General features: G+C 38.1%; 1 protein-coding gene and 1 non-coding gene across 3 annotated transcripts; one reads left to right on the top strand and one right to left on the bottom strand.

Moving 5' to 3' along the window:
- Positions 1-33,701: 33,701 nt before the first annotated feature.
- On the bottom strand, positions 33,702-36,846 carry BSH (transcription regulatory protein SNF5, putative (BSH)). 2 transcript variants are annotated; one of them, XM_078962547.1, is made up of 11 exons: positions 36,727-36,846; positions 36,367-36,489; positions 36,188-36,276; positions 35,989-36,083; positions 35,360-35,431; positions 35,103-35,150; positions 34,908-35,006; positions 34,409-34,447; positions 34,231-34,313; positions 34,084-34,146; positions 33,702-33,998 (listed from the first exon to the last, which is right to left on the bottom strand). In XM_078962547.1, the coding sequence occupies exons 2-11, from the start codon at positions 36,417-36,419 to the stop codon at positions 33,911-33,913; spliced, it is 729 nt and encodes a 242-aa protein (XP_078818673.1). In that variant the 5' UTR covers positions 36,420-36,489; positions 36,727-36,846; the 3' UTR covers positions 33,702-33,910. The 2 variants fall into 2 exon arrangements, with proteins under 2 accessions (XP_078818673.1, XP_078818674.1); XM_078962548.1 differs by having other exon boundaries at positions 34,908-34,991.
- A 10,304-nt stretch (positions 36,847-47,150) lies between these two features.
- Positions 47,151-47,257, top strand: LOC145003603 (small nucleolar RNA R71). Its single transcript, XR_013662057.1, has one exon. It is a non-coding gene; the product is annotated as a small nucleolar RNA R71 (small nucleolar RNA).
- Positions 47,258-72,089: the final 24,832 nt, after the last annotated feature.

The following is a 72,089-nucleotide window of genomic DNA, read 5'->3' as shown; positions in this document are numbered from 1 at the left end:
CTCCCTCCTTTTTTTGTTCGGTGTTGGTCGCGACACATCTTCTAGAACATATTCTGTTGAGCGGAGCTTGTGGCATGCTAGCATTAGTTTGTTGATTATCATCTTGCAAAATTTAACCATATCTTGTTGAGGTGGTCCATAAAGGGACCCAAGAAAAGCCCAAGGAGAGTGTTGCTACCCATTTGTTTGATTGTTGGCCAAAATGCTAACCTTTTTTTTTTGAAACGTCAAGTGAGTCTAGGCCGCAACTTATATTCTGAAAATCTATTTTGTTGAGTGGTGCTTGCATTGTGTGTGCGTTGAATGGCTGACTGGATAGTTTATCCTTGCAAGAATTGGGTCATTTTGTTATTGAACTAGCCCAGTAAAAATGCTAACGTGAAAAAGTACCCAAATGAATATATCGAAACCCATTTGGAAGTGACTAGCCCAATTCCTTTTTCCTTATTTTTTTGGAATGCCGAGTTGGACCGCAAAGCATCTTTTGGAGTCGGGTTTAACTTGACTGAATTGGAGCGGATGAGCATTGAGTTGTTGATTTTTCCTTGTAAAAGTACCCTATATTTTATTATTGTTGGTGTAGCCTGATATAATAAAATGTCAAGTTGCTAGAAGCCCAAAATATGTTAAAGCCCGATTGAATGTGAACAACACATTTTCTAGGTGAATCCCAATTGTTATTTTCGTTTGAATGTATTAGGGTTAGGCAACCGCAGTCCCATTTATGTTTCCTTCGGCTTTGAAGGACTTCAGCCGACATCTGAAAGACCCCAACTTTCGTATTTATGGAAGACCCAAACTTTCATACTATTTCAAAAGATTTCTTAAGTTACTTCATCAAAACATGCTACATGCATATTTATAAAACAATATTTTATATATTGATAAAGTGATTACAAAGGATTGGATACAAACCGACTAAGTTTTATTACATTTCATATCTACCCAGGAATCTACTATTCATATACATACATGAACATTTAAATACAGAGAAATAGTATTAACTATTCTAAATCTTTTAGCAGTATAAAGCTATATTGGAATACTCATCACCTGCAATTGTTAAATATTGAGAGGAATAAGCGATAACGCTTAGTGAATTCAATAAATAGATACAATATAATCTTATGCCTTATATATACTTCAATGTGGCAAAAGCAAAGAGGAACAATAAGACATATGTGAAATCATGTGACAAGCGTTCATATCAATTAAAGACTTTATTCAAAGATATACTTTTCAATGAGACATAACGATTTCAATACTTGATATGCATCAATAAAGCTTTGGCCCAAATGGCACATAAGACATATAATTTTTGATTATCAATTTGATAGATTTCAGGTTTTCACGCTCTGTTTAGCATTTCAGTAGATTTCAGGTTTTCACGCCCTGTTTAACCATTTCGGTAGATTTCAGGTTTTCACGCCCTGTTTAACCATTTGCTAATACCATAGAATAGAGTTCAATTCCCTTACGGAGTCATGCTCTACATGGTCGGAGATTACATACCATTCCTATCTAACTTTCTGCCAATGCTATAGAATAGAAGTCATTCTCTTACGGAGACATGCTCTACATGGCTAGAGACTACGTACCAGTACCAATGAGAATCTAAGTCCTTTCACTGATCACATGGTCAAAGGTATTATATTTGCTATAAATATAGTGAATAAAATAATACGGGAGAATAACTCAGAATAATAACACTGAGAAGCACATAGCACATATAACACATAACATAGAATTGTTCCTATATATTGAACTCACCTTAAGTTAACCGGGGGTTAAAATAGTAATTTGGACAACATTTCGGCTTTAAATATGACTTTCTATGTTGAAAACCGGGAGCTTAATTGAAAACCGGGCTCTGCGAAGGTAGGACTTCAAAACCGAAAAAGATAAAATTTTCGGGCTTCTCGGGGGTCTCGGGACGTGTTTCAGGTGCTAAAATTGATACCGGGGCTTCGGGAAAAGTCAAAATAGTGAAAATATGGAAAAAGGGGCTAAAATTGGAAATTTTCAAATTCTAGCCGGGAGGGTTCGCACCCTCCTATTTTTAGGCCGAGGCTCGGACGATGCGCTGACAGAAGGGACATGTGGCAGCAGGATGCGAAGGAAGATGGCTCGCAATGCGTGAGGGGGCGGCGGTGGCGAACGAGGGTCTCCGGTGGCTTCGCATGTTTCGGACACCTGTGCGACAAGCGGCACTGCGAGGCGAGGCCACGTCTCCGGTGACGCACCTGCTTCGTGCGAGGTGATGTGGCCGGTTACTATTCATGCGGGATTTCTCGGTTTTTGAGCCCCGAACTTCTAAAATCCATAACTTTCGCATACGAGCTCCGTTTTTGACGTTCTTTATATGCACGCATAGCTAAAATTACGCTCTACAACTTTCATTTAGATTACTAAGGCTGAAAAGTAGTTTATCAAATACTCACTTTTTACGTCATTCGGCACCGTGCCGGTTTTGTTGCGGATCTTTGGTTGGTCATAACTTATTCGTTATAACTCAGATTTTGACGAGGTTTTCACCTACAAGTTTCTAACGAGATTGTCTACAACATCAAATAATAAAATTTTATTTATTTAAAATTTTATATTTTCGGTAAATTTCACTATTTGGCTTTTAATTGGAATCTCATAAGACTTCCAATATTTTATGAGTGATTCTAAACATAGTTTTACTTCATTTCTTGTAAAAACTATCCGTTAGAACTCAACACTCAATTTCACATAATATTATTCTCTTTTATAATTTACAATACACGATTTTAAAACGTGTACGTTACAAATACCTCCTCATTTTGAGGATTTCGTCACCGAAATCATAACGATTAAAACAATTAGGGATACTTCACTCTTATTTCATTCTTATTTTTCCCAAGTATAACTTGGGTCTCGTTGGTGTTTCCACTTGACAATCACCAACTTCATTTCTTTATTACGTAAACTAGTCGTTCTTTCATTTACAATCTCTTATACTTAACTTATTATCCAGTATCACCTCGGATAATAGAACCATTTCATCATATATGCTTAAACCTTTACATAGATAGCTCACATGAAACACTTCATGAATATTTGTCAAATCTTTAGGCAATTCCAAGCAGTATGCTTGCTTACCAACCGTTCTTTCTTCCAAAGTAGTATAACGCCTTTTCATGAAATACCTTCACTATTACTAAATCATCCACCTGGAATTCTACGGGTCGTCTCCTCTTTTCTACATAGGGAATTTATCGATCTTGGGCCGCTTTCATTCTTTCTCGGAAAATTTGTATCTTGTTAGTGATGTCTTGAATCATTTTAGATTCTCTAAAGATCTTCCGTCTTACGTCACGCCAACATATTTGAGTATGACATTTACGCTCATATAGTACTTTATATACCTTAAGTATATTTTCTACTGTTTGGATTGCTCTCTTCTTTTGACCATTTGTCTGAGGATGATAAGTTGTACTAAGAGCAACTCGAGATCCTAATTCATGCTTCATTCTCACCCAAAAGTGAGGAGTGAAACAAGTATCACAGTCGGAAATAATTTATAGTGGCACATCATGACTTGCCACAATTTCGTCTAAGTAATTTACATGTATTTCTCCATTGGAGTCGTTTCACGTGTGGCGAGAATATATGCACTCTTCATCAGCCGGTCGATAATTATCCAAAGGTTATCATTCACAGTTTTCTTCTCCTCTTTCAAGGTATTAACTGTATAAGCCGGATATGTAGAATATCCGTTCGACATAATTTACGAGTTTTTAAGAAAGAAATTTATTACTTTCACCATAGACATAATAGGATCTTCCCTTTTGATAGGGATGCATATCATCTCTTTCTAGATAAAGAGCTTTGCGTGGTTCTTTAACAACCAATCCATGTCGAGAATAATATCAAAGATAGGAATCAGGTTAGTAGGAAGATTAGAAATTTCAATTCCTATAACATTAACTCTATAGGATTTATCAGCAAGTAATGATATATTTCTTATGTTATCTATATGAAATGATTGGACAACTGCGTAACAAGCAATTTGAAAAGAATATGCGAATTTATAAGGCACAAAAGAATCTGAGGCATTGAAATCAAATAAGATGTGAGTAGATCTAGAGTTTACGAGAATATTACTAGTCACAACATTCGAGTTTTAACTTACTCCCTTTGTGGTAATCTTAAATGTACGATATTTAACTTTTATTTTGCCAAACGATTGTCAAACTCTTCAAACTTATTAATTGCTAGCGGTGCTCAAACCTGCACCCGCTCATCATTATCTATTTGGCTTTCGATCCTAATCTTTGAGTTAAAACTCAATTCTCATTGCAGACTCCTGCTCCTTCTTGGTTTATAAACTAAACCCAAGATAAGGTCTTTACTTTTGCTATAACAGCAACTCGAATGGTCATATTCTAATGACCTTTGATTTTATTTCGCACAAGACACATAACGATCCAAACTCTTGTATTAGAATCAAATCGAATAAATCGAGTTGATAGAATAGTGAAAACAAAAAGAGTTTGATCAACACGTAAATGCTTTGGAACAGAAAGAATAACACCACGTATCTCTAATTCGTGCTTTCGGACCTACATATCTTTTAGCTTTTGGCACCTCCTCCTTTTTAGTTGGAGTACTCTTTGATTGTTGAACGGAAACTTGACTCCCCGTCATTTGACTAGTAAGAGTAGGGCAGAAACATTTCTTGTGTCCAGTAACACTACATAGCAAGTCACATCTCTGGCTAATGATTGCTCAACTCTTTAATGAAGATCCTTATATTTCTATCGACTACCTCGACCATTTACTTATTCAGTATTCCTACTGAAGTTTTATCACTATATAAGACATGGTTCTCTGAACCAATCAACTCCTTTCGCGGATTTTATACTAATCGGACTCGATTCTTTATGACATTAAGATTTGAACGATAATTATCTTCTTAGTCATTACCGAAACGCAGGTAACGACACACATGAATAAAACGAAATCATTTACTAGTTTCTTGGTAACCTTGTGACTTTTCCTGATCCAAGTGTGAGTCCTGTGCTTCCAGTAGTTGTTGGATTAGTGTCTAAGTCCATAACTATTTTGGTATGTACTTGACCCGATGGTGCATGGTCCTTTTGGGTTGCCTTCACCAAAGCAACTTGATAGGATGAATTATGGAGAGAAAGGATTAAATATGATTTATTAATATATTATGAGAATAATATATTGAAGGAGAAATCATATTGTTTAATTAATATTAGTCAAGAATTAATTGGTAATTAGTTTTGTGACTAAAAGAGATTAGTTAAACTCAAGGGACTGGAATTGTAATTATAAGATAATTGCAATTTGGGCTATGGATTGCCTTATATTAAGGAGTGGATGAATTCTATGGGAAAGCCCATGAGGAAATCGTCCAAGGCCTTAAGGAAATGAATCTATGGGTTGCTTAGGGCTTAAGTATCCAATTTAGGGTTTCCTTGTTAGATAACCCTAATAGCCTAACTATATATACATCCCTTATGACCCAAAAACGTGGCTAAGCATCCTTCTAGGGTTTCACACGTTTTTGGGCAGCCTCCATCCTCTCTCCTCTTCATCCTCTTGCTCATGGTGTTTGTGAACCATTAGAGGAGTGACATTTGTGACTCTAAGCTTTCTAAAGTCAATTCAAGGAGGAATTGAGATTGTTATTGCTACATAACAATCAAGGTATGATCTAAACCCTAAGTATATGTTATATTGATTATCATATGTTAGATCTAGGGTTTATAGTCTTGGATAACTTGCATGTACAATAGAGAAACCTAGATCCAAGCATTAGGGTTTGTATGAGCACATAGGATGTTCTTATGACCAAAACCCATCAGTGGTATCAGAGACTAGATTGGTTTCTATTGTATCGATGCCTTGTATGTTGAAAAAATTTGATTTTTGTGGTTCTGCATGATGGACTCGGCGAGTCCCACTGTGGACTCGGCGAGTTGCCCTCTACTCGGCGAGTCCATGGGGGTACTCAGTGAGTTCGAGCGTCAGATGGAGCTATTTTCGGGATTTCTTGCTGTTTATCTTTGAGATACTTGCCTTTATCATATTAGATCAATATAAATCCGATTTTATGATATATATGACTACATTCTTGATCTAATTGAAGATATTTATCAATTAATAAAATATTTGGTTCCTTATGTGATAATTGATTAATTATTTTGATTAAATTGGTAAATTGTTTTGCAAGAAATCATTAAATAAATCAAATATGGATAATTATGTGATTAAATGTTAATTAAGATTATTTGTTATTTGATCCTTGTTGTTATAAAAAGTTTCATATTTTCCCATTTAGGTTTTATAGTTTAAATTTGAACCCAAAAGTTTTGTTGTCATGAAATTTAAATAGTTGAAACCATAATGTTTTGGAAAAAGGTTTCAAAACTTGCCCTCAAGTTTTGGAATTTAAACTTTGATTAATAGTTTAATTTTGATGTATATTTAAATTCTAAACCCTAATGTTTTGAAATGTTTCAAAACTTGCCCTTAAGTTTTGGAATTTAAAAGTTTAATTAGGAATGTTAAATTCTAAAACCCTAGTAATGTTTTGAAAAGTTCAAATCACATCCTTATGGTTTTATTAATTAATTAAGGTGTATAATTAAAAGAGGTATAATAAATCCATAATAGTTTTGGTTTACAATTTAATTGAATTAAAGGTATAATTATTAAATTTGATCACCTAGTATTTTAAAAGTGTAAAATACACCCTATACTATATATAACATTAAAAGTCTAACATTATATATATGTATGAGTAAACGTCAGTCTTACCGTTAGTAGGCCTCATTCACGAAGCTGGTCTATGAGGGGTGTCTAAGGAAATTGCCTATAAAATGACGATTGAATGGGTATCCACTCTTACCCACCGCACTCTTGACTAATGGAGGGTCGTTAGCCGAACGGGTAGGATAGGACGAAACCTTCCATTATAAGTATAATGAAATACAAAGTAACTAAATGTTTTTCAAATTCCCAATCTTAGTTACTTAGGCAAAAGTGAATTGATACAATTCCATGAAATTACACTTTGTGCCCTTGCGAAGACGTTAGTGGAGCGTGTGTGGTTTACCGGCACACTAAATGGTTCTAAGCAAAGGTAGCAAAGGGTGACTCAATGTTTTTCATAGTTCGGTGGAGCGTGTGTGGTTTAACGGCACATCGAATAGGTGATTGTAACATGTGAGGGCACCATGTAAGTTTGCATGGTTATTTACACCTGCTTTGTGATCCTCGGCATCCCAGTCACAAACTAGAGGGGCATATCGAGATTTAAACATGCCATTGAAATGTTCAATGAATCTCAAAGGATCTAGGAGTTTTCATAGATTTAAAACTTAAATTTCTTTTTCGTTTTTCATGGTGGAAATTAGTGAATCGTCATTCACTTACCTTCAAATATTCTGCAACTAGATTACGGCATCCCTTTTCTAGGTTGTAGCGTATTGTGTTGGGTCCTAGCCTTGGAATTTCATTTGGGTGATTTACCAAGGACTCAATCGATCAACTAACTTGAATTCGTTTTCTCCCGTTTTGTAGATGTCAAAGTTTGACAACTATGGTCTTCCCAAATCCCGTGGAACAAGCATTCCATATGAAGATGGTATTCCACGATTCGATCGAGGAACAAGATATCATGCTTCACTTCCTCCACCTCCTCCAATTGTTCTCCCTAACCCACAAGATCGAAGAATTGAAAGGTTCAACATCACTAAAGCCCTGTTGGAAATGAAACATGAAGATGGTAAACCCGTGTGTGCCCACGTTCTAGGAATGAAATCACACATTGATAGGTTGATAATGTTGGGTGTGTCATTCCCGAATGAGTTGGCTGTAAATTGGGTTTTGCAGTCACTTCTTGAATCATATAATGAGTTCAAAAGAAAGTATTATATGATGGATCATGACGACAACCTCATTGACCTAACTTACATGCTCATTACTGCTGAATCAGAAATGATTTGGCAAAGCAATGGAGCGTATTTGTTGGGAAAGTCAACCGACCATGCTTCCGAGGACGTTCTAAGAGAAGCGACCTGTGTTTGCTGCCAAGAAAGGGCGTTGGATAGAAGTCTGCCCCAAGAGCTTGAAAATTCCAAAGATGGGAGAGTCAAAGAGTATGACTGCACTTCAGGTAAAATCCACTATCTAACTTCATTAAGTTCCTATTCATTGATTCAAAATACATGATGTGATAAGATTGCATTTGAATGTTTTTGTAGGATCGGTGAAAAGAAAGGAAGCTTGGTGAAAGAGCAAGATGAATCTAATCACAAGAAATGGATCTTGATCGCATGGACTTGAAGATTAGATTTTGAGCTTAGATAGTTATGATAGAGTTGTTAGAAATTTTCTTTTTGAAATACATAGTTTTCAATGGATTTTGCATTGTAAGGACAAATATTTTCCGCTACTTTTATAAATAAAATAAATTTTGGTTTCACTTATTTATTTTATTTTTTTTACTTCCTTGCAATGAAATCGTTATGAAAATTGATGTTTGAATATTTCTACAACAAATGGATATGATTCTTATTTATGGTGTTTATGGAAAAAGTCGAGAATTTACCAAATAGGGAGAGTTTCTCATCGCCCAAGTTTCAATTGGACAGAAATTTGGAATCACACAACTTGGTTGCATGATGAATGAGAAATTTCATATTTGGAAATTAGACTAATTCGTTGACAAAGTGTCAAGTGAAGGACTAGGAGATCGAGTACACAAAGTTGTGTGATGGTCAAAGTCCACCATAATAGTAACAAGACATTCATCATGATTTACTAAAAGTTTAGTAAATATGATTATACTTATAAGATTAAGTGTAATTCGGAATTGATTAAAAAGGTTTAAATCAATAGCAAAACGAATAAGAAGAATCAAGTAGGCGGAAAGATAAAAGTTTCTCCATTCTAAGAAGAAGGGAGAGTAGCTTTTATGCTTTATGATAGGTCTTAATGATTCAGAACCATATCTTAATTGATCCTCTAAGTGAGTCTTAGCACAATTGTATGTCTAAGAAGAGGAATCAAGAATTGAAGAAATGGTTAAATCAAAAGGTCAATCGTACTTTGTTCCAATAACAAGTCTTAAAGTTAAGATTGTGACGTCGAGTGAAAAAGTATTAATAAGGTTTATAACATTCATCAAATGTGGAAAGTTGTGATGTCTTGGATAAGACAAAGACCAACTAGGACCAATTTATGAAGTGTTTTGATATAAGCTACACTAAATCTTGAATAATTTTTTGTCAAGAAATGGTTATTGACAAGAGAATCGTATATGTCAAGGAGTCAGTGGGAGTCTTAATGGTCTTGAAAGGTTTCAAGAACAAATCAAATAAACCTTATCATTCATCACTAGCACACGAGTTAAGGTTTACAACATATCGTGTTGACGTTATTTTGTTTCTGTGCTATTCCAATTGAGTTAATTATGCATGTGAGTTATATGAGTTCTCATTTTGAATGCATAAAAGGCAAGACACCTTAATCAATGAAAGTTACATTGATAGGAAAGGGTGAGCTTCTTAACTACTTGGAAGACATGGTGGGCAGTTGTGCCACCATAAGGCAAGAAATCAAGATTAAGAAAGTTCGATCCATATGAGTTTGAATTTGTCGTAAACTTTGGTTTTGACAAATTCACATGGATAGGAACAAATACACCGTTTAAATCTAAGTTTCATAAGATTTCCTCCTTCATGAAAATGATTGTGAGAAAATGCTTTCACTAAGAAAGATTTTAAGAAGATAGTGATTGTAAAATTGCATTCTCGAATTCGTTTATGGTTACGGTATCCCTTTCCATAATTTGTATTGTGAGGTTTGGCAATTAGTCTTAAGTGTTTAGACACACATATGAACTATCTAAGGCAAAGGTGTATAAGTTCGAGAAGCCTTGATAAAATATTATCAAAGCATTAAGTATTAGAAACATGGACTTAAGAAATTCAATAGGTATTGTTTTTCAGAAAGTTAAGATGTTTATGAATACATGTCAAAGCTAGTGGGAGCATAAGTGTTATGTTTATAATAATCATCATGATAGTGGGAGCATAAATGTTATGATTGTATGATTATTAAGGCAAGTATTTCAAGTTGGCAATATTAATTATAGAAAACAAGAGTCATTCTTTGCAAAGTCGTAAGGATGGAATAGTTGTTTTGCTATAACTAAGGGAGAGAATATTATGCTTCATTTCAAATCTAAAGGCTTAGGTTGTGGAATGTTAATAACTTAGTCAAAGAAACATAGTGTGTTCTTAAAAAATTCGATTATGATTACAGCATTCCTTTTCACAATTCGAATTTTGAGAACATAGCAAATAAAACATTATGCGTCGTGTCCCATACTCTTCGGGTATAGGATCGATTGCAAATGCTTTAATGTTTGACCATTCTAAAATTTTCAAAATATCTAGTGCATTTAGAGGGAAAAGGGACTAGAATCGGTTTTGACTAAAATAATTAAACAAGTATCAAAGGACAATCCAAAGTTCGACAAGGATTGGTTGCTTATGAGTAGTTGGAAGCATGGTATTGAATGGACCATATCGATATTATTATGAATAGAAAAGATTCTATTAAGAATGAGTTGTCATATGGAAATTATGGAAATGTTTCCATATTAGATGGACCATATCGACATTATTATGAATAGATAAGATTCTATTAAGAATAAGTTGTCATATGGAAAATATGGAAACGTGTCCATATTGGGAATTGAATATTGAAAATCTATGTCTAGATTAGAAACATTTATGCAAAAGGATGTTCAAAGGAATGTACTTTGAGTGAGAGACATCATATCTAAGGAATTGTCTTGTAACAATCTCTGATAGAAGATTTTGTAATATCATTGGCAATAGTCTTTATGACTTTGGTGCAGTGACATTACGAAAGAATCATTGCATAAAATGTTAGAATCTAGCATATTCTATAAGTAGCAAGAATTTGATATTCTTTCACTTATGAAAAAGGATTTGGAGTTGTGAAATGAGAGTGATTGGAAATGTGTTCAATTTGATCTATTTCACAAAGTAAGAACCATAGGTAAACATTGTGTGCATGCTAAGAGCATGGGACAAGTGTAGTAATAATTCAAGTAAGAAGTTGATTACCCGAAACGACAAATAATGAGTAATCGATATGGTGATAAATAAAAGGTGTTTTATTTATACTCAAAGGTTTGAGGCCATATGGGATTAGTATTATTCTTATGTTTCACTTTGCATGTTTTGACTTCCTGAATAATTTAATTGATTAAGAACAGTCAAATTATTCGAACGGGCCACAGTCGTTCATATGTTGGAAGTAGGTATGAATGAAGACTGTCGTGAATTGGTGTGTGGATTGTCTAAAAGAGTATTAGACATAAGCAAATGTTTGCTACAACGTTCATGAGTGCTTATGAATATGAATTTGAGCATTGGATCAAACCCACGCTCACTTGGATCACTCCATGGATTGTATCACGAGTGATTGGCGAGATGATAACATCTTATATTCTTGAAACCGAGATGTGTGAGTTGTATCTTGCTAATCGGTTGCACATTGATAATATGTAAACGCACCAGTAATTTGGTGTCATAAAACATATTCTTGTATGTGATTCGGTGAGTAAGTGCAAGCGAGCATTGTATCAAAGTTTATCCGTTCCTTTTATCCAAAGAAGGATAAAAGCGATATCTTTGGGCCCCTCGATGATTTAGTGATGACAAACGTAAATGCTTGGCCAGGCTAGGGCTAATTTGATTTGTTTGATTAGTCAGTCATCATAAATCGGAAGTCGAGAAATAGTACATAAAGAATGATTTGAAATCATATCTCATATGATATCTAGAATTGAGGAATATATGATCCCTTATCTAAAGGACACACGTATCTGATAGGATCAGAGTTGACAGCGGCTTTGGAAAGCTACGATTGCAGATCAGGATCTGAAGTCATACGCGGAATAGTTATTAGACTTATCCAAGTGGGAGACTGTTGGATTAGTGTCTAAGTCCATAACTATTTTGGTATGTACTTGACCCGATGGTGCATGGTCCTTTTGGGTTGCCTTCACCAAAGCAACTTGATAGGATGAATTATGGAGAGAAAGGATTAAATATGATTTATTAATATATTATGAGGATAATATATTGAAGGAGAAATCATATTGTTTAATTAATATTAGTCAAGAATTAATTGGTAATTAGTTTTGTGACTAAAAGAGATTAATTAAACTTAAGGGACTGGAATTGTAATTATAAGATAATTGCAATTTGGGCTATGGATTGCCTTATATTAAGGAGTGGATGAATTCTATGGGAAAGCCCATGAGGAAATCGTCCAAGGCCTTAAGGAAAGGAATTTATGGGTTGCTTAGGGCTTAAGCATCCAATTTAGGGTTTCCTTTTTAGATAACACTAATAGCCTAACTATATATACATCCCTTATGACCCAAAAACGTGACTAAGCATCCTTCTAGGGTTTCACACGTTTTTGGGTAGCCTCCATCCTCTCTCCTCTTGATCCTCTTGCTCATGGTGTTTGTGAACCATTAGAGGAGTGACATTTGTGACTCTAAGCTTTCTAAAGTCAATACAAGGAGGAATTGAGATTGTTATTGCTACATAACAATCAAGGTATGATCTAAACCCTAATTATATGTTATATTGATTATCATATGTTAGATATAGGGTTTATAGTCTTGGATAACTTGCATGTACAATAGAGAAACCTAGATCCAAGCATTAGGGTTTGTATGAGCACATAGGATGTTCTTATGACCAAAACCCATCAGTAGTATAGGCCTATACTACTATTCACACCTACTCATACTCGTCCCAAGTATTGTCTTGCAGTTCCCAAGTCACCATTCAAAAGTTTTCACAAAGCAACTTATTACACAAGAATGTGTTCAAACAAATACGTACAACAGTTTCTCCTAGACTCAACTAGGGTTTTTAGGATTCTATCAAACATATATTGGATTACCTATACTCGCTTTTTAGGATTCTTCTCATGCATATGCTCGATTTAATATATCCTAATACGTTTCCATAGGTCGATAGAAATTTTACTTCCATTTCTTCATACTAGTTCTTTCTTGAGTAGTGTCTACTCTACAAGACAAAATTTACTTTAGCAGCATGGAGATAAACGGTCTTCTACTACCTGCATCATCTTCTAACTCATGCAATCCATCATGCACTTTTGTTCATTTCATTATTCTTCCTTGACATCGTTATTCTTGTGTCTGAGTAAGTCTAAGTTTATTTCATAGGAGTCTATCCTAAGAAGTCTGCATCTTGGTTGTATCTCAGCAAGCTTTACTAGCTTCAACTTGGTTCTCTGTCATTCCTGACTTCAACATCTCTTCTCATATGATACTATGGGTGTATTTCTTCTTCAATTAAGCATTCTACCTTACTTAAACAAGTAAGTTAACCATTTACCACTAAATGACTCAATTCACAATCCCAATCTTGTATGTTAAAGTCGGCTTAACACACAATGGAACTTTATATCACAAAGTCTTGGCCTATTGAGTCTGAAAACTTCATTAGACTTTCTTTTGATCTTCATTTAATTCATCTAATCTTGTACCACATTAATTGAGATACTATCGAAGTATTGATCGCCATCTTTGATTCTTTCGACTTTCTAAACAATCACTGCTTCAATCTAAACAACGGTAGAACAACTTCATGGATTTGTACCAACACATTTATCTTGCCCAAACGTGTTTCAAACGCACATCTTTCTTCCAAAGATGTTATTATATATCAAACATACTTTAAATGTATATTACCACTCTATTGGTATTTATACACTTATTACGAATTACAATTCATATTTATTATTTTACGATATCTCGCGATCGTTTATTTATAAACTTATCGATGTCAACTATCATAAGTCTCTTTATTACTCCGAAAAATTCTATTATGAAAATTCTTAAAATTTTCTAAACCATGGTCGGCAACAGACCTTAAGCTTTCTCACATAATAGAATATAAGGCATATATCTTCTCTATATTCATTTATCATTTAGCACATAATAGAATATAAGGCATATCTCTTCTCTATATTCACTTATCATTTAGCACATAATAGAATATGTAACACTCAAAATTTAAGTTTTCAAAAACACATCGAATTCATCAAAACATTACAACTTTGTTTTCAAAATACATTTATATCAGAGTTTTCCCAGAAACATAACACAATAGGAGGAGTTGTACGATCATGCCTTCACCTTGCCGCGATCCCCTGAGGTACCTGAAACAATAAACTGAAACTGTAAGCCCGAGAGCTTAGTGAGTTACCCCCAAAATACCGATACACATACATTCCACATAGCAATATCAACATTATCATATCATATCAATAAACAATAGAACAACATGCACTGGGTCCACAGCTTTACAACCTGGACTACCCCCTGGGCCCTCAGTACGAGTCTGGAATGCCTACTGGGCCCTCAGCTCGTATCTGGAATGCCATTGAGCCCTCAGTACGAGTCTGGAATGCCTACAGGGCCCTCAGCTTGTATCTGGAATGCTCTCGGGTTTGTTAGCTACCGCACAGAGTAGTACAACCTCAACTCACCCCACATTACATGTCGACATGTAATAGATAAATGCACATACGGTAATCAATCAGTATCACAGGCAGTCCTACAGATCTACCCGACTAGCACATCAACTGGCATGCATCACTAACTCAAACTCAACATAACAATAACTACTAGGATATCAAATCCAATGGGCCGGCCTTGATGCCTTAGACCCCTTAGTATAGTGAGGATAACTCACCTCGCAACGGTCGTCGGAAATAAGAAAGCTCAACTCCCAGGTCCAACACGAACTCCACCACCTAAAAGTACCACACAACCTTTTTCATAAATCTCCCAATCCCAGAAACCCACAAAATACAATTGGTCAACCCTTGGTCCAAGTCAAAGTCCACAGTCAGAGTCAACAGTCTATGTTGACTCGACTCGCCGAGTGCAGGTCGCCAACTCGCCGAGTTCTTCCTGAGTTCGAGAAGTCATGAAATCTTCGATTTTCTCGCCAAGATCTCCTTTTAACTCGTCGAGTTCATATGCGGCCAAGATTTTGGAAGAAACCCTAGCCAACTCGCCGAGTTTTCTAACACTTGCCGAGTTCAAGGCAATCTTCGACGAACTCGCCGAGTTGTTCATCCAACTCGCCGAGTTCATGGCCATCTTCAACGGACTCGCCGAGTCCCTTAATCAACTCGCCGAGTCCATGCAGATCTTAATCCATGCAGATGCTCTTTAAGCCATGGCAAGGCCCCAAATTACAAATCCAAGCTCCCAAGGTACGTTTATCACGTAAAGTTGCAATCTTTACGTACATGCAAGGCTCTAAAGGCCCGAAATGATCAATCTAAGCTCTTCAATGGAGTTTTACACCTTGGGAGAGTTTTAACCTTGCACAATCTGGGAACTTTATGGATCTAGAGGTCAAGGGAAGTCCAGATCTAAAGTTATAACTTCAGATCTTAGCTTAAACATGGAGAATCCTTCATAACACCCATCCAAGGGAGGTTCAAAGTGAAAAGAGCTTAAGGAATAGCCTATTACCTTCCAGAGAGTGATGTCTGATGCAATCCCTTAGCTTTTCCTGAGTTCCTGGCCTTGCTTTTTCCTTGCTTCTTCAAATGCTTCCTTCCAAGGTTACTCCTTCAAGCTTGGACACCAAAGAACACACACACACACATTTTAGGGTTTGAGAGGGACAAGAAGCATAAGGGGAGGCTGGTGGAGGCCAATGATCCGTTAAATAGGGTGTAAAACCCCCAGAATTTAGGGTTTCATCATATGCTTCCTTCCAAGGTTACTCCTTCAAGCTTGGACACCAAAGAACACACACACACACACACATTTTAGGGTTTAAGAGGGACAAGAAGCATAAGGGGAGGCTGGTGGAGGCCAATGATCCTTTAAATAGGGTGTAAAACCCCCAGAATTTAGGGTTTCATCTGCCAGCTCCTACTCGCCGAGTCCCTTGGTGGACTCGCCGAGTAGGTCACTAAGCACGCGTTCCATTCCCACTGCTACTCGGCGAGTAGGGCAACCAACTCGCCGAGTAGGACATAAGATCAATTATTCTTTAATTAAATTTATACCTGGAATCGGGACGTTACAGAATATAAGGCATATCTCTTCTCTATATTCATTTATCATTTAGCACATAATAGAATATAAGGAATATCTCCTCTTAATATTCTAGTGCTTGCCTCAATTAGGTATTCAACCTAAAATATATCGTATCATCTTTACTTAATAATTCTTGTTTAAGTTTAGAAATTCTTAAAATTTCTAGTTTACTTAAACTAATTTTCTTAAAATTCTGAAGTAACTTAATATCTTAGAATACTAGGGTTTATCACTACCCAATCCCCCACTTAAATATTTCCTATGGTTCGTATCCATATACATATTGCGAATCAGCTCATATATAGAGCTTCCAACAGTTTAAGTCAAAATATCAATCTGTGATATTTAGTTCACTTAAACCATTGCTCTGATACCATGATTGAAAGACCCCAACTTTCGTATTTATGAAAGACCCAAACTTTCATACTATTTCAAAAGATTTCTTAAGTTACTTCATCAAAACATGCTACATGCATATTTATAAAACAATATTTTATATATTGATAAAGTGATTACAAAGGATTGGATACAAACCGACTAAGTTTTATTACATTTCATATCTACCCAGGAATCTACTATTCATATACATACATGAACATTAAAATACAGAGAAATAGTATTAACTATTCTAAATCTTTCAGCAATATAAAGCTAAATTGGAATACTCATCACCTGCAATTCTTAAATATTGAGAGGAATAAGCGATAACACTTAGTGAATTCAATAAATAGATACAATATAATCTTATGCCTTATATATACTTCAATGTGGCAAAAGCAAAGAGGAACAACAAGACATATGTGAAATCATGTGACAAGCGTTCATATCAATTAAAGACTTTATTCAAAGATATACTTTTAAATGAGACATAACGATTTCAATACTTGATATGAATCAATAAAGCTTTGGCCCAAATGGCACAGAAGACATATAATTTCTGATTATCAATTTAATAGATTTCAGGTTTTCACACCCTGTTTAGCATTTCAGTAGATTTCAGGTTTTCACACCCTGTTTAACCATTTCGGTAGATTTCAGGTTTTCACGCCCTGTTTAACCATTTGCTAATACCATAGAATAAAGTTCAATTCCCTTACGGAGTCATGCTCTACATGGTCGGAGATTACATACCATTCCTATCTAACTTTCTGCCAATGCCATAGAATAGAAGTCATTCTCTTACGGAGACATGCTCTACATGGCCAAAGGCTACGTACCAGTACCAATGAGAATCTAAGTTCTTTCACTGATCACATGGTCAAAGGTATTATATTTGCTATAAACATAGCGAATAAAATAATACGGGAGAATAACTCAGAATAATAACACTGAGAAGCACATAGCACATATAACACATAACATACAATTGTTCCTATATATTGAACTCACCTTAAGTTAACCGGGGGTTAAAATAGTAATTTGGACAGCATTTCGGCTTTAAATATGACTTTCTATGTTGAAAACCGGGAGCTTAATTGAAAACCGGGCTCTGCGAAGATAGGACTTCAAAACTGAAAAGATAAAATTTTCGGGCTTCTCGGGGGTCTCGGGACGTGTTTCGGGTGCTAAAATTGATATCGGGGCTTCGGGAAAAGTCAAAATAGTGAAAATATGGAAAAAGGGGCTAAAATTGGAAATTTTCAAATTCTAGCCGGGAGGGTTCGCACCCTCCTATTTATAGGCTGAGGCTCGGACGATGCGTTGGCAGAAGGGACATGTGGCAGCAGGATGCGAAGGCAGATGGATCGCAATGCGATAGGGGGCGACGGTGGCGAAGCGAGGTTCAGACACGCGTCGACTTCGGATTGGTCCAACGTCTCGGTGATGTAGCTTCCTCGTGCGAAGGACGTGGCAGCAACGAGGGTCTCTGGTGTCTTCGCATGTTTCGGACACCTGTGCGACTAGCGGCACTGCAAGGCGAGTCCACGTCTCCGGTGACGCATCTGCTTCGTGCGAGGTGACGTGGCCGATTACTATTCATGCGAGATTTCTCGGTTTTTGAGCCCCGAACTTCTAAAATCCATAACTTTCGCATACGAGCTCCGTTTTTTACGTTCTTTATATGCACGCGTAGCTAAAATTACGCTCTACAACTTTCATTTAGATTACTAAGGCTAAAAAGTAGTTTATCAAAAACTCACTTTTTACGTCATTCGGCACCGTGTCGGTTTTGTCGCGGATCTTCGGTTGGTCATAACTTCTTCGCTATAACTCGGATTTTGACGAGGTTTTCGCCTACAAGTTTCTAATGAGATTCTCTACAACATCAAATAATAAAATTTTATTTATTTAAAATTTTATATTTTCGCTAAATTTCACTATTTGGCTTTTAATTGGAATCTCATAAGACTTCTAATATTTTATGAGTGATTCTAATCATAGTTTTACTTCATTTCTAGTAAAAACTATCCGTTAGAACTCAACACTCAATTTCACATAATATTATTCTCTTTTATAATTTACAATACACGATATCAAAACGTGTATGTTACAACATCCTATTTTCTCATCTTTCAAGAGGGCGCCAAAAGGGAAAAATTGGTGACTGGACATCTCGTGCTTCAAGGGTTCTCATGATTCGTGGACATCTCGCAGGCCTTTCCTGGTGGTTACTCAACAGAAGGCACCGACTGTGGAGGAAGATCGGAGATTTGTTTTTCGAATATGCTAATCTGCTGATGTTGATCGAGTTTTAGGTGGTCCAACGACTGAAGGAAATTGTCGGCAAAGGACAGTCTGAGGAGGATGATGGGTTTCAATGTTGAGGCTTTTGTTTCATGTTGGCGAATGCTCTGGAGCTATGGTAGATCTTCAATTGGTGATTGGAAGTTCGGTTGTTCTCGTCTGAGGATGTCGACTGAAGTCGTAGCTGGGGTGAACAACGGTGGTTTCGGGGAACTTCGTCAAATGTCGCCGGAACGGGACGACAGGCGATGGCCTGATTTCAACCCCAATTGGTCACATGGCAGCTCGGGAGAGTGGGATATCAATCTTGATTTGGAGAAGGAACCAGGTGGGGGCCGACTTTGCTTTTGGCTTTTTCTTCACAACTTTTTCTCCTTTGCCTTATGGTGTACTGTGCACCCTTTCCCCTCCATTTTTTTTTTAAATGAGACCATAATACACAGTTCTTGATTTCTTGTAATCCCTCTCTCTCTCTTTTTTTAATAAGAGACAAATGTATCATATTCTTATACATCTTTTTTTTCAAACCATTTACTGAAATGGTAACTGATATGGACATATTTAGTTACAAAATTCAGGCATTATCTTAATACTTTATGTTGATTTTATCTCATTTAATGAAAAAAGGTGCTTAATTAGTTTATAATTTCATTTTTCAGCAACAAAGACATGCTCGGATGGAAAAGGAAGCGGAACTAGCCATTAGACGCTTGGATCTTGGATTTTGAAGAAAGTAGGATGTTGCTGGACAGCTTGACCCCTCATCGGTGTTTTGGCCATATCTCATGAACCGTAACTCCGATTGACGAGATTCAAAATGTTCTGAAAACTAGATACAATTTCGGACGACTTTCGTGTTTTGAGAAAATTCTGATTCCAAACGTACTCGGCGAGTAGTCCATCAACTCACCGAGTTGGTCAGAAGTTTCGCGATTCTAGACGCGCTGCTGCTGGAGCGTGGGAAGCAAGGGAATCAACCCTACATTCAATTTTAAGGAGAATCAAGTCAAAATCAAGTTTACTCTTACCTAATCTCTTGTTTGAACTATGTTTTTACCAATTGATTTCGTTTTGGAGCTTGTTTCTGCTGTAATTATGCGCTAAAAACTCATAACTTCTGTTTAGGTAGATGAATTTGTGAACATGGATTGATTCTTTGATTAGGATTAATTTTAATTGGTTATTATGTTTGATTAAGCTTGTTAAAGAACCTTATGTGTTAACAATAACTATTCTTCTGTTAATAAATCAGTAATTAAGTTGTATGAACATCTCTTAGTTGCTAATTTCATATGATTTACGTGACCACATAGTTGTATGTCTAGGAATAACGAATGTGAAACTATAATTAATTTGAAGATAGGTAAGTTAATGTGTGAGCTTGTGTGATACACCATCAACAAAAGGTTAATTGAATCACCAATTTGATTAGCTAATTACAAGTCTTTCTAAACCCGAATCAACAAACTAGGAAATTCATTAATTTAGACAACTGGCCATTGCTTGAATTAATCTGTTTTCTAAGGATTAGCTATAGCAAATGTGAATCAAATCACTTTAGTCGGTAACCAATGAAGAATTAATCCGATATATTTAGCATAAAATCATCCATGGGAACAAATGATTCGAACCTAAATAGAAGGCCTTTTTAATCATTGAATTTAGTTGATCTTTGTTTTCTTAGCTATTAGTTGCTTAGTTTGCGTGTTAGTAAAGTATTTAAGTTTCTAGTTTTGCAAAACTAGAGAAAACTCTTTTTTTACTTGTTTTATTTAGATAATATTAGCATTTATTTTAATTGTTTACCGTTCCCTGTGTTCGATACCCTACTTGCTTGAACTATATTACTAATCGATAGGTACACTTCCTTTCGTGTGTTTATTTTGTGTCTAAGTTAGTAGGATTAAAACTAGTTTGTTTCACACACATCAAGTTTTTGGAACCATGGAGTAGAGGTAACTTTTGAGGTAATTTTATGGACAATTTGTACAATAAGCTAAGTTAGTATGATAGCTAGTGTAATTTTTGAGTTATGGATGTTTAAAAATTTTCTAATGTATCTTGGTGAAGAGTAAATGATTTCCGAGGATTATTGAATGTACAAGCAACACAACTGTGGTTACAAACAAATGTTTCAGGGATTGAAGTTTTACATAGAAAATTTAAACAAAAATAATTTTCTTGGTAATATATGAACTGAAGGTGGGGTAAAAGCTTCTTTCTTACTCGAACTTGCTAAAAACCCCCAAAATATAAACAAAATAGATCTAAAAGGGTCCTGTACATAGAAAATCGTCAATAAAAGATTTTCTTGGTAACATGAACTGAAAATAGGATAAAAGCTGATAAAGATTTATTTTCTCTCCTCAACTTGCTCAATAAATCATCAAATTAAACCGAAGTAAGGTAAAACCCATAAAACTTCTTTTCTTTTTTCAAACTTCTAAAGAAGACACCAAATAAACAACGGAAATTTCTTTTCTTCTGAATTTGTTGGATAAAACACCAAAGTATAAACAAAGATGGGTTAGGAACACTCATAAAAGCTTCTTTCTCCACAACTTGCTAAACAATCCATCAGAATATAAACAAAATATAGATCTGATAATGCCTTTTTAAACTTGAGGGATATTTAGATGAATAAAAACGAAACATATTTAGAGATCTGAGCAATTTTTTTTGAAGGTTGTGTGAAATGTACAAGTATTAAAGCTTTGCTTACAAACAGATATTGCACGGAGTAAAGTTGTACACATAAAATCTTAACTATAAACGATTTTATGATAATATGAACTTGATAATAGGGTAAACACTTGTAAAAAAAAATTTCTCATGCCTTAAGTTGCTTAAAAATTCATCAAAATGTGAACAAAAAAGCATCTGAAAAATTCTCGTTTTCCTTTTCTAAGCTTTTAAAAAAAACACTAAAGAGACAACATGAAATGAGTTGTACAAAGAAAATCATAAACTAAAGGTGATTTCTCTGAAAACATAGATTGAAAATAAAGTAAATAATTATGAAAAAATTCTTCTCTTCTCAAGTTTCTTGGATAAACATCCAAAATATAAACAAAGATGGGGAAAGTGTAACATCCCAAAAATATAGTCCGAAATTTTCATTTTTAAATCATTAATAAAACCATAGCTACAACTCATCACATAAAATGATAAAAATCATAAGTCATGTATCTCTAATTTTCATAAACAACTGTCAAAACATATCAGAGTAAAAAGTAAAAACATCCTAGGCTAAACAATGGTGTGTGCATTGCAGTCATCCCGAGTTCTTCCCCTTTCTATTTGAAGTACCTGAAACCAAAACTATAAGCACGAAGCTTAGTGAGTGTCCCTAAGCTACCACATACCATACACATAATCACATAACCACATACATTGGGCCTAGCCCGCTACATCGGGCCCTGCCCGACATCTGAAGAACCTGACATCAGGCCCCGCCTGGCATCGAGCCCCACTTGGTATACATATATGTTTCTACTAGGCCCCACCTGTCTCTGGTCCCTGCCCGTTATACACATACAAACAATAACATATAATCATGCTGGTACATAACAGTCAAATACAACACTATAACTGCTAGTCTCAAGACTCCGCCTATCTTGGGCCTTGCCCTTACTATGCTAATAATGAGATATGGAACCCCGTCCATACTCAGCGAGTGATGAGATACGAGACCCATCCCACACTCACATCCCTACCAGGCACATACAAGTATGATAAAGATAACAAGTTTAACTGATCATGCATTCCTTCCTCGAGTACCACCCAACAGACTTAGAACACCAAAACCTTATCATTTGAGGGGTAAACATGAGTTTATGGCCCAAGAACATGCTTGGACCGTAAACACCCTTTCTTAGGTTGCAAACACCTTTTAAGGTGTTAAAATGCCCCTTAAACACCTCCTAAGCCTTGGAATAATGTCTAGAATCATCCACCATTGTGTTAGGGACCTTAAACATGCAAGAAACCATACCCTTAGGATATTACGATCGTAAAACCCCCAAGGAATGGTTCCTGGGCCGTAACTCCTATAAGGTGGTAAAATGGTGCCCTAACTTCCTTCCCTGGCTTGTACTTTGGACTAGAAACACTTGTGCTTGACCTAGGACCACCAAAAGACAATAAGAATGGGTACTTGAGAGTTTACGGCTTTAAACTCCTATTTTACTTCTGTAAACTCCTTAAATGGTCCATATGTTGATCAAGTTCCCTTCCAATGCCTTAGAACTGAACCTAGCATCACCCCACAAGAGTTATAAGACCATTAAGCAACCTAGAACCCACCACCCATGAGTTTACGGCCGTAAACTCATGGGGATATGGTCCTTGGGCCAAAAACTCCCTTAGGAGTTTACTCTTGAAGAGCAAACTCCATATCTAGGCCTTACACACCCTTAGATGCTACCCGGATCACTCCTAACACTTGAATTGAAGTGTTTTCGCGCCGCGGAGTGTATATTCTCAGTTAATTAGTAGTTCAAAGCCTAATTAGATACAATTATGTATTTACTCATATTACATAGGAACCTTGCACGTTCAAGCCCTGAACTGTCATTTAGCATCCTAGCAGACACCTTTCTCGACCGGTGAATTCATACCCCTACACTTTTCCGTGTTTTCAATGTTTTCAGGGGGGGGGGGATACAAGCAAAAGTACAAGAATATCTTGTGCTCAAACTTATTATTTCATTTGAAATGTTTCATATTTCGTATACTTTTAACAATCGAAACCGTATTAACCAACCGTTTGACTTGCAGAGTTAGTTTTCCAAACTGATTGCAAATCATATTATATAATGTTATATTGTATATTTCACAAATGATTTTCCATTTTCATTGCTGTTAAAATCATTAAGATTAGAACTTTAAGACGTCCTCTGTAACACTCCACAGAGATACGCGAGTGGAGGACCATCTTTATAAGTAGAATTTAAAACAGGATTTTCCGCATTATTACTTGTAAATTTGTTTCCGCATTATTACTTGTAAATTTGTTAATCTTAATAATTGGAGACACGTCCTCTGAAACACTCCACAGAGATACGCGAGTAGAGGACCGCCCCCGTAACCAGAATCTCTTGGAGGGAGAATGTGACTTGAGTGTAAAGATCTATATGGGATTGACAACCCTGCACCTGGCTGCTAGCTACAGTTGGACTGAAAGGTCCAAGGGTGACGAAGTCATAAAATGATACTGGACTTCTTATTGCCATATCTAGTCTATCATATGGTTATGGAACTCGCAATTTAGATAACAGAGATTTACTTATTGGTAATAATGAATTTAGTAAGCTAATAACTTTAAGAATTAGTTTACTTCCCACACAATAGTTTAAATATGTGTTAAAACTAACATACATTTCAAGGATAACCAGACTTTCAGGAAACTTCACACAAACACTTTAAGTATGGTAGATACTTGTACATTACATCAGAACCGATAACTAACTACAAACTTTTAAGGAAAATAAGGGTTTTTCCTGGAATAACAGAACTCATTTTTAACTAGATTGTGTAGTAACCAGATAACAAACTATTTTTAACCAAACTGTGTAACAAATGGATAAACAAACTTTACATATAAGAAAATATGGGATTTTCCTGGATAACAACTTTTTCAGAAAACTAAAGGAAACTTGTTCATTTTCAGAAACAAACCGCTTATGAACTCACCAGCTTTATGCTGATATTTTCAAAACTGTTTGTATTCTCAGGTTCTCCTTAGACAGGTATCCCGCGTCCTTTTGCAGAAGACGGAGCAGATGGAATTCACGTCTTTACTTTGGTTTAAACTTATGTATCTATAATCATGTATTACCCTACTTTCAAACAAATGTAATGATTCTATGTAATGTAATGTTTTGTGTTTACTATGCTTACTATGTACATTGGTTGTGATACTTTACATGACGTCCTCCGCCCCGGAACGTTTCCACCATCGGTTTTGGGGTGTGACAAAATGTATTTTTATTCATTTAAAAACATTTGGGATGTCATCATCAATATAGAAACATAAGCATAAACAAAACTTGCATTCATTATCACTAGTGATTTATATCTCATTTAATATCTCTCAGTGTAATGTGACTACATATCAACACCTGTGATATAAATAAACTGAGTGGGTTAGGTTGGGAAACCTGGTGAGTACATAGGGTTTTCAACCCACAATAATATAATTATTATGTTTAAACATTTAGACAATCAACCCAATTACCCATTACCATTATCTTCTTTATTCTACCCTAAGAATTCATTTATTCCTAAGGGTTATCATAAGGAATAGGTACGAAATCCATCGTTTCCAAGGTTTACTCAACAGACACTAAATCCATAGTTACCAAGGTTTATCTCGTTTATTGACAGTATCGTTTCCGAGTCTCCTCTCGCAATACAGGTCAATGGGTTTTATCTTGTTTATCGACAATATTGTTTCCGAGAATCCACTCGCAATATATGTTGATGGGTTTTTAGAGTACACCTGGTGAACACACAGTTCAAAACACCTACAGGTTGCAAGCATGCTAGTGTCTATTGGACTATCTAGAATACTCTGTGGTTGTCATCTATACTCTGCTGGATGACGGGGCCATCACTTGGGTAAAAGGCTTCTCTCATGGTTCACCTCTCACCCTTACCTCATGGTCTATATCACCTCTTCATCATTTTATTTTTGTCACACAGAAACTATTTCATCTACCCATGTTTTACCCCACACATTTTGTAGATATAAAATGCGTATACACTTTAAATAATTTAAAACATGTATGAAAATCTTTCACCCAACACAAACAACAAGTATTCAGACAATATACACACATAACACGTAATTTATATAAAAAACTTCATATCTATATGTAAGATGAAAGTAACTATGCAATCACTTGAAAAGGTGGTGATTCCAAACTCAGACAGCAGTTCGCTTAAAAAAATAATTTCCTTCGACGAAACCTAGTATTATTACCACTAGAGTTTAGTCTATTATTCGTCGAGACTAACTAATAGTCTAGCTATTATTACTATTATATAAGCGTTAATCAATACTTATATAACCCATAATAATAGCCAAAGTACTTATTATAAGTTCCTAATAACGTTAATATAATTAAATAAAAGTTATTTAAAAAAGAGCGTAGGCGTAGCTCACTTACAGCGGGTTTTATGGAAAACCGGGTTTCACTGGAGCAGCGTTTCCGAGCCGAAAGCATTTTTTCTCGAAGCCGTCGGGCCCTCCGGGGCTTCCTTCTCGTGCTAGGGAGGCTCTCTAGACTTGTGAGGGGTTTAGGGAGGCTAGAGAGAAGTTAGAGAGAGAAAAAAGGCTTATGGTGTGAAGAAAATATGAGGAGTTCACCCTTTATTTATAGGAGTTTTATAGTAAAGTAGTCTCTAAGCTTTGTCCGTATCTTCCGCGTATGAGCTCCGTTTTCTATGTTATTTATATCCACGCGTTGGTATTTACGAGTACTACAACTTTCTTTTAGATCCCCTCGGCTATTTCTTATTGTATCTCATATTTACAAAACTATATTCGAATTCGTCGCGCTCGAAAAGTAGAGACTAAGCTTCGTCCATATCTTTCGCATACGAGCTTCGTTTTCGACGTTATTTATATCCAAATGTGGGTATTTATGAGTACTACAACTTTCATTTAGACACTATTGGCTAATTCTCATTCTATCTCAGATTTACAAAACTGTATCGAATTCGCTGCGCTCGAAGAGTAGAGACTAAGCTTCGTCCATATCTTTCGAATACGAGCTCCGTTTTCGACTGTCTTTTTATCATTTAACTCCTATTAACGATATCTTCATTTCTCGTTTAGATTATTTTGGCTGAAAATCGAGTGTTTAAAATTCAAATTTCCAGGTTGTGCACTGTTATGCTAAATGTTAGAAAAATCGTAACTTCCTCATACGAAGTCAGATTTGGGTTTTCTTTTTATGGACGCTCTCATTTTAACATATTCTATGAATTTTGTTTAGATTACTAAGGCTAAAAAGTCATTCATCGTAAATTCACTATTTACGTCTCCCGATGTCATGTCGGTTTTGCCGTAAAACTTCGACGGACCATAACTTCTTCGTTATAACTCGAATTTCGCCGTTCTTTATATGTACGGAACCCTTGAGACGTATTGTACAACTTGGTTAAGATTATTTATTCTAAATAATATTTTGTCGACAAGTCGTTTTTGACACCTATTATCTCTATATTTACTAGCCTGGATTTACGGGCGTTACAAGTACTGAAATATTTTGCCTTGGATGTAACCAAATATCGATTTCCATGTTTCTTCTTTACATTATCTATAGTAACGGAGTGGTGACGATTTACTCAGATGTTTGCATGGTTGTTCTTTTTTGTTAACTCATCAATATCCGTTCCTGTTTGTCTATGTTTGGGCTATTTATTTGTACTTTGGTACCCACACTTCTTAAGGTAGGTGATTTGTAAATTTGGGCGAATTGAGTGATTTGGGATGTTGTTTTAAATTTCCCAAGATGTTATCCTTTGCGTTTGTCGAGAAATGTCGCGCTAATAGGTGTTTCTTGGTATCTCGTCGGTTGCAGATTTTGTGGATGTTGTTTGCTTGGTTTGTTTTCCGTCTTCGAGGAATGAACGAAAATTTGAATAAGTCAGAATGGGGTTCTTCTTTTCTTACGACTAGTCGTGCCGTGTTGTAATGCTTGTGGGGAGTAGATATATGTTTCGATGGATTTATGAACTTATGTTGGAGTATGGTGGCTCATTCTAAAGATATAGTCTATCTGTTGGACTATAATGTTCTCAAAGAATAAAGGTACCCTTAGGCTAATCAGGTAGCCTATATCGCAATACGGAAATTTGATCTTTATAGATACGTATACGGTTGGCCAGGCTACAATGTTTAAAAGAATAAAGATATTTTTGGGCTAAGCATGTAACCTAGGTCAGAGTATGGAACTTTGACCATTGTAAATATGTAGTCGGTTAACTGAGTACAATGTTTAAAAAGAATAAAGATATTTTTGGGCTAAGCATGTAGCTTAGGTCGGAGTATGGAACTTCGACCTTTATAAAGATGTAGTCGGCTGACCGAACTACAATGTTTAAAAAGAATAAAGATATTCTTGGACTAAGCAGGAAGCCTAGGTCATAGTATGGAACCTCAAACTTTATAAAGATGTAGTCGGTTGGCCGAGCTGCAATGTTTAAAAAAGAATAAAGATATTCTTGGGCTAAGCAGCTAGCCTAGGTCGGAGTATGGAACCTTGACCTTTATAAAGATGTAGTCGGGTAACCGAGCTACAATGTTTAAAAAATAATAAAGATATTCTTGGGCTAAGCACGTAGCCTAGGTCGGAGTCTGAAACATCGACCTTTATAAAGATGTAATCGGCCGACAGACCTACAATGTTTAAAAAAGAATAGAGATGGCTAAGCAGGTACCCTAGGTCAGAGTAAACCTCGAACTTTATAAAGAGGTATTCGGATGACTGAGATACAATGTTTAAAAAAGAATAAATATATTCTTGAGTATTCATGATTTCCTCCATTTTTATTTAGCGTGAAACAACGGTGAGGACTTTGGCCGTTTTTCCTACAACATGCTTTTATGTTCTTGGTTTCTTCATGAGTTGGTGATGGACCATGCTGCTTCCCTCCTTTATGTTCTAGATTTCTTAACTTCTCACTTTGGTAATTATGTTATTGATCTCTTTTTCCCTTTAACTTTTACCACTGATTGAACTTCCTTTTTCTCGCTCGCCTTATATATATATATATGGAAAAGTGAATATACCCTTAAGGGTATATAAGCTTAGGTACACACCATAATACGTCGTTTTGTTTAATATATTCATAATAATTTTCTTAAACATGAACCTCTAACTTGATTTACTGTTAAAATTTTTGAAATTCACTATTATTTTTCTCTTATATCACATCTTTTTGTCGAACACATATTAGGCTACATATATTGTAGTTGAAAATGAAAATTATGTAATATGAAGATAAATGTGTAATTTATAAAAATTATGGAAATAAATCAAGTTAAAAGTTATATTATAAGAACATTAGACAATTAGATTGTATTATATAATACAAAACGACGTAGTATGGTGAGTTTGGGTACCTAAGTTTATATACCCTTAAGGGTATATTCACTTATATATATATATATATATATATATATATATATATATATATATATATATATATATATATATATATATATATATCGGTCAGTAATATTGTCATCTTATAATGACGACACACTCCTTTCTTTCCAGCTATCATGCCCTTATTGGGTTGTATTTTCCTACCTCCTCCTCTTGGTATCTCTTCGTGCCTTGTCTCGCCTACATTGTTTGTGTGCCTGGTCTCACCTACATTGTTTGTGTGCCTCGTTGCCTTGTCTCTTATTCCCGCTACTTCGTCTTGCTGCCTCTCCGATCCCTACTTCGTTTCATGTGTGGTGGCCGACGTGATGCTTATTGTCCACTTAAATCACTTGACGACTACAGACATACTTCCTTCAGTGATATGTCACGATGCTCTATCCACTAACAGTTGCAATGTTTGCTTCAGGTATCCATTTTCTTCCATTACTTCCTCAGTTGGCCCTCGCTTGTTTTTTCGAATGGTGTTCCTCCCTTTTTCCTCCAACATCATATTGTTGTCCCTATTAACTCTGAATCGACCAAAATTACTGTCCATGTTTTGTGCATCCATATACTTTTCTTCTTGCCCAAATCTTCTCGTGGTTTATATCTTTCCGACGCCTGACATTGTTTGGAACTTGACTACTCTGTGAATCTTTGACGCTATGGCCTTGAACTTATGCATTTTCATCCATTGTGAAGATGCATTTATGATAACAAAACGTATGAGTTTTGTATTATTCCTCCCATTGTCATAATCGATAAGGGTTAGTGATAATGTAATTGCTCCCTCTGGCCACACATTATGGCCAATGAAGCTTATCAAGTGATTTTCCAATGGTTCCACTTTTGCTTGCATGTAACCAAGTAATTGCTTGAAGAAGTTCTTGTACATGACATCTATGGAACTTCCACTATGGATATAAATATCACTAACATAATTTTTTCTCATCAGTCCTCCGACTACGAGTGGTTCGTTTCATCTATGATGGTCATAACTATGATCCCATTTGTCAAATGTGAAAGTGCAAATTTCCTAGTCATCGGTTAACTTCTATCGGTCCGTGTGTTGCAACATGAATATTTCATTTTTTTCTTGTGTTCATTACCTTCAATTCTATTGGTGCGATGTTTTCCAAGTTCTTAGATCGAAGGCTCTTAATCAGATCGGTAAACTATCCTGACTGCATCTTGTTCTCTAGCTCATGTTATAACATAGTGCATTCGACGATGTCGTGCCCTGTGGATTCATTAAACTCACAGTATCGCCCTTAATCTTTGTTCCCTATCTTCTCTCCGCTCTTATTTCCTGTGTTCTTTTTGCTTTTGCTTATTACAACTACGTCATTTTGAGGGCCATGCCGAGATGTTGGCATGTTGCAATTCAAATATGAGAAGCGATTGAAACGATTTTGTTTCATGATTTGGTGTTTTTCATTTTCTAATGCATTTCCTTTGGCGTAAGGTGCTCGGGTTGCTTTTTCGCCCTGGTCGGTTTTGAGTTTTTCAGATGCTACCTCTTCCTGATACATGTATCAGTGGACTCTTTCCATTATTTCTTTTCTGGAGGACGATTGTTTTCCTACAAATTTTTTAAACAGAGTTCCTGGACGCAAACCGTATGTGAAAGCGGCAATTACCATTTTATCTGCTTTCTCCAGGGTGTTAAGTGTGGTTTTATTGAATCATCGCACGAAAGCACTTATAGATTCGTTTTCCCATTGCCTATATCCTAGAATGGCTTGTGCGTATGTTGTGTATCTCCTTTATTGTACGAAATGTCCCACAAATTCCTCTCGTAGTTGATTGAAATTATGTATGCTTTATGTCGACAAACTTTTATACCATAACTAGGTTGGTCCATTAAAGGTAGTTGAGAAGAAAATGAACCAATACTTTTCATCCATGTAATAGGAGTCCATCGTCCATCTATAATTTTCTATGTGGTCATTTGGATATCTTGTTCCATTATATTTTGTGATTTCTGGTATATTTGCTTCGAATTGTAGTTGGTATTCCCTTATACTTCTTACTAAAGGTGAATTATCTGATCGTAGGACCCGTATAGTGTTTGTGTCTCCGACTGCATTGTTGTGTCTATTATGAACAACTTGTGTGGTTTGTTGTTGATGCATTGATTGTCCTTCTGGGGTAGGTTGCATGGTGTATATTTGCTGATGTTGCGCGTTTTGGTGGGTTGCTAAGGTATTTATGAGGTGTTGTTGCAGTAAAGGCGACAACATTTGCATCGTGGTATCATTATTGTGAGCAGTAAGTCTTATAGGTCTTATAGATGTATTTCCTCCTGTTGCGCTTGAACCATTGATTGTCTCCATCGTGACAGAGGTTGCTTGCCAGGCTTTTTCTGTTCTTCTTGCTGCTCATTCGCTGGTTTCCATATCATGTCATTCGTTTGGTCGAGTAGGAAGTGGGTTGTGTTGTTGGGGTTCGTAGGTCAGAGTTGTTGATACCGTTGGTGTGAAAGTGTGGATTAAATTGATTGGGCTAAAAGGTGTATCATTAGCCGGACGAAGCGTTTGTTGTTTTTCTTGCATGGTTATATACGGATGGTGCCAACGTTGCTACGTGGAGTCCCAGATGCTTGTCTGGCTATAATTCTTCATCTTTTTTTACCAACTTCTTCTTCATCCTCAAGCCCACAAGAAATGCCATCAAATAAGAAAGATTTACATAGATGTAACAGGTAAATAAGCAACAAGTTGTGCCGCAATCCCTTTTTGGATGGAAAAACTAATTGTTTTAAAAACAACATCGATAGATCTTTGAGCCATAACATTACTATGCATGACCCGTTGGACTCTATTGAGTAGCTCCACAGCTTCTGGCGCAAGGAAACCGAAAGTATCAAATGCAAAGGGTATAAGCGTGTGTTGATTTTCCATGCACGCTTTCTCATGTTTTGCCACTTTGATTGATGCAGCTTTTAAAGCAGCTTGCCCCACAGTGAAAACTCCACTCCCCAAGCCCACAAGTGGGGTAACCCCTGTTAGATTCACGCATGCATGTTTTCCTCCAACCCATCCAAATACTAAAACATCAGTTGGTCTACATGTTGATCTTCCTTCCAATAGGTTAGTCAGAAAGTTCACGGGTGCCTCTTTCTTGGCAGAAACCCCAATGCGCCTAAATATGTCGAAAAGAACATCCCTAACCAAATCGTGTCGATACTTGAAACCTGGGAGCTCTTTACAATGAACTGCATGCTCCCCAAAGGAGTCCAAGCATGCCTTGCAACAAACAGGGCAAGTCTTGTCAGTCGGAAATAAAAAGGATCATAAGGCGATACTTGAGGATGACACGATACTCCATTGGCGACATATGTTGCCCAATATCGTCAATAGGAATAGTCATAAGAAAATCCTGAGCATGTGGGGCCCTTAGACACTCAAAAATTGCTTTCTGTCTAATTGTCATTTCGAAGTGAACTTCCATGTCTTGGACAATTTTACTAAAAAGGACACTCGCCAATGAATGTTGGGCTTTTGGAGGGGCGGTGTCCTTACTAGTGAAACCGCTGAAGTCAAAGCCCGGAATCGTATCATGAAGACAGACCAAAGCACAAGCATAATTTGAATCCATACCACATATGTCGCTATTTCGTAAGATGTGGTCTTGTAACACTCACGATTGAGCTCGTGAGGCCACAAAAGCATAAGGAGAAGCCTCTACTGCTGAGTACAACCCCAAACCACCAAACCTAATTGGTAATGAAGCCAGTCGCCATTGAAGGCCCCCAAAGAACGGACCCCCATAAACCACAATGTCTTCAATCGACCCACGTGATTTGAGGGCTGCTTATAATGAGCAGTCCAAGCAACACGTTGAGTTGCCAAAGGTAGGTTAGAAAATCATATTGAGGGTGCATATTAGGGCATATTTAGGGCATGTTTACATATTAGATATAATTTGCAAATAATGTGCTTGCCTATCTTGGTTTGGGTGGAACCTTGCTTTATAGTTAGGGTTCAGACCAGTTCGTGATTTGGGTCTTGCGTTGGCCCTTATGTCGTAAGGGTAAGACTTTTTAACAAACTATGTTTGCCTTTTCCGTGTTTCCTAGGGATGCTTCATAGGCTGTGTAATGGAGTATGGTGACTCTTGTTTTATGTGCTCGAAATCGTTACTGTATTTGTGGCTATGTTACCAGGCCGGGTTCGTTGACTGGCCTGGTATTATGTGGGTTACTGCCCATACCCCATTAATAGGAGATGCCTACACTTGAGGAAATCCTTAATCCAAACTATGTCTTTTATCAATTATCTTCTTTTGTTACTTTGAAAACAATATCAAGCCATGGATGTTAAGAAAACACATTCATATCGAGTGAGATTAGCACAAGAGTGTTCTTTTGCCAATTTCAAATTCTATTAACATCAAGTTGAACACAAGGTTTTACAATGTATTCAATGAAAACTTCCATTTTCCATTGAAATCAAGAACAATTTTGTGGGGAAGAGTTTAGTCTACGTTTGCTATGCCAGAACAAAACAGAACAAGAAAGTCTTCTATTGCATTTGACGTACATTCAAGCTTATGTCAATGGGACAAAATTTTGCTAAAAGGGAGAACAAGATGGTCTCGCCTATAAAAAAAAAAAAATCAATGTCCTTGCATCCTTGTCATCGAAAGTAGCCTTAAAAACCGTGTAATCATGTCCGGACAGTAACAACACACAACACAACATAAAAGATAGAAGATCTAGAAATGTCAACCTAAACACCCAAATAAGTCGATCAAGATACAGGGATATCTACATGGAATAAGAGATTATCTAAGTGTAAGTAAGCAAAATGTTTCTTTCAAGATATCGAAAAATATAAATAAATCATGATTCTCTAGCCTCTAGGGCATCAACTTCCTCATTGGACAAAAGATCCACTATGGGTTCATATAAGTCCCACTCCCTTCTTTTCCTACATTAAAAAAAAAAAGAAAAAAAAATCAATTAACACCTCGTCCACAACATCTTAAGCTTGCAAAATAATTAGTGTTACCTACCTGATCACACTTGATTTGTTACCAAATAACTTCATCGTGTCCAACGCAGTTCCACCTGGCTTACTGATGTCAAATAAAAAGAATAGTGAGAAATAATTATTTTATCTGAAAAAAAAAAAAAAAAAAAAAAAAAAAAAAAAAAAAAACCTGAGAGGCAGATGTTCAGTGCCCCTTCGTCCTTTTTTGTTTATTCTTGTTTCCCTTGCTGAAGCTACACTCTGGATTGCAATCTATAACATAAATAATAAAATCATGAATTTTTCTCAGCATTACATTACCAACTCAATATTTTATATATACTTTAAACAAGTAACCAAATACTAACCTCACAAAGTTGTTCCCTAATTGCAAACGCAATTGCAGGCTGTAAACACAAGATTTTGTCAATAATAAAACTTAAATTAGTCTTGCATTTTCAGCCTGTAGGCTATAGCACATAGATGGTAGGGCTAAATGCAAAAAAAAAAAAAAAAAAAAAAAAAGTAGCCACATACTTTCATTTATTAGTTTATTATAATATAATTTCATTTTTTCCTGTTATGGCATTGCACTTTGAAAAATCTAACATATCATCCGAATACAAACCAATTTTCACTATTATAATCGGATAATTTTTTTTAAGTATAAATGTCCAAATGAGAAACAGAATAAAGGTACAATGATGTAATTCATTCTTTAAGAAGCAAAGAACTGAAGGTACAATGTTGTAATAAAGAAAGATGAAAGTATGATGTACACAAAAAAAAATGAAAGAACATTGCTATTTATGGCATTTAGCCATTGATTGTATTGTATGGACTGTTTTTAAACAGTCAATAACTTACTCCAACTTCAGGGTCTTGGATACCCAAATCTTCACAGATAATTCTTGCAAATTCTTCAGGGTCACTATCAAAGTTATTCAAGTCCTGAAATTTGTTCAACTTAAATGTTGATCACGACCAAAAGTAGTTATTCTAAATTCAAAAATTGTCACCAAATATGAAGAAAAGAAAAAGCAAGATTATGACTAAACTTACCCATAAAAATTGGTCCTTTATCAATGTATGATTCACTCGAAGATCAAGCTGACGGAGATCAAAGGACACACATTATTATTATTATTATTATTATTATTATTATTATTATTATTATTATTATTTTATTATTATTATTATTATTATTACTATTATTATTATTTTTTTTTTTATTATTACTATTATTATTATTATTATTATTATTATTATTATTATTATTATTATAGCCCTTCAAATGATCGAAATGAAAAAATAAATACCTTAATAGGGACAATTTTCTCGCCTGTGTACATATCTTGCCCTTCAAATGATCGAAATTCAGTAAGCTGTGACTGCATATAAAATAATAGAAATTCAGAATATATTACCACCAATTCAGAACCAGTATCGAAAGAAAATTTTGATATGATTACCATGTAAAGGTAGGTTGAATTTAGAATTATTTTTGAATAATGTAAGTAACAACACCCAAATCCCATTAACTATGAATCATGTAAAAGTTTGATTACTGATGCAATTACTAGTTCCAGTGACACAATTACCCTTCAAAGTTTGGTAAAATTTCTTTTAAAAGTTAATTGTAAATATAAGTTCAGAAAATATAGTAATCCCACTTGGCACTTGCTTTTTTTTTAAACTTCTGTTTAAGGTATACCATGCCAAAAAAAATAAACATGTAGCAACATATATGAAATGAAACTATCAAGTAATAAAGACTTTAATTTTTTTTTTTTTAAAACTTTATGTTTTCATCATAGTTTCTTAATGATAACAATTTAGCCCAAAGACAGATATATCTTGGTGCTTATTTATCTATTATATTGGGCAGGACAAGAAATGAAATAAAAAGTGTAGCTAGCTACACTAACACCACAGGAAGAAAGTTTACTTGAATGGATTGAGCAATTTGGGTTACAAATGCTGGAGGAAGCTTGAGGTCTTTCACTGTCCGTTTTGCAAACAAAATTACATCAGAATCTGGATCTGCAAGGAAAAAATATACAATAAATGAATGTAAGGTTCAGCCTTGGGGGATATTGATCAAACTCTATGTAACAATCACGGGAAAAGTATTGTATTAGTATTACCAGAAGGGTTCCAAGTAAATGTATCCCTGAACCTCTGACCATCTATATCAACATCAAGCCGAATGGGAATAAGATTTTCAGCAGTTGGACTGCAATTCAAATGTTCAACTGGTTAACAAAATATCAAAAATATGATTTCACAAAAGAAAGTGACTGATAGGCAACAGGATTTAACTTACATTCTGAACTTAACTGGGTTTTTCGACGAACTCCAAGCTGGATGCGGCTTCATATTCTGATGTCCCCCAAGGTTACGATTGAGATTGAGATTGAGATTGAGATTGAGTGAGTGTGAGTTTTATCTGCGATATAAAGTGCAAATCATGGTTCGTATCAATCGCGACTACATAAGTTCTATTGCATTAAACACAGTTGATTAAGATAAGAAAGCAATGAATACAGTAGTTCCTCAATCATATTTTGATTTTCGGTATACCACCTACAAATTCAAATCAACTAGTCTTGATACTCTCATTGAAAACCCTAACACAGGCTTCATTGTAAATTGGAAAACGGAAAACGAATAATTGAAAGCTCACCGACGGTAGAAGCGCCGGGTTGTGATGATAATGCGCGAGTTCCAAGTATCCGAACGGATTTCGGTAGCAGCTTCAGGATGGAAACTCGGAAGTTGGTCCTCGTCTTTGTATTTTGTAATCGTATTTTTCATAAACTCAAACGCCATATATTTAATTAAATAAAAAAACCAACACCAAGTCACCAATAATCTCGTATTTCAGCCACAATGGCATACTATGTATGTCTACCAGCAACAAGCCATCTTTTTTAATGATAAAATTAATTCTTTTAAAAACAACATCTACACATCTAAGAGTCATAACATTATTATGCATGGTTCGTTGGACTCTATTGAGTAGCTCCACAGCTTCTGGCGCAAGGAAATCAAAATTATCAAATGTAAAGGGTATAAACGTGTGTTGATTTTCCATACACACTTTCTCATCTTTTGCCACTTTGCTTGATGCAACTTTTAAAGTAATTTGCCCTATAGTGAGATGATGTGTGTAAATTCAACTAGTTTTATCCCTACTTTTTATTAATAATTTAAGCACACAAAGGCAGTGAACCTGTCTTTAAGTGGTATAGATTGATAAGTAAGGTATCGAACTCAGGGAACGGGCAATTAAACTAATAGCTAATTTTAACTAAAACAAATAATAGAAGTAAAGGGTTTTTCTCTAGTTTTGCAAGACTAGAAACTTAAACAAACTAAATTAACTAATTAACTAAAGCAACAACTATTCACCAAATTTGATAAAGATGTTTCTATTTAGGTTCAACTAATTCACTCCTATGATTATTTAAGTTAAGGTAGATTAATTGCTATTGGTTACCAATGATAGTAGTTAGGTTCATGTTCATTACTCCTAACCCTTAGACAATTAACTAATTTAAGCGTTGATCAAGTGTTTAAACTAATTAATTCCCCAGATTAATTATTTGGATTAAATAAGATTTGTAATGGTCAATTAAGTTATTAATTCAATTAACCTCTTGTTGATGGTTTCTCAAACAAGCTCACACATTAGTCTTCCTATTTTCTTATTAATCTTAGTTTCATACTCATTACTTCCAAGCATATGTTTTAGCATTCACATAGACATATGAGGTTAACAATTAAGTGATGTTCATGCAACCTAATTGCCTTCCAATTAACAGAAAATAGTAGTGATTAATACATAAGGTTCTTTAACAAACTTAATTTAATAAATCACCAATAGACAATTAAACAAAAATCAATAATTAAACCATAGGAGTTCTTTGGTATTCCTTAACAGAAACAAAAACGAGTTTAGCTCATAGTTGCAGTAGAAACAAGCATAAAAACAAAGTTTATGAAAGCAAACATGTTTAATTCCTAAGTCTAAGTGGTAGAATTAACCTAATTGCTTGAATTCTTCCAACTCTTGAAGCTTAGGGTTCCTCAGCGCCTTCTGAACCTTTTAGTCGCAGCTAATCCTTCAAAATTCGCCAGGAGTTATGTCCCATGAGATAAGGATTCGTCTTTTAAAGATATCCCAAAACAAAGGGTACTCGGCGAGTAGCAGAATCAACTCGCCGAGTAGGTCAATACTTATCCATCTTTTAGATTAGCAGTCGTATTTATCTTCTGGCATATCATCGTGTACTCGCCGAGTAGGGTCGATCTACTCGCCGAGTAGGTCCTTCTTTTCACTCTTTAATCTTCGCTTGCTTTCCCTTTCCTCCTCTTTGCCTCCAAGCATATCTTTTGGACTGAAAACATAATTCAAAGCATTTTAAGTACCTTTTGTCCACATTATTTTCATAATTAACCAAAAATAACTAAGAATATATGTTAAATAATTAACTAATTATGCACATATCAAAATACCCCACACTTGACTTTTGCTTGCCCCCAAGCAAAACTATATTTTAAACACATTAAAATCACATTAATAACTCCAATCATTCCCAGCCATTATGCCAAGACCGCAATGCATGCATTTGTGTCTAAAATTCCTAAAAACCCCCCATACTTCAAATACTCACAATCCTCATAAACATTCGCCCACTCACCCCGAACTATGCTCATTTTATGCAACCCTCCGAATCCATCCTCAGAAAACCTCTTTACCCTCAAGGTATTTTTAATTGAGCAACCCAAGCATACATAATCTAGAAAATTACAATTTATGATACCACTATGGAGCTCTTTGGAATTCTTCACTTCTTGATAATTTGATCTTGGATATCTTTGAATTCACCACCTTTGTTGTTTGATTTTTGGTATCTTCAACTCTTTGGATTTCTTGGAATTTTGATCTTCAGATCTTTACTTCATTTGCTCCAAAATTCTTACAATTTTTCTTGTAATTTTTTTTTTTTTTTTTACATGTATACCTCACTTCTTTTTTTTTCTTTCACTCAAATCCCTACATGCTTAAGCAGGGGCGCTCAATCTCAACCTTTATTGGCTAATGATAAAAATTTTCCTGGATACATTTCAGGTTTAGGCTGCTAAACATATTGCATCCCTCAGGCTGAGCAAGGTCGTGTTTTTGTCTCATGATTTCACTGAAATAAGGAAGCCACAAATGCACTAGAACGTGTATAGGCTCAACTAAACATTTGGGTTCTCATGCAATTATTAACACAATTCTAATATGGAATCCTAATTTTTTTTACCAAAATTTTCTAATTTAAGACCTAATCATTTTTAATATTCAACAAATTTAAAAATTAGCCTAAATTAAGATTCTAAGTGTTCTAAGATGTGACTAACCCCCTACCCCACACTTATTTTATGCAATGCCCTCATTGCATATTATAACAACTAAAAAGAATGCAAATAGAGAGAAAGTTGGAACAAACTCCCCTGGGGTAGCAGTCGCTAGGTTGACACTCTCTTCTTCAACTCCTTCTTCTAGTGACTTTAACCATGGGAACATCTCATCCATGGCACGGGTGTCATACGTCTTGTGTGGTTGATAGCTCGAATACTCCAAGGAAAAAGGGTTGTTGCACAAGCCTCAGTAGTAATGCATAAAGAATGTATGAATAGCGCATGTAAAAGTAGCCAGAACAAATCAATAACTCCTCCTGCAGCAGGCTACTCGGCGAGTAGGGTAGTAAACTCAGCGAGTAGAAGTTGTCGGACAAAGCAGATCGTGCAGAAGCAGATGTACTCGCCGAGTAGTATTAGTGCACTCGGCGAGTAGAGCGTATAATTCCAGAAATTTTCTAACCGCTGTCTCTCTTTACTCTAGTGTTGACATGCAAATATAAATGCACTCTCCAGTAAACTTCCTAAACAGCAACACTTTAATAAACTCTCGATTCGTACGGACTCGATCCTAGGAACAAAACTCCATAAGCACTCCTAAAGGTTCTCATTCCTCGCTTGACCATTCCTAAATAGCATGCATCCTAGCTTCAATACCTGAAAAGAAAACTAAAAGTAACACTAAAATTCAAACCACATAGCCAAGTTCACATGTCCAAAATTATCTTAAACAAACATCATAATCAAACAAAAACAAAAACAAATAAAATCTTCATTCTTCCTCGTCCATCCCGGCTCCTCCAGCTCCACTACCTCCTTCTCCACCCCTTCTTTGCATCCTTTCGTCCCAATCCATGATGTAAGGATAGCCGGGTCCCGGTCGCAGGGCAATATGCATTTGTTGGAAGAGATAGTCGAAGGATTGATTGGTGTAATTAACTCCTCGCCCTATATCATCCAAATATCGTCTATACTCCACTTGATTCCACCCCTCGTTATCCTCCACCGGAATCACTGGTGGGTCTTCTCGTACCCGCTCGTTCCTCGGCCTAACCCGCCTTCCCGGCTCCTCGGGGACCGTCGGCTCGTCCTCATTCGGGATCGTAAAAGAATCACCAAAATTTTCCACTATCCGAGCCCTCCTATAGAGTGCCGTATTGAACGGATGAGGGTGGATAACCGTTAGCATTTGAGCTTGCGATAATTCCAAGATCCCAAATGATCGCGCAAGCCGAGTAATGAACATACCCCCATTGATCTTCGAGTTGATTTTTTCCTTAACCGCTCCCTCCGCAAGAAATTTAGTGATGCAATATGGGAGGTTGCAGAAAACATCGGGGTGATGATACTCCACATATAAAAGATATCAAGGGTGGGAACTTTATCCCCATCCTTTCGCATGTTGATCGTGCTCGCAACGAACCGGTGAATAAGTCGATGGATTGGAGAACGGATATGACCTTCTTGAGCAGTGGAAGGTATATAGACCCGGTTAGCACTTGTACTCCACCATGTTGACGCCACCACCCCCTCGGGAAGTTCTTTGTGAGTATTTTCCAAGAAGGCTTCAAAGTATTCTGTCATCGCTATGTCTTGATCGTAGATGCCTAACCGCCAAGAGAATTCAACCATGCTGCATTGTCGCAGCTCTCCTCCCAAAGAAAACGAAACCGTGTTTGGGTTGTAATACTCACTACCACCTCGGAATGAAATGGTAGCAAAGAATTCCCAACACAACTCCGCGTAGACGGGCTCTTGGATTTTAAACAATTGCAACCAACCATCACAAGTGATGTTGGCATAACCCAAGTTACAGTCTTTCACCAAATATGGTGTAAGTTCCTCTTCCAAGCCAACATTGCCCATCCATCCCCAATCCACTGCAGTGGGCAAGTGAATTTCCTTTTGTCGCAGAGCTTCCAACCTGTTTATGGCTCGGGTTTTAGAGGATTTGGAGGTGATGTGTTGAAAGGATAACCATGGCATATCACCATGGCCTCCTCCACGTGATGACTGTCCTCTCCTTGCCATGCTATCTGCATAAACATTCCAAAAACACAGCAACAAACAACACCCCATAATTAAAACAGAAAAAATGTTCATCTTTGTGGGACCTACTCGCCGAGTACACGACCATACTCGCCGAGTAGTATGAACACTCGGACAGATCGAAACCGGATCTGTATAATCTGTGTAATAGTCCAATTTGTTCATAGGGGTTTGTTGTAATTGTGTATCTAACCATAGATCTTGAAGAAATTACTCCAAATAACCTCTAATTCATGAGTAAATCAAAGCCCTAAAAATTGGGGAAAACTCCCCAAATCCGAAAATATACCAAATATGGGGAGATATGTGATAAAGATTGGACCTTTCATATAATTAAAGAGTAAAGATGTTACCTTGTTGCTTGAATTAAGAGAAAGAGGAAAAAAATTGACTACGGCGGCTGAGAGAAGATGCTCGGCGAGTGTGGGGATGAAATGTTGAATAAAAGTAATTTTTACAGATTTTGATTTACTGGGTTTGAACCGTCTACTCGCCAAGTATAATGGATCTACTCGCCGAGTAGACACGCGTGTCATGCATTTTTGGCTGTATACGAACATTTACTCGCCGAGTATAGCCGATATACTCGCCGAGTAGATGTCTCAGGTTGAAAAAAAAATTAAATTTTGCCAATTTTTACTATATTAATTCCTTTGTTTAGCCTTTCCACCCCACACTTTCAGTAGAGCTTGTCCTCAAGCACTTAGAGAAGTAGAATGAATGAAGAAAAATGGAAAAAAAAACAATACGAAAAATAAAGAAAGGGAAAGAAAATGCAAACGTGAAACTCGGGTTGCCTCCCGAGAAGCGCTTCTTTTGATGGAGTCATTAGCTGGACTCCGCCCCTTCTACGTGTTTGCGATTCCGCACAGCAGGAGTTCCTCCATTCCTTCATTGCGGGGGACTCCTTCTTCATATTTCTTCACTCGATGGCCATTGACTTTAAATGGCGTGCCATCTCTTGAGATCAATTCTATAGCCCCGTGAGGAAACACCGTCTTGACCACAAATGGACCATCCCACCTTGATTTGAGTTTGCCCGAGAAAAGTTTTAATCGGGAATTGAAGAGTAGTACTTTTTGGCCTTCATGGATGTCTTTGCTTTTGATTCTTTGGTCATGCCATCTCTTGGTCTTTTCTTTATAGAGCCACGAACTAGAATAAGCCTCATGTCGGAGTTCTTCAAGGGCATTCATTTGCATTCGACGGTTGGTCTTCAATTCTTCCATGTCAAAGTTGCACCTCTTTAGCGCCCAATATGCCTTGTGCTCGATTTCAACCGGTAAATGGCATTGCTTTCCATAAACTAACCTATATGGTGTAGTACCAATAGGTGTTTTGAAAGCGGTACGAAATGCCCATAGCGCGTCATCCAATTTGTCCGACCATTCCTTGCGGTTGCTTCCCACCGACTTCTCTAAGATACGCTTCAAAGCTCGATTGGTCACTTCCGTTTGCCCACTCGTTTGCGGGTGGTATGATGTGGAGAACTTATGGGTCACCCCATATTTCTTGAGCACCTTGTCCAATTGATCATTGGCAAAGTGTGTGCCACGGTCACTAATTAAGGCCTTCGGAACACCAAATCGGGAGAATAATTTTTTCAAGAACCGTACCACTACCCGTCCATCATTTGTAGGTAAAGCCTGCGCCTCCGCCTATTTTGAAACATAATCTACCGCCACTAGGATGTACTTGTTTCCTTTGGATGTGGGAAATGGCCCCATGAAGTCTATGCCCCACACGTCGAACACTTCACACACTTGAATGCTATGTTGTGGCATTTCATTACGGGATGAAATGCTTCCCACCCTTTGGCAAGCATCGCATTCTTTGACATATTGGGCTGCATCTTTGAAGATTGTAGGCCAATAGAACCCAATGTCAAAGATCTTCTTCGCGGTATAGTGTGCTCCATGATGTCCTCCCGTGGGCCCGCTATGGCAGTGCTCTAGTATTTTTCGACTCTCCTTTCCGAACACACATCTTCTTATAATTCCATCCGCGCAGCTTCGGAAGAGGTATGGATCGTCCCAAAAGTAATATTTGATCTCCGCAAATAATTTCTTCTTTTGCTGACTACTATAATCCTTCGGGACGTAGTTGGTAGCTAAATAGTTAGCTATGTCTGCGAACCATGGCTCCTCTCCCACGGACACCATAATGTATTCATCCGGAAAGTCGTCTCCATCCTTATCTTCTTGCAATGCCGGGTTCTTGAGCCTAGATAAATGATCGGCCGCTACGTTCTCCATTCCTTTCTTATCTCGTATCTCTATATCGAATTCTTGAAGAAGCAGCACCCATCGTATTAGTCTTGGCTTGGCATCCTGTTTGGAAAACAAATACTTGATAGCCGAGTGGTCAGTAAAAACAGTGGTTTTAGATAAAACCAAATAAGGGCGAAACTTATCAAAAGCGTAAACTACGGCTAACAGTTCTTTTTCAGTAGTAGTATAATTCTCTTGGGCAGGATTTAAGGTCTTGCTTGCATAATAAATGGGTTGAAAGTGCTTATCAACCCTTTGTCCAAGGACCGCTCCTAGTGCATAGTCACTAGCATCACACATGATCTCGAAGGGTAAGTTCCAATTTGGTGCTACAATGATCGGGGCATTAGTTAATTTTTCTTTTAGAAAGTCAAATGCCTCTAAACACTCTTTAGTAAAATTAAAGGGTGCATCTTTTAGTAATAATTGTGTTAGAGGTTTCGTAATTTTGGAAAAATCTTTAATAAAACGCCGGTAAAAACCTGCGTGTCCCAAAAAACTCCTAATGCCCTTCACATTAGTTGGTGGGGGTAATTTAGCAATGGTGTCTATCTTTGCCCGATCCACCTCAATTCCCTTTTTAGAGACTTTATGTCCCAAAACTATTCCCTCCTTGACCATGAAGTGACACTTTTCCCAATTTAGGACCAAGTCGGTTTTCTCACATCTAGCAAGCATCGAGTCAAGATTTGTGAGGCAGTCATTGAAAGAAGATCCGAATACAGAAAAGTCATCCATAAAGACCTCCATGAATTTTTCTACCATATCATGGAATATGGCGGTCATGCACCTTTGAAATGTCGCAGGTGCATTGCATAGTCCAAATGGCATGCGTCTATAGGCAAAGGTCCCACTGGGGCATGTAAAGGTGGTCTTTTCTTGGTCCATTGGGTCTATGGGTATTTGGAAATACCCGGAAAACCCATCTAAGAAGCAATAGTAGCTATGGCCCGATAGTCTCTCTAACATTTGATCTATGAAAGGAAGGGGAAAATGGTCTTTGCGAGTGGCATCGTTTAGCTTGCGATATGCACACTCGCCAACCGGTTACCGTTCGCGTTGGAATTAACTCGTTCTTCTCGTTGGTAATGACCGTCATTCCTCCTTTCTTGGGCACCACTTGGATCGGACTCACCCATGGGCTATCGAAGATGGAGTAGATGATTCCTGCATCCAAAAGCTTGACCACCTCCTTCTTGACGACTTCTTGCATGTTCGGGTTTAATCTTCTTTGATGTTGCACCACCGGCCTTGCTCCTTCTTCTAAGTTGATTTTGTGAGAGCAGTAGGATGGATTTATTCCCTTTATGTCGGAGATGCTCCATGCGATGGCTCTTTTCCTTTTCTTCAACACCCGTACAAGCTCCTCCTTTTCCGTCTTGGAGAGATCCGAGGCTATAATCACTGGCTTCTGATTTCCTTCTTCCAGAAAGGCGTATTCCAGATGGTCAGGCAGTGTTTTGAGCTCCAATTTATTTTGCATAGTGGTGGACTCGCCGAGTGCAGGTATGGTACTCGGCGAGTTGGTGGCGGCATTCACGACTGCTGGCTTTTCTTCAGATGTACTCGGCGAGTAGATCGGGTCTACTCGGCGAGTAGGGCTTTCAGCTTGGTTCTTTAGTTCTTCATACTCTGCTTCTTCCAACAGTCTTTCAATCTCTAATAAGTCTTTTTCTGGATCAAATACTTCTTCCAAAGCTGCAAACTGGAATCTTCAGGTATGTCTTCTTCCAATAAATCGTCAAGCATGTCGATTGAGAACGCCGTGTCGTCACTACTCCTTGAGTACTTCATGGCTTGGTCTACCCTGAATGTCACTGAGTCGTCCCCAACTCGCAATGTGAGCTTAGAATCTCTCATGTCTACGATGGCGCTAGCGGTGTTGAGGAAGGGTCTTCCAAGGATGATTGGTACTTGCGGATCCGCCTCCATGTCGAGAATGATGAAGTCAGTCGGGAAGACAAATTTGTCTACTTTCACTAGCAAATCTTCACATATGCCTCTTGGGAAAGTAACCGTCTTGTTTGCCAAATGAATTGCCATCCGAATTGGCCTTGGCTCCGGGAGGTCCAGCTTTTTGAAGAACGAGTATGGCATAAGGTTCACACTTGCTCCAGAATCAGCTAAAGCATGAATTGCAGCCAAGTTGCCAAATTGGCAAGGCAAAGTTAAGCTCCCCGGATCACCCTTCTTCTTTGGTAATTTGTTTAGCATGGCGGCGGAGCAATTCTCATTCAGTACTACTTTCTGCACTTCTTCCATCTTTCTTCTATTAGTGAGGAGTTCCTTAAGGAACTTTGCATACTTGGGCATTTGCATGACGACTTCAATGAAAGGAATGTTTATTTGAAGAATTTTAATATGATCAAGGAACTTCTGATATTCCTCTTCCGGCTTCTCCTTCTTGGCTCGGGCTGGGTACGACATTGGAGGCTGGTATGGTTTCAAGGGTGGCTGTTCATTAGTTTTTGCAGATGTACTCGCCGAGTCCATCGGTCCTACTCGGCGAGTAGGGCTCTCAGATTGTGAGTGTTGGTTTTCGACTTGTACTTCCGTTCCTTCCTTCTGTGAGTCCTTGTTTGCTTCAGTTCGAATGGGGGCCAGGGGAGTAATAATCTTCCCACTTCTTGTGGTAACAATATTCACTTGCGTGCCTCGTGGGTTGTTCTCGGTTTTGCTAGGAAGCTCACCCGGTGACCTTTGGTTTAGTTGTTGAGCAAGTTGCCCAAGCTGAGTTTCTATGTTGTGGATGGATGCTTGCTGGTTCCTGAGCATTGTTCTTGTTTCTTGGATAGCAGCATCGTGGTCACTATGTCTTTTCTCGGAAGCAGCCACAAATTTAGTTAGCATTTCTTCTAAGCTTGGCTTCTTCTCTTGCATCGGCTCCTCCTTTTGGTAAAAGCCTCTCCCTTTTTGTCTATACTTCTCCTCCTTGGCCTTCTTGTACTCTTCGTAAGGCGGCCACTCCTTCTTTTGTTTGCGCCAGTCTTCATCATACCGGTCACCGCTCGAATAGCATACTTGTGCCTTTTTGTTGCCGTGCTCATCCAAATCGCAATCTCTAGTGAGGTGAGGTCCATTGCAATTCTCGCAACCCACCCGTATGGCATGGATAGTTTGATCCATTTTGTCCATTCTCATATCCATGGTTTTTAACATGGCCATGACCGCGGATAAATCTTCAGTAGCAGCGTATGCGGCTCCCCTCGTGACATCATTCCTAGGGTTGTGGTATTCTCTAGAGTCTTTAGAGAATTCTTCAATTAATTCTTTGATCACCGGGGGTGGCTTCTTTGTAAGTGGGCCTTGTGAGTCTAGCAGCTGCCGAGTCGTGACATTGACTCCATCATAAAAGATGGAAACTTCTTGTTGGCTATTTAGATCATGGTGTGGGCAATTTCGTAGCAGACTTTTGTACCTCTCCCATGCTTCATATAACGACTCTCCAGCTTGTTGTTCAAAGTTTGCAATGGCCTTCTTGAGCTTGGCTATCTTGGATGGTGGGCAAAAGTGATCAATAAATTCTTCCTTCATTCTGGCCCAAGTAGTGACTGACCCGGGAGGAAGTGATTTGATCCAGTCTTTAGCAGCACCCTTGAAGGTTACCGGAAGCATCCGAAGCAGTTGAGTTTCGCGGGTGACATTTGGAATGTTGAAGTAATCAGCAACATCATTTACTTCATCCAAATGTTTGTAGGCATCTTCATGATCTTTCCCTTAGAAAGGTATTTCCTTGAGTGAAGCTAGGATATGACCTTTTAGCTCGAAGGTGGCAGTTGCGGGAATTGCGGGTTGCACAAGTCCCGGGCCATGGTCGTCGCGCATCCTCTTCTTCCATTCTCCCATGGGAATTTCATCAATGTTAGCCATAGTGAATGCTAACTCTTCCTCCGATTCGGTTTCTTGTTCGTAAGTTGCCTCGTCTTCTTCCTCGGTTTCGTATCTAATCTCTTCTTGAATTGACTCCTCAATTATCAAGGAAGCGCTTGAAGCTCCTGATTTGCTGCTCCTCTTTTTCCCAAAAACAGTCTTCAAGTTGGACAATGGTGATTTCTTTGGTGTGCTTGAACTCTCCATGTCCTTCCCTTTGTTTCTTTTCAATTCGGATTCGGGGTCTTCAAACGGGGGTACCAGTGGTGTGTTTGCTCCTCTGGTCATCAAAGTCCTGAAATTAATCAAATAAAAAGCGTAAAAAGAACAAAAAGATTGTAAACAAATAAAAGAAAAAAATTTGTAACTAAACTGTTACTCGCCGAGTAGGTGCGAGTGCACTCGGCGAGTATCAGTGGTTTTTTTTTTTTTTTTTTTAATTCTAAGTTTTTTAACCTAACTAAAACAGATACTAAAACCTAATTACCAGTTACTAAATTGCAATAAATGAACTTTATGCAAGTAAACTCACACAAAGGATCGGAAAAAAATTAGGAATTAGCTTAATTATTTAGAACCGTTCCCCGGCAACGGCGCCAAAAACTTGATGTGTGTAAATTCAACTAGTTTTATCCCTACTTTTTATTAATAATTTAAGCACACAAAGGCAGTGAACCTGTCTTTAAGTGGTATAGATTGATAAGTAAGGTATCGAACTCAGGGAACGGGCAATTAAACTAATAGCTAATTTTAACTAAAACAAATAATAGAAGTAAAGGGTTTTTCTCTAGTTTTGCAAGACTAGAAACTTAAACAAACTAAATTAACTAATTAACTAAAGCAACAACTATTCACCAAATTTGATAAAGATGTTTCTATTTAGGTTCAACCAATTCACTCCTATGGTTATTTAAGTTAAGGTAGATTAATTGCTATTGGTTACCAATGATAGTAGTTAGGTTCATGTTCATTACTCCTAACCCTTAGACAATTAACTAATTTAAGCGTTGATCAAGTGTTTAAACTAATTAATTCCCCAGATTAATTATTTGGATTAAATAAGATTTGTAATGGTCAATTAAGTTATTAATTCAATTAACCTCTTGTTGATGGTTTCTCAAACAAGCTCACACATTAGTCTTCCTATTTTCTTATTAATCTTAGTTTCATACTCATTACTTCCAAGCATATGTTTTAGCATTCACATAGACATATGAGGTTAACAATTAAGTGATGTTCATGCAACCTAATTGCCTTCCAATTAACAGAAAATAGTAGTGATTAATACATAAGGTTCTTTAACAAACTTAATTTAATAAATCACCAATAGACAATTAAACAAAAATCAATAATTAAACCATAGGAGTTCTTTGGTATTCCTTAACAGAAACAAAAACGAGTTTAGCTCATAGTTGCAGTAGAAACAAGCATAAAAACAAAGTTTATGAAAGCAAACATGTTTAATTCCTAAGTCTAAGTGGTAGAATTAACCTAATTGCTTGAATTCTTCCAACTCTTGAAGCTTAGGGTTCCTCAGCGCCTTCTGAACCTTTTAGTCGCAGCTAATCCTTCAAAATTCGCCAGGAGTTATGTCCCATGAGATAAGGATTCGTCTTTTAAAGATATCCCAAAACAGAGGGTACTCGGCGAGTAGCAGAATCAACTCGCCGAGTAGGTCAATACTTATCCGTCTTTTAGATTAGCAGTCGTATTTATCTTCTGGCATATCATCGTGTACTCGCCGAGTAGGGTCGATCTACTCGCCGAGTAGGTCCTTCTTTTCACTCTTTAATCTTCGCTTGCTTTCCCTTTCCTCCTCTTTGCCTCCAAGCATATCTTTTGGACTGAAAACACAATTCAAAGCATTTTAAGTACCTTTTGTCCACATTATTTTCATAATTAACCAAAATTAACTAAGAATATATGTTAAATAATTAACTAATTATGCACATATCATGAGAACTCCACTCCCCAAGCCCACAAGAGGGGAAACCCTATTAGATCCACGCATGCATGTTTTCCTCTAGCCCATCCAAATACTAAAACATCAGCTGGTCTACATGTTGATCTTCCTTCCAATGGGTTAGTCAGAAAGTTCACAAGTGTCTCTTTCTTTGCAGAAACCCCAACGCACCTAAATATGTCGAAAAGAGCATCCCTAACCAAATCGTGTCGGTACTTGAAACTTGGGAGCTCTTTACAATGAACTGCATGCTCCCAAAAGGAGTCCAAGCATGCCTTGCGACAAATAGGGCAAGTCTTGTCAGGCGGAAATAAAAAGGATCATAAGGCGATGCTTGAGGATGACACGATACTCCATTGGCGACATATTCTGCCCAATACTGTCAATAGGAATAGTCATAAGAAAATCCTGAGCATGTGGGGCCCTTAGACACTCAAAAATTGCTTTCTGCCTAATCGTCATGTCGAAGTGAACTTTTATGTCTTGGACAATTTTACTAAAAATATCACTCGCCAATGAATGCTGCGTTTTTGGAGGGGTGGTGTCCTTATTAGTGAAACCGCTGAAGTCAAAGCCCGGAATCGTGTCACGAAGACAAGCCAAAACACAAACATAATCTGAATCCATACCACATATGTCGCTATTTCGTAAGATGTTGTTGGATTAGGTGTCTAAGGTCATAACTATTTATGGAATGTACTTGACCCGATTAGCATGGTTCATTTGTGTTGCATGGCATTGCAACATTTGAATAGACTGACACTTAAGGATTATTAATATATTATAAGTTCTAATATATTAATAATATTATTTAATTAGTATTGATCAAAGAATTAATTTGGAATTAATTAAGTGATCAAAAAGAGACTAATTAAATATATGGGGTAGATTGTGTAAATCATATATTCTTGTATAGTGGGCTAATGATCCATGGTTTTTATGGATTGGGTTAAAACCTATAAGGTGCTCCGTGGATAATCCATGGATGTTACAAACCCATGGATCATTGAATATGGAAAGCCATGACAATTAGGGTTTACATGGTGTAACCCTGCTTGTGCCACAACGATATAATGACCCCTATGCAAGCAAAATCGGCACTACTTGTACAAGATAGAGGGCTAGCTGATTTTGAGGTGTAAGTGAACTTCTCTCAAGGTCATTGTCACAACCGACAAAATTAGGTCAAGACGTGAATTCCTAAAACAATATAATATCCTTGTATAAGCCTAAAACTCGATCCAATAAGCCAAGCCCAATCATTTTTGGGTCTTAACCCATAAATTCTCAACCTAAAACCCTTATTGGACCAAGACATTCTTATTGGGCCTTTTTGGGCCAAAAACATATACTAGGACCTTAGTTAGGTCGAAAACCACTTAATTCGGCCGAAACCCTTGCATAGAATATTAGTGGGCCGAAAACTCTTGTGGGCCAAGCAATTTTTTTTTAACACCCCTATTTTTGGGCCTCCAATTGGGCCGAGAACCTCATTGGTTTGGTTGGCCCATATAAAACAAAAAAAAATAGAGAGAAAGAAATGAGGGATAATGCATGCCACCTCAAATTAGTACAACATGTAACAAAGCTTAATAACCAACAAACTTCCATGCACCTCACATCACCAAGCCTAGGTCCACTCCTATCTCCTCTCTCTTTCTCCCTTATAATCGGCCCCTCCATCCCTTTCCACCCCATTCCCAAACTTCATCTCCAACATATTCTCTCTCAAACTCAAAGAAACTCCCTCATTTTTCCTTTAAATTTCGTGACTTTGTGTGTGATTTCAAGAAGTTCTCTTCTAGCCTTCATAACTTGGTACATTCTAGACTAAAAATCAAGTATTTTGCTTCATGATTTTGCTTATAACATTCAATTGACACACTGTGCTGTGTGATACACTCCTTAGAACCCTCACAATTTCGAGATCTCACCAAAAACTCAAGCTAGGTTCAAAGTTTCATCATCTTCCTCTTCTACATCTCAAAAACCCCAAGGTGAGCTTCATACCCCCTTGTTTTCGGTTTTATAATGTTTTTGGGGGAGAATACAAGTGCTTTTGTGTTAGATCTATGTATATATGCATGTTTATGTGTTTAACTTTTAGATCTTTACTTGAAAATGAAGTTTATCACTTAGATCTTCATAAAAACCTTGAGAAAAGTATGTGTCATCACATATAATACATGTAAACTTATAGATCTAAGATTTATCCACTTAAAATAGCAAAAACAAGTGTTGTGAACAAACTTAGATAATTTAAACTCAAAAATTAGCCCTTGACAAAAAAGTTTTAGTCCAATCTCGAACTATTTTGACCTCCTTAATGGTAATATTTTTCAAAACTGTTTTACTTACAAAAAGTTCAGGTTATGTCCTCAACAAGGAATATTAGGATGGTCACTCGGTATAAGGACAAGGAATATGTCCTCAACAAGGAGCTTAAGGAACTTGAGCCGTTTGCTACTCATAAGGAGATCGCTAAATATCAGCCACATGAGAGAGATACTACCAAAGTGGCATGTATCATGTTGTCCACAATGACAGATGAGCTCCAAAAGTCTTATGAGTACTATTACCCTTTTGAGATGCACCAGGACTTCATGGGCCGCTACCATCAAAGTTGTAACACCTCGTTTATTTAAATAAATTAGTAAATGTAAGTCTCGGACTAATTTGTGAAGAATTTTAGAAGTCGGGGGTTAAAAGAGTAAGTTTCAGATGTAATTTGAAAAGGGTTTTAGAATTGGGGGCTGCTTGGTAATTTTTAGGATCTAAATTGAAAGGAATTGGGATTGTTGGAACATACCCTCCTTGACTGTGCCAAAGATCACAGGAGTCTGATCTAGAATACTGCGCATAACCTCGGCAGATATCAACTCCCTCATTCGCTCCTCGAGCTGCTCGGCCCCTGAACCCGAGCCTGATCCCTCTCCGGTGCCTGATCCATCCACTGGTCTCTCTCGCAACGTTACCATGCTGAAATATATGACACAACCACTATCAGAATACTCATCACTACTGCGGGACCCAACACACGCACTACCATCTTCCCGATCTTGTCTCGACCTTTCTCGAATCGAGTACGGATCCTCTGCTTTTAGTAGTACGGGCCCATACTACCTTCCACATCTATCCGTACTTTCCTCAAGAACTGCTTCGACTCCACCAGGTCCCTTTTCTACTACTACTGCTCCCAACACTACCTCATCCTAGGCTTACCTTAGGGAAACCTCTGACTCAACTCAAACCATTCCTCAGCTGATGAAGGTCTCCTTGTGATGCCAATTAGCCATCACCTGGATACCATCACATGTGACGAGGCTCAGATAATCTTCAAGTAAAAGACTTGTCCCTACAACGGTTGGACTCAAACAAGAGTTGCGCAATAGGACCAAATCCAGCACTCTGAGATTATTCAACCCTGATCACATGTGACGTGTCGTATCCACCTAATGGCTAACTCCCAACACTCAGAATCCCACAATGCACAAAGCAAGCAACATTCAGACAAGGGAAAATCTAACCATAACATACTCAAACAATCATATCAACATAGCAAGAATATGTACTAGCATGCAACACAAACTCATAAACTCAGGCATAACCTAAACAGGCTACCCTACTACTATATAGTCAACACTATTATGCAACTCAAAGCACATATAACAGGCGCATAAGGCATCCTCCCTATACCCTTAGTCCTAATCTAGCATGCTGTTCTATTAACCGATATTCATAACATAAAATTGTATGGGTATTTTGGGGTACTTACATGAGCTCGGTTGATTGCATGCACCACACCTCTTTTCTCTTTTTCAAAGTTCTTTTCTTTCTGATTTTTTTTTTTGCTTTTCTAAAATTGTTTTCTTTCTCAAAACTTTCTTTTTACAATCTATCTTTTCATTTTGAAAACCTTTATACCAATTCCTCAGTTTGAGTTCAGACACACCCGAGAGCATGTCCGAATCCCTCAAATCAAGGCTCTGATACCAACTTGTAACGTCCCAAAATTCAAGACCAAAAATTTCTTTTAATAAAACATTACTTAAAGCAAAATCATCAATCCAAAACATAAAAAGAGTATTAATTTCCAAAACACACGTTCGTTATCAGAGTAAAACATTCCCAGGCTGTCTAATCAATGGTGTGTGCCATGCGATCACCCCGAGCTCTTCCCTCCGCTACTGGAAGTACCTGAAACCAAAACTGAAAACCGTAAGCACGAAGCTTAGTGAGTTCCCCACCCTACCACATACCATGCATAACCACATACTGCACATACTGGGCCACGCCCGCTATCTTGGGCCTCGCCCCCTGCCTCGGGACTCGCCCGCTATAACGACCTCGCCACTCTATGCCCCGCCTGGCTTCGAGCCCCGCTCGGATACAAATCTGTTTCACTTAGGCCTCGCCTGTCACAGGGCCTCGCCCGCCAACAAATAATAACACATAAACATATCACAACACATAAGCTAAACTCATACGACTGATCCTGTCTTAAGGCCTCGCCCTTGTCCTGCTACTGATGAGTCATGGAACCCCGTCCACGCTCCTACTGGTAGTGAGATACGGGCCTTGCCCACTCTCACTCCTTCCCTAACTTGGGCCTCGCCCCTGTTCTGCTACTAATGAGATTTGGAACCCCATCCACACTCTACTATTAGTGAGATACGGGACCTCGCCCACACTCACCTCCCTACCAGGCACATACATGTATCACACAGACAACAAGTATAAACTATCATATAAAAAAAATCCTTGGGCACCCGCCCGCTATTAATGGATCTCATCTTGAATATCATACTAGCATACTGTGCCTAGGGCTAACCCTCGGGCCTTCTACTCATAACTACATGGGCCGACATTATGGTCTTAGACACATTCACACAAAGGGAAACTCACTTGCACTGGCTGAACTTGCTGATGATCTCACTAGCTACTGCCCGGCAACTCTATGAACTCCTGCTTCCCTTGCTCCCCGAACTACCAATATCAATGCGACACTGAGTCTAACTGACCCCTGAGAGACAACCAAGTCAACTCTGGTCAAGGTCAAAGTCCTGGTCAAAGTCAACCTTCCAGGTCAACCCTACTCACTGAGTCACCCTACTAACTCGCCGAGTTCATATGTTCAGAGTCCTTTCCATTCGCGTCTCGACTCGCCAAGTCAGTCCATGACTCGCTGAGTCTACCGATTTCCGAGTCCTAACCTGTCCAACTCACCGAGTCTCCACTCGACTCACTGATTCGAGTCTCAATTTGAATGGTATGGGGTTTCGCGACCTGACTCGCCGAGTCCAAGAGCAGACTCACCGAGTACAAGGCAATCTTCATCTGACTCGACGAGCTGTTCATCCCACTCGTCGAGTTGCTCCTAATCTTCATGCTACTCGCCGAGTCCACTCAAAGGACTCGTCGAGTCCATTCAGATATCCTTACATGCAGAGGACTTTTGAGTCATGCATGGACTCCAAACTGTAGATCTACCCTTCCCAAGCCTATTCCTCACGTAAAGTTGCAAACTTTACATGTAGAGAGGGAGATCTAGGCAAAATACACCATAAACTAGGGTTTAAGGCAAAGAGGATCCATAATCAACTCAAGGGCAGATACTTTATGCTTCTCAAGACCATAATATGCTTAGACCTGAAGTGGCAACTTCAGATCTGGCTTCTAACTTAAATGGATACCATTATGGCTAAAAAGCCCCAACACCCACACGTAGATCTAGGTGCAAAAGAGTCCAAGAACTAGTTTATTACCTCCAAATGCTCAGAAATATCTTCCCAACCCCAGATCTATAGCCCCTCCTTGCACCTCCAAGCTCCTTCTTCCTTCTCCAAGATTTAATGCACTCTTCAAGGCAACAATTAGCTCAAACAATGGATATGGCGGCTAGGGTTTGGTGTTCTGGGTTAGAGAGGCAGTAAAGGAACCCTAGGGAAGAGAATGAGGTGCTTAAATAGGCTCTAAGTCCCAAATTTAGGGTTTTCCTAGCACATACCAGACTCGCCGAGTTGGTCACTTACTCCTCTACCCGGATCCCGCTCGGACTCGCCGAGTCGCCCCTTAAAATTAGGGTTTTCTTTCCTTTCTTGGCCTTCCAGACTTTGGGTGTTACAAGCATTGTATGCTAGTACAGTTTCTCATTATGAGAATATATTTGCTTGAGTAGTTTCATGTGTCCGAATGTTGCTTGCTTTGTGCTTTGTAGGACTCTGAGTGATGGGAGTTAGCCATTAGGTGAATACGGGACGTCACATGTGATCAGGGTTGAATAATCTCAAAGTGTTGGATTGGGCCCTATTGCGCAACTCTTTTCTGAGTCTAACCGTTGTGGGGATGAATCTTTTACTCGAAGGATTATTTGAGCCTCATCATATGTGATGGTATTCAGGTGATGGTTAATTGGCATTAGAAGGAGGCCTTCAGCAGCTGAGGACTGGTTTGGGTCAGAGATTTACCTAGGGTAGGCCTAGGATGAGAGTATCAGAGAGTAGTAGCAGTAAAAGGTACTTGGGGGAGTCAAAGTAGTTCTTGAGGAAAGTACAGATAGATGTGGAAGGGAGTATGGGCCCGTACTACTGAAAGCAGAGGATCCATACCCGAAACAAGGGAGGATGAGATGAATCCAGGAAACTTGTAGTATGTTAGATTCCTCGAGTTTTGATGAGCATTGTGATGTTAATGGTGGTATATTACCGAGTATAGTAACGCTACATGGTAGACCAGATGGTAGTTTTGGTGTCGACGAGGGATCAGGTTCGGACTCTGGAGCCGGGCAGATTGATTATCAGATGAGGGAGTTCATTCCATCAGAGAATTTCGCGCAGTATCGTTGACTAGACTCCTGTGATCCTCAATGATCAAGGAGAGCATTATAGATATTTGTCTCGAAAGGAGACAAGATCTGACTTACTTCCTGTCTCCTGAGGGATAGAGCACGAGATTGATAAGAAGAGGTTGGTAGTGAGTTATGTGATGATGCGGTTAATGTTAGGTCATGGGATGACTTTTAGACCAGATTCTGGGCAGAGTGTGCCCAGGAGATTGAGGCGCAACAGTTGGCACCATGGTTGTTAGATCTCCACAAGACGACTGAGAGCGTGGCAGGGATCACTGCCAAGTCTCGAGAAAGAGCTTATATGGTACCACAGTATGCAGCAGATGAGGAAATAAAGAAGGAAAGTTATCAGAACATACTTTAGAATGATAACAAGGAGATCATGAGTATCTTGGGGTGCAAGACCCTGAATGGTATGACTTCTAGAGCTTGGGAACGGGATATGGACTTAGAACACATTGGTAAGAAGGAACCAGATCAGTTGCTTACATTGAAGGGTCTCGGGAGAAGACCATAGATTTAGGATTAGCTTTCGAAAGAATAGCAGGACCCGATTTGGTGCAACACTTGCAAGAAACTGCACAAGGGAACCTTTCGTTCCATCGGTTGAGTAAGTGTAACCCTGAGTTAACCTCCATTTGTGTCTGAATTATATTTTTAAAGAGATGTCATATGCCAATTGCATACCAAGAAGCATTAGCGAATAGTGATAGGCCAATTCCCCAGATTACGGGATTGGGAAGTACAACGTCATCTTGGTTTATTCCAAGACTGAGGAGCACCATGAGAAGCACATGAGGGAGGTGCTAGAGACTTTTAAGGAGGGAGAGAGTTTTCGCAAGGTTCTCTAATTGTGAGATTCGGAGCTTCTTGGGTCTAGCGGGTTATTACCGGAGTTTTATTCGGATTTTTTTTAGAAGTTGTGTGATCTTTTGGATTAGCTGGTGTTGAAACACTAGCAATGGTAAGTGTGGTTTCTAGCAGATTGGTCATGGGTGGTGAGAAGGATTGGGAATTCTTCCAATTTTGTGTTCTGTAGGGCATTAGCTAAATCAAAGTGGGGGAGAATCACCCAAGGATTCAGAAGCGGGAGCAGTTTTGAGACTAGGATAAGTTTCACATCTTTATTGGGAAGGAAGATAGCCCAAGCGGTTGTATGGTTTGAGGATAGTGTGAGATGGAAGTTTGGAAAATCTTGCCAATAAGGAGATCGTGTTCCCGTGATGTTACTAGCAAGCCTTAGGGAATCAGGTTTGGGATTCCAGTCAGGTTATGAGTTCAGCTGAGTGCGGGGCAAGCGCGTGTTCGATCCAGTGTTAGAGTGTTGTAAGTATGCGGGTGTAGCCGTAGCATTCACTAGCATTCAGATAGTATCAGAGTGTTGTAAGTCTGCGGGTGTAGCCGTAGCATTCACTAGCAGCCAGATAGTATTAGAGTGTTGTAAATATGCGGGTGTAGCCGTAGCATTCACAAGATTAGCATATAGTACTAGAGTGATGTGAGTCTGTGGGTGTAGTCGCAGCCTTCACTAGGTTGGTAGATAGCGTGAGTGCGTTGTAAGGACGCGGGAAGAACAATAGTACCCACCAGTTCGGGTGTAGCAGTGAGGAAATGGAAATCCACAGATTGGATTTCAGAATTTCCCAGACGGATGAGACCTGGTTAAGCCAGTGATAAGATTGTAGAAGCGCTGCTATAGAGATGAGAGCAAGGAAGCAATGGAGTGCTTAAGGTCATTTATGATATAAGGCTACAATTGGTCATGTAGCAATGACGTTTAGCTGTGGGTTGGTAACCTCAGGATTCGACGTGTGGAACCGATCAGTTAGATCAGAAGGCCGTTAGGGCCACAGTAACAAGATAACTAGTAATTGTTAGTTTCAGAAAAGGATTTCGTTCAGAAGTTGTGTGAGGCGACTAATTAGGGAGTCCTTGGGGCTCCGCAGCCGGGCGGGAACCCGATATTTCAGATGATTGGCGGAAAATTAAGACCAAGTAGGTTCCGGTAGATGTTGGGAAGCAGCCATAAGGCAACATACAGTTTCAGACATTCCGGTTTTCAGGCAGTTCGGTGTTTTTAGGCAGATCATGGATTCAGACAGTTTTGGGTCTCCAACAGTAATGGTATTTGAGGATCTCATGTATGATAAACGTAATAGATTGCTGAGTAATTTTTAGTCACTCACTGCGGGGTTTATCTATAATGATTCAGTATGAGTTGTCTGTTGGGGATTTAGATCATCTAGAGATAGCAAATTTCAAATAGAGTGCATATGATCTTGTTGCGAGGAATTAGTTCGCCTGCAGATGTTAGGGATTCGTGATGATTGGTCACAGCTACCCTAGGAAGGATAGTGTGTTCCCATGATGATGTCAATGTTACATGAGTGGTTAGCATGTACGGAATGGTAAGGAATGATTTCGAGGACGAAATCATCTAATTTAAGTGAGGGAGAATTGTAATGCCCCGTTTATTTAAATAAATTAGTAAATGTAAGTCCCGGACTAATTTGTGAAGAATTTTAGAAGTCAAGGGTTAAAAGAGTAAGTTTCAGATGTAATTTAAAAAGGGTTTTAGAATTTGGGGCTACTTGGTAATTTTTAGGATCTAAATTGAAAGGAATTGGGAGTGTTGGGGGCTGAAGTGTAAATTACAGATTTATTTTGAAGAGTTATGAGGAGGGACTGAAAGTGTCAATTTCCCTTGAAGTTTGAATGAACACGGGATTGAACCCGGTGGTATATCATTCCTGTCATAAGGTCATCACTCCCAAAACCCTAACCTTAACCTTCTAGCAGCCGCCATCACCTTATGACCCCCAGCCGCCATCTCTCTCCTTCGCATCCGTTTTCCGATCAGATAAGGCCGCCAGCGACCACTGTGCCATTGGAACACCACTGTGACTTCCCGATATCGTGGTTAGAAGAAGCGAACCCCACCTCCGGTGAGCACCTCAACCACCATGCGTGAGCACCACAGTCGCAGTCACCATTTGGTCGTGCTTTTCCGACCAGCCGAGCCACCGAGTGAGCGGAGCGCTATCATTGTTGTTTCTCTACCGACGGATGCGCGAGTCAAGGCCGATGTCGGGGGCCGCTGTTCCTCTACGTTCTCCAGTATTGATAAACCTTTCCCCCCCCCCCTCTCTCTCTCTCTCTCTCTCTCTCTCTCTCTCTTTCTCGTTCTCCTTCCTTTTTCCTTCATGAGCGTCGCCATCTCCGCGCGACGGCTATCACATCCCGATGATACCCCTTTCCGGGTCACCGTAGGCCACCTGATGTGTGGCGGTGTAGTGTGTGTTTTGTGTGTGTGTTCGAATCTCAGCCAATGTTGTTTTTGTATGTGTTACAGTGGTCGCTGGAGAGATGTGTGAGTTAAGGGTTGGCTTCAGAACGCAAGAGGACCACCATGGCAACCAGCCATGGTGGCCGTCGCCGGGAGCTGCTGCCAAACGCCACTACCACCCCAAGACCATTGTTGTTACCGCCGAGCGCCACCAGGTGGTGGTTGTGTTACTTTTCGAGCTTAGGGATGGGTATGTGTTATTTCAGTGACGAATGATTGGGTTTTGCTAGCCGGATAAATCAAGAAAGCCACCACCACCACCGTAAGGTGGTGGCTGCCACTAAGCACCACCGCCATCCACCATGGTGTGGCTGTGTGTGTATGTTAATTAGTACGTGAATTAGTTAGTGTGTGTGGATTATTTTGGATAAAGCATTGTAATTGTAAGTTCCAAAAGATTAATGAAAAGAAACTCAAACTACCACCGTAAGGTGGTGGCCGCCGCTGAAAGCCGCCATTGACCACCACTACCCGAGGTGGTAGTAGGTGGTGCCCCACTAGCGAACCCTAATGGGTTTAGAGATTGTTTTTGGGCCTATTGGGACATCTTTGGGGGGAAAACCCTAATTATGAGTATTGGGCCTTAGACTTATTGGATCCACTTTTGGGCCATTGAGATTGAATTGAATATTAAGCCCTATTATTCCATGTCATTTATCTAGCAGAGTAAAGAAATTAATGGATTAAGTTCTTAATGGGCTAAGTAAGAAAACCCTAATTTGAGAACTTATCGGGACACACACACATGGGAATTATTTAATAAGTAAAATATTAAATAATAAATATTGGCAGAAATTAATCTAAGCAATAATGGATGTAATGAATTAAGTCCATAGTGGGTTAGGCCCTTAATGGGTTAAGTAAGAAACGCTTAACCCTAATTGTCATTTTATGTGAAACTCTAATTTCACTTGGGCTTTGTGTTGTGCCATCCAAGAATAATCAAATGGACTAGAGTAATTAGTTGGGCTTTAGGGTAAGGCCCATATGAAAGATTTGGCCCAATTTGGAAAATTAGGCCATAGATGGGTCATAGTTTGGGCCTGGATGGTTGTATGATATTGGGCCCTTAGAATGAGACATGTTGGATTGGCCTAAACAATTGGGCCTTAAGGGAATTCCATGTAGAGGTTTGGGCCCAATTTGGAAAGTTGGGCCATATGTTGGGCTTTGATCCCTAGTTGACTCCGGGCTTATGGATTGGGCCTTAGGCTTAGGTAAGCCAAGCTAGGGGTAATGTAGTAATTATCCAAAGTATGTATTTATAGTTATGTGTTAGAACCCAATTATTAATTGGGTGTTATTTTGGTATCGACAGTTTGGCAATCTGTCATCTAGCAGCTGGGGTTGAATTTGCGGAACTTCAACAGTGTTGGGTTGTGTCTACGGGACTTTAGCAGTGTGAGGTGAGTTTCCTTCCAGTAGGAACGGGTTTACGGCCACAATGCTGGCCCGTTTAGTTAGCAGTAGTTCCGGACTCCAGCCTGATGCAGTAGTTCATTATGCTTGGTGTCTTTGTGATACAGATGAGTTACGTGTTCTGGACTATGGTCCGATGCAGTACGCAGTATATGTGTTTATATTATATGCTATGATTATGTTATGCTATGTTCAGTTAGTTCCGGACCTCGGTCCGATGCAGTAGTTAGAGTGCTTAATGTCTTTGTGATTTAGGTATGATTTGTGTTATGTGTTCCGGACTTCGGTCTGATGCAGTTAGTTTCGGACTTCGGTCCGATGCAGGGGATGGGGTCCCAGTCAGTTCCGGACTTCGGTCCGATGCAGTGGGCAACGCCCAATATGTGTTTATATGTTATTGTATGGTATGTGGTAGTTTGGGGGAGCTCACTAAGCTTCGTGCTTACAATTTCAGTTTTGGTTTCAGGTACTCAGTTTTCAAAAGAGGAGCTCGGGAAGATTGCAGTGCACACACCATTTGTTCAGTCTGGGATGTTTATACTCTGATATATTTGATAGTTGTTATGATATTTTGAAATACATTGTTTATGATTCTTATACGACGTTGATGAATATGGTTTTATTACTAATTGAAAGCGATATTTTCAGACTGTATTTTTGGGATGTTACAAAAGTGCTTGTCAAGAGCGGTATGAAATCATTTCCTCCATGATAACAACCCGGATGAAGGATGGTGAACCCATCACGGGCCACATGCAGAAAATGCAAAGGTATGTGGACCGTTTGCTGAAACTGAATGTGAACTTCCCCGAGGAGTTGGCAATTGACATCATTTTGCACTCCTTACCTTCGTGTTATGATCAATTCGGTATGACCTACCACATGAACAAGGAGGAAGTCACACTTAGCAAACTTCAAGGACTCCTGAAGACCGCGAAAAGTGGTTTTAAGAGTAAATCAGTTGTTACCACTCATACTCCTACCGCGGCCCCTGTCTTGGCAATCAGTCAAGGTAAAGGGAAGAAGAGGAAGATCCCTTCGAAGGGTACCAAGGGTAAGACTCTTGATGGCTCCTCTTCAAGTGGAACCAAGAAAGGTTTCATCACTCCTTCTGCTAACCCTAAAGAGGCTGAATGCTTCTATCGCCATTAAAAGTCGCACTGGAAGCGAAACTGCCCAAAGTACCAGCAAGATGTTAAGGATGGGAAAGTGAAACTCAACCATGCAGGTACATACACTATATTGTCTAATAATTCACCCCATTCTAATTCTTGGATCCTTGATACAGGTTGTGGTATTCACATATGTACTAATTTGCAGGAACCAAGAAGAAGTGAAAATGTAGAGCATGGAAGATAAACTTGGGTCCTCTACACGATTGTTCATACCTACTTCCTTGCCTAAACACAAATTTCGGGACAAAATTCCCTCTAACGGGGGAATGATGTCACAACCCGAAATTTATCCCGTCATTTTAACCCTAATTCCGTTAATATAACCCGCTTTATTAAATTTTCCGTTAACCTTTTTGGATTAGGTTAATGAAATTGGGACTTTTTATGACTTCATAAGGGTTGAAACAAATTAGAAACACCCTCGATATCCCCGTGAAAAAATTTAGTTTCAACCAAGTCAAATTATGACCATCTAATCGGGTGCGACCAAAAGCCCTGTTTAACGTTAGTATCGGGTAAATTTCCACTGAGCCACAAACTCAACCCCTATATAAAGGTGAGTGGACTCCATTTGAAGCTTTTCCACCCTCTCTCTATTCTCTCTCTCTCTACAAAGCTGATTTTAATCCAAAAACGCCTCTTTCAAGCCCCAAACTAGTAAGTGATCTACCCTAACTTGTTTTTTAGCTCATTTAACATGCAAATTCGTGTTTAAGACATCCAAAAGTGGCAAAATCATGTGTTTACGGCCCAAGAACACTCTTGGACCGCAAACACCTATAAGTGGTTTTTTGAAGCCCCAAAACCCTCCGAAATCACTCCTAGGGATTAGATATGACTTGTGGACTTACACATACGAGATTAGAACACCAAAACCTTAAAGTAAACATGAGTATACGGCCCAAGAACACTCTTGGACCGTAAACCCCTCTTCATGGGCCGTGAACACCATTTAAGGTGTTAAATTTGCCCTTAAACACCTCCTAAGGCTTGGGTAAATGTCTAGAATCAACCACAAATGAAGTAGGGGCTTTAAACATCAAAGGATCCAAGGACTTAGGAGTTTACAGTCGTAAACCCCCCAAGGATTGGTCCATGGGCCGTAAACTCTCATAATGGAGCCAAATGATGCCCTAACTTCCCCATTTGACTTGGAATAATGCATAGAACCTTATATTCTAGCATTTAAGACCTTAATTCATGAAGGGAATGACCAAGTGAGAGTTTACGGCCTTAAACTCTAGGTTTGCAGCCGTGAACTCCCTTAAGTGGTTCATTTGGAGCCTTAAACCCTTCTTAAGCCCTAAATGTGAACCTAGCCAAACTCTACAAGTGATATAAGACCTTTTAACATCCAAGAGCACACCACCCATGAGTTTACGGCCGTAAACTCATGGGGATATGGTCTTATGGCCGAAAACTCCATAAAGAGTTTACTCTTGAAGAGTAAACTCCCTAACTAGGCCATACACCCCCTTATTTCAACCCACTAGCCTCCTAGCACTTGACCAAAGTGTTTTCCACACACTAGGATGCTTATACGTGTTTAATTAGTATTATAATTACTAATTATATGTAAACATATGTTATCATATGTTAATAGGTCACTAAGTGTGTTCAAGTCTTTACTTGACACCGAGCACCCAACCGGCACCTCCAACCGATCCACTTACAACAGCTGAGTTCATACCCCTAAATTGACCTTTTAAATGATTTTACTGCTTTTATAGGGGGGGATACAAGTTGAACTATATAGTTATTAGATATAACTCATGTGATTAATAACTGTATAGCAAAATAGATTTTGCATATTAAACTGTTTATCTATCTTAAAGGTTTCCAAATTATGTTTTTCAACTCATGATAAAGTATGAAAGGTTTTTCAAAGGATTCCAAAGATTTTCAAAACTTGTTTTTACAAACTGACATCAAATCGTAAGTTTCTTATGTGTAAAGTTTTTCTAAAGTATTTTTTAGAGTTTTCTTCTATGTTTTTATTTCGTTAAAATACATGCTTATATTTGTATAGTTTTATAAATAATGCTTAAAAGACTTAGGAAGGCTAGTTCGCCATATTTCCTTTTCCTCGTTGGGATGTGGTCTGGTGGGTATCTGTATCCGTCCGAAGGTCGTTTAAACATTAGTTGTATATCATGTATACATGTATAAACATAAAGGTTTCCATCGAACAGCTCATTTCACTTGAGTAGAAAGGGCATTCTTCCATTCATCATTCATAGATCTTTTGTTAAATGCATGCCTGTAATTATATAGTTATATAAATAATGTTTGAAAGACTTAGGAATGCTAGTTTGCCCTATTTCCTTTTCCTCATTGGGATGTGGTCTGGTGGGTATCGGTTATCCGTCCGAAGGTCATTCAAACATTAGTTATATATTATGTATACATGTATAGACATAAAGGTTTCTATTGACTAGTTCATTTCCCTTGGGTAGCAAGGGCATCCTTCCAGTCACCGTTCATAAACCAGATACACTAGTAACTATTATAGGAATAGTTAGGAGCCTCTATTTACTCTTTTTAGTACGAGAATTCCAAAGGAGTCCGTTCATTCATGAGTTTCTATCATTAATCCAGTACCTATATTAGAATTCAGAATACGAGATGCATCCTCTGGACACGGATTTCGCAGTTGTCAAGTTGGTAACCAGAGTCTCCTGTAAGGAGAGCGGGCATTGTGTGTATAGATCTATACGGGACTGACACTCCTGCACCCTGACTACTAGCTACAGTCCCCGGCCGACCAAGCCAAGGGGTGACAAATGTCATATTCATTCCGACACTTGCAGGGCGTCAAGTTCTCTATTGTCATTCAGTATGGTTACGAGTATCTCCATGATTACATTATAATTCATGGCCTTAAGGTAACAAGATTTATCACTGTATTTCCTTGTTTTAGACTTTGTTAGCTGTGTCGTTCATTTGACACTGTCTGAAGTCTGTATTTCCTTGTTTTAGAATTTGGTAGGTGTGTCGTTCATTTGACACTGTCTGAAGTATGTACTTCCTTGTTTTATACTTTGCTAGCTGTATCGTTCATTTGATACTGTTTGGAGTCTGCGTTTCCTTTTGTGAGACTGAGCCAGGCGTATCATTCATTAGATATTCTCCTGGATTCTATGATTTCTTTTGCCTTAGTCAACAGTATTACTGCTGAGGCATATGATATTTTTCCCCTAGTATTTTTACTTGTGATTTTCTCATTATTCCTTTAAAGTAAACACTGTTTTCTGATAATGATAGTATTTTTGGGGAAAGTTACTCTTTAAAAACATAACTCTGTTGGGTCTTGGTAGAAGACTGCTTTTATTTAGAAAATATAGGATTTTCTAGAAAGGATGCTAATACACCGTAGATTCTAAACTACTACTTTTCATAAAGTTATTTTGAATAAAAATGCTTACTTACACAAATGACACTAAATACTTATGAACTCACCAGCATTATAAAATGCTGATACCCGCTTTCAAAATAACTTGTATTCTCAGGTCATCAGTAGACAGGTACATCCCGGGATCTTATGCGAAGACAACTTAGAACCAAGCGGCATTTATACTATGTTCTGTGTTCACTTGATATCGCTATGTAATGTAACTTATGTAAAACTATTACTATTAATGCAATGTTTGGTGTACTTTGATTACTATACTGCATATGTTGTGATACTTGACATGACGTCATCCACACCAGAACATTTCCGCCGTTCCGGTTTTGGGGTGTGACAGATTGGTATCAGAGCATTGTTTATAGCGAGCTCAGTATATCAATTCATAAAAGATATACAACCTATAAATACATTGGGATAAAACACTCTGACCAAGAAGTATACTTTAAAATATAACCATATTTTACCAAAGTATAAGAACATCCAGAATCTAAATACCCAAACAAAAGAATCACAAGAAGAACAAGAATAAAAGTCTTCGGATGTTGAACATTACCGTCAAACCTGGGCAGTTATGTAATCGTAAGCTAGAATAAATGTAACCTGATCAACTACATTTATTCGAGATGCGATGAACATGTGCTTGGGAGTGATGGTGGTGTTGCAACAAGTCTGAAACTTACCAACTAGGAATGCTAGAGCCAAACATAAAGTTTAAAATACTATGGGAGTATTTTGGAATACTAAAAGGCTCACATTAATCCCAGAATCATATTCAGAAGTTAAGAATCAAGCAAGTAATTAAAATACCATAGGGGTATTTTAGGATCCATAGATAACCTTTTGTGAAAAACTAAAAAGATCCTTATTGATATACCTATGATTACAGAGGGTATACTTCCAAGGTTATATATAATAAGGATCTCATAGACTAAGAATGTGTGGTTTGGCTCTACTTCTTTTTCCTCGTTGGGATGTGGATACAGAGTAGTATCACATATTCGAAGGCCTATCAGATCTAAGCTATATATAATTTGTGTACCCCATGTAATTATAGCAGGACTCGATATGGATCACCCAGTGAAATGTTTTAATAATCTCTTAGGATTCTTTAGACATTTCCATTCTCGAACGAACCCTGTAGAAAACCTTATCCACTTCAGTGTTCGACAGAAGAGTTGATTCAGACCCATAAGAAGATCATTGAGAAGATTTCTAGTTCGGAAATAAATGAACTAGGACGAGACTATTGAGACCACCAAGTACCTATACCTTTTAGGGACATCGGTGGTAAATCCACCTGAACTTCCAAGATTTCCAGTTGTCTACCATACAACGATGACACTCAGAGTTAGAATTGGAAGTAAGATAGAGTAGAGATTCAATATGTCTACAATAGAGGAGAAACCTAGGTAACTACCCGAAGAGAACCAACGTCGGTCCCAGTCAAGGATAAGAGGTAGACAGAGGGAACCAATACATGGAACCCGAGAAGTGTCTTTTCCTCGTTGTTGTCGCGCTAATACACCCATAAAATAATACAATTTAGTGAGTTAGTGATTACACTACTCATGCTATGTGATAGGTAAATCGCCTTTTCCCGTTGCAAGTAATATGATAAGAGCGGATCCTAACACCACGATTGAGAGTGTTTATGATCCAAAATAATCTACTTAAATGAAACAAGGTTTTAGGTGTAAAAATGTTTTGTCAGAGACTTTGAGTCCTTAAGCATTTATAGTTTGTATATCTTATGAGGCTCGATATACTTAGTTCAATATAAACATTGCTCTGATACCAATCTGTCACACCCCAAACCGGAATGGCGGAAACGTTCGGGGGTGGATGACTTCATGTGGTAACGTAACAAATGAATACATAGTAAATAAAGCAATACAACCATCATATATATAATTGAAAGTTTACATTGTTAAAAGGTACATGTTCAAAACCAATTACAATATGATGCCAAAAATATGAATTTAAACTGGCGCCACATCGTTCCTTCTTCAAAAAGTTGTTTGGTACCAGCAATTACTGAGTCCCTAGGACATACAAGTAGTTTTGAAAGAGTAGATCAGCATTTAAGCTGGTGAGTTTCATAAGTATTAAATGATAATGTTTGTATGAACTAAAATGAAATGGTTCATTTTTGTTTGTTAGTTCCTAGAAAATCCCATATTTCCTACTGGTATAAATGTAGCCTTAAATCAAGACCAATGTTTGTTTCTAGAAAGTTAATGTTTTCCCATCTGTGGGTAGTGGTTTAGAAGTTCCAAACTTGTATCACAATTAGGTTTTTCATGCCTAAAGTAGTTAATTTATGTACGTATAAAATTTCCAATACGTCGGAAAAATCCCGTAAATCAATGTGTTTTTAATACTCCATGTGAGTTTTATAACCATGCTATTGACTAGAAATGCCTATACACAACGTTCTTCAGGCGTTGGAATGTTCTGACGTTTGTCACCCCAAATGGTGTATTGTAGCTAACAGTCAGGGCGTGGGGTTGTCAATCCCGTATAGATCTATACACAAACACCATGCTCCCCCTCCAAGGGATTCTGGTATATAATACAAGACTTGAAATGTGTACTCGAGAGTACGTGAACTTTAATGTCTCACAAAACTTAGTATAAAACAGATTTACGTGTGAAAATGTTCATTTTTTCTTGTATATGAAAGTAACTTCTTGAAATAGTATTTCTAGTATGTAAAAGTTCGTGATGTTCTCGTAAAACTATACTTGTTATAGTTTTCTAAAAGTGTGTCTCCTTTGTATAGTAATCCCTAGTGAAATGCTCACTTGTTATGAAAAGTATAATTTTTGTAGTGCCAAAGATGGACACATATACATACAGTATAAGCAGAGTGTTTGATTTACATAAATACATAAATCAATTCTTTTTTCAAAAGATAAGATGTTATCGTGGTATATTTTGCATATGACAGTTTCCCTATAATAATTATAAATCAAGTATGATTCCATTGATAAAAATCGTATAATGAAACTTTATATATAACACACAGTAATAATCATGTGTTTTACTTGTATCACCCCCCCCCCCCCTTAAAAGAATATAAAAGTATTTATAAAACATTTAAAAGTGTGGATTAGAGGGGTATGAACTCACTAGAAAGATCAAAGAAGGCGAGATGAAAACCAAGTAGAATTTCGACTTGAGAAAGCGGATTTTCTCGGGATTCTTGGGAATCTCGGGAGCACAAACGACCTTTAGGACTTGAGCAAGGAAACCGGGGCTTCGGGATAGCACGTGCACGGAAAACAAGGCAAAAGCGCAAGAAAGATGAGAGGAATTGGGCCTTTTCTTCGGAACCATCGCATCCCTTTTATAGGGGTTGGGAACCGCCTCGGTACGCTGGGCGTACTCATGCGTCATGCGTGACCGCTTCCTCGACTGCCTCGGACCTTTGTATGGGACGAGGCATAGCCTCGCATAGGGGGCGTGGAAGATCCGAGGCCTAGGCCTTGAGTACGTTGGGCGTAACTCGGATCGGCCTGTGACTCACCCTTCGGATAATACCGAAATTAAATATAAAAATTATATTTTTGTTATTTAATAAACTTCAAAAATTCATATCTTCTTCATACGAACTCTGTTTTTGATGTTCGTTATATCTACGAGTAGGTGAGACTATACTCTACAACTTTCGTTTAGATTCCATCAGCAAATTTTGAAATTATTTTTATTATTTATTTTTAAAAGGTCGCTGTAAGAAAAATTCGTTTAGAAATTCATAACTTCATTATCTGACGTCTATTTTTGCCAGACTTTATACTGTTGAAAAACCATTGTTGAGACCTTCGATTCTCATTTAGGTCATTCCGGCAAAAAGTTGCTCGATCTCCGTTTCGAGTTTTTAGCTGTCCGTTGCTAAGTTGAACTTGAAAAATTCATAACTTCCTTATACGAAGTCAGATTTGGACATTCTTTTTACGTACGATCACGGTTTAATGACATCTAACATAGTAGTTAATTTAATTAGAGATTTTTGGACATTTTATTTTCGAATTTAATTTCATTATAACAAAATTGGTTACAATACTTGACTCTTTAGGTCGTTACATAGAGTTGAAATATCGGGTTGTCACATTTAGCCATAATTCTTTATGAGCCTTTCTTTCTGCAATCTTTGTTTCGAACTGTCCTCAGATCTTTCTAAGCCGGAGAGTGAACCTTTCCCAGCATAAAGGTAACTTAGTAGGAACGAATCCCATCTTATGACTTTCCGATACTCTTACTCCTACCTTGAATACCCGGACTACATCATAGGGATGTAGGTCGACACTCAGATAACCAATATCCAAGGCACGGGAAAAATTTATGCCTATTATAGTAAATATAGATACGTCCAGGGTTGACCATCGTCTCTCATCAACTTGTGCTCCTTTCCATGTAGGAAAACCATGCCTCCGAGGAAACGTAACCAATCCGCTTGCAAGATACCGACTCTCCTATTCGATGAAGCTACGTTCCAAGTTGTAGTCTCGGCAGCCGTAGCAGCTGTCATGGCTCAACTAAATGCTAACAACGCCAATGTTAGCAAGAGCCCTATCGGGATTCCCATCTAAGTAATGGACAACAACAACCAACACATACGTACCCAGCCACCCAAGAACCCCAACCAACTCCACTGAAGAGAAAGTTTAAGGACGAGGAGGGAAGTACCTCGGCTCAAGGACCTTCCGATGAGCAACGAGCTGAGACAGTCAATACCCCCGCCAACCCTTCCATCCCGACACCTAGAAGACCATACCGAGGGAACCTTCCCCGTTGCAGTAAATGCAGCTACCATCATCATGGTATTGTTGGGTTTTGAGCATTCTAACACTCCTAAGTGTACATGCAACCGTAAATACCTTAGATCTATGTTTTCTCTATTATGCATGCAAATATGAACATCTAAGGCATACAAAACAATGACTATAGCAAGATAGATTACATACCTCATTGATGTAGAAAGTCTTCATGAAGCTTGAGTGCCTAGTGCCCCAAGTGTGACACCTCAAATGGTTCACACAACACCAAATACACTTGGAATAACTTGAGAGAATTCTACACTCATGAAAATCAGCTATCCCTTTCTTACTCTCTCTAGTGGCAAATTTTGGTCAAGAATAAGATGCTTATATAGTTAGGGTTACACCATGTAAACCCTAATTGACATGGCCTTTCATTTCCATGATCCATGGGTACAAAAACACCATGGAGAATCATATGGGTTTTAGCCCAACTAGATAATCCATGGAGCATTAGCCCACTATATAAGTATGGATGATTTGTACAATCAACCCATATATTTAATTAGTCTTCTTTTGATCACTTAATTAATCCTAGATTAATTCTTGATGAATACTAATTAAATAATCTTATTATTCTTATTATTAATATACTAGAACTTATAATATATTAATAACCATAAGTGTCTTACTTCTCTCATTATAGTCTATCCAAGTGCATGATGACATGCAACCCAAATGGACCATGCCGGGTCGGGTCAAGTCTTACCAATTATAGTTATCGACTTAGACATTAATCCAACAGTCTCCCACTTGGATAAGTCTAAAACTATTATTGCATATGACTTCAAGAACCGACCGGCAATCGTAGATCTCAAAAGCTTCTGTCGAACTTTGACCTTGTAGATGAACTCTGACCTTTGTCAATGACTTGTCCATTAGATAAGGGATCATATATTCCTCCATTCTAGATATCATATGGACTGAGACATGGATTATAATCATTCTATCTGTCCATTTGTTGTTTCCCGATTTCCGATTTATGACGACTAACTAATTGAACAAATCAAATCAATCCTGGACCGGCCGAGCACTTCCATTTGTCATCATCAAATCATCGAGGGGCCCATAGATATCGCTTTTATCCCGAAGGTAAAAGGAATGGATAAACTTCGACTCATATGGCTTGTTCTACTACTTGTTGAATCATACACAAAGACACGTTTTATAGCACCGAGTTACCAAATGCGTTTTCGTGCAATCAATGTACTATCAACTCATAGTAACAACTCATATCTCTAGGTTTGAAGAATATAAGATATTATCGTCTCATGATCACTCGTGATAAAATCCATGAAGTGATTCCAATGAGCGCGGGTTGAATCTAATACTAATAACTTATGAGCACTCATGAGTGTTGTAGCCCTTTGTCCAACACCTTAGACCTCTACAAGCCAACCCATGACAGTCTTAATTCATATCTACTTCCAACATATGACCGATTGTGGATGGTTTGAATAACTTAGTCA

Source organism: Lactuca saligna, chromosome 6 (genome assembly GCF_052625555.1).
Source record: "Lactuca saligna cultivar CGN05327 chromosome 6, ASM5262555v1, whole genome shotgun sequence".
Lineage (NCBI taxonomy): Eukaryota > Viridiplantae > Streptophyta > Magnoliopsida > Asterales > Asteraceae > Lactuca > Lactuca saligna.
The sequence above is the reverse complement of the archived record's forward strand: the minus strand, read 5'-3'. Positions and strand labels throughout refer to the sequence as shown.

Coding starts and splice junctions, on each gene's coding strand:
- BSH (XM_078962547.1), bottom strand. CDS start 36,419: ATGAAGCCGCATCCAGCTTGGAGTTCGTCGAAAAACCCAGTTAAGTTC. Junction 34,448..34,907: donor TCCAAGACCCTGAAGTTGGA/GTAAGTTATTGA, acceptor TTGTGTTTACAG/CCTGCAATTGCGTTTGCAAT. Junction 34,147..34,230: donor ACTGAACATCTGCCTCTCAG/GTTTTTTTTTTT, acceptor ATTTGACATCAG/TAAGCCAGGTGGAACTGCGT.